Raw genomic sequence first — 72,089 nt, 5'->3', positions numbered from 1 at the left:
CACGCTGGTTGCGCTCCCTACTATTCAGACTAGTTGGAAGATAATCACGATGGTCTGGGCCAGCCAGGGTTTGCTAGGGGCCACAGGATCATAGATAAAAGGGCTGAGGCACATGTCAAATACAACCAACTACGCAAGAGGATCCGGGAGTGCGAAAGCGAGCACTGTGAGATACAAGAAGACACCCAGAAACTGATTGAGGAATGGAAGGATATAGCTGTCAGTGCTAGTAAGCGACTGGATACCTGGAGCGAGGCATAGTGGAATTAGAAAGAAAGTTTCTCAAGAGGGTCGAAGACTGCCAAAATGCTGAAGGAAATGAAGGCGGACATCTAGCCAGAGCCTACCTATTGATGGGACTTCGTGAGTTGGGAAAGCTGTTCGACGGAGCCAAGGATGCCGAATCTGGGGAAGGTCCTTCAGGGACCAAGTAAATAGGAGTTTTTCTTTTCGCCTTATAAAATGTAATAAGGCCAATGGCCATTAGTGATTTTTATTTCCTATTTGTTTAGTGTCGATTTGGGATTCGTCTTATTTTCTATCAATAAAATGAGGCATTTAGCATTCCGAGTTCTCCAAATTAATTTGTCGCTAGGCCTACCTCGGGCACAAAGAGGTCCCCAAATTAGCACACGATTTACATTCTCGCATTATGTGTTTAAATATTGCAATGCTTTTTATAAACCTCACTAACTTGTTACCTTTTTGTTTTTACTTTTTGTTTTATTATTCCCCTTCCCCAAAGGTTAGTTCGTGCACTCTAGCAACATCATCTTATTCCACGAGATCCAGGAGCCCTCTACCCACTCCTCCTCTCATTCCTGTCAAAAACAAGAACAAAGGGAAGATGGAAGATTTGAATAATGTTAGAAAAGAGAACTCAACTAAATGGGTAGAGGTCACTCATGGTCACGGTACTTAGGTTCCTAAGGAAAATGCATCCCAACTCGAACAAAAGCTGCTGAAATTCCAAGAAGAGCTTGATCAGGTTCGGAACTTGGCAAATCTGTCATTTTCCCTCACACTCCAGATATCAATTTTCCAAACGCTCAGAATCCCACACCTCCATGGAATATCCCAAAGCAACAAAACTATCATGCGCCTCACCATCATTGCAACACTTGCCATACCTCAAACAACACCCCGTTACTCATCCCAGAACTCCAAAACCCCCACAAATGACCACTTCCACACCCATCATAACACCCCTATCTATATGGAAACTATGCCATAGTCTACCCAACCCATCTCAATCATACCCGAGTCTGATGACATGGATTTACTCATCAGGAATTTGGTTGAAGAACATAAGAAATTGACTAGCCGAATTCAAGGCGTTGAAGGAAGTAAGTGGATTGAAGGGCTGAACTACGAGGATCTTTGCATATAGCTCAATGTCGAACTGCCCGAGGGGTACAAACCTCAGAAGTTCGAAATGTTTGATGGTACAGGGGATCCAATGGTCCATTTGAGAACGTATTGCGACAAGCTGGTTGGAGTTGGGAAACACGAGAGAATCTGCATGAAGCTTTTCATGAGGAGCATGAAAGGAGATGCTTTGTCTTGGTACATCAGCTAGGATCCAAAGAAATGGCCAAGTTGGGTAAGCATAGCGTCCGACTTTATGGATAAATTCAGGTTCAACACAGAAAATGCGCCGGATGTTTCTATATTCAGAATCTAAAGAAGAGGCCTACAGAAACATTCGCGAGTATGTTACTTGCTGGAGGTCCAAAGCTGCTAAGGTCAGACCCGCCTTAGAGGAGGAACAGATGAACAATTTCTTTGTCCGGGCTCAGGACCCGCAGTATTATAAACGACTAATGATGATCGAGAGCCACAAATTTTCTGACATTATCAATCTGGGAGAAATTATTGAAGAGGGCATCAAAAGAGATATGGTTACGAACTTCGAGGCCTTGCAAGCTACAAATAAGGCTTTACGGTCAGGTGGAGTGTCCAAGAAAAGGGATGTAGGAGCTGTAATAGTTGCACAGAGAACCAAATCCCCCATCAAATACCAAACCTACCCAATGCCTCCACTCACATATCATCCTACTCCGAACTACCAAGAACCCTCACCCTCTTACCAAGCTCCAGCTCCCACATATCAGCCTACTTCCCCTAGATATTCCTAACCCACACATGTCTACCAAACCTACAATGCTCAACTATGTCACTATCAATCACCTCCTGCACACCAAAATTTCCCTAAACCTCGACCAAATTTTGGTCGCAGACCCTCGAAATCATATACAGTCATTGCTGAACCTATTAACCAGTTGTACGAGAGACTCAAAGTTGTTGGTTATGTTACCCCCATACCTGATGCAACTCCTGAGAACCCTTTCCAGTGGGTTAACCCAAACAAATCCTGTGCATACCATTCCAGCATGAAGGGACACACCATCAACAAATGTCGTTCTCTAAAAGATAAGATCCAGACTTTAATTGATAACAAGATTATTGTGGCAAAGGAACCTGCTCCAAATGTCCGCAACAACCCTCTACCAAACCATAAGGGTGGAGGTATCCACATGATTGAAATAGAGGATGATTGGGACCCCGAGGGATCAATCGGGTTGATCGTAGAAGGTGATGACACAAAGAAGCCAATAGTTACTCTCAATCCGATCGTAGTCTAGATTCAGCTCTCTGGGGACGCTGAGGTAACATATCTATGCCATTTGAGTTTGAAGCAACGTCATCTGCAAAAACACCAGCGCCAATTGAGGTCGAATTCGTGTCTCCAGCAAATGCACCTACACCGTTTGAAGTGGCAGTCTTACCACCCAAGGCACATGCTTCATTCGGAGTAAAGATAGCCATGCCAATCCCAGTGGTGATGTCGACCAGATGCCATTCCATACGAAGGCTATACCGTGGGACTATACAACCGAGGCAAGGAGGAAAGGCAAGGTTAGGTTTGAGGAAACTATTGTAGCACAGTGTATGACGAGAACTGGTAGGGTTTATACCCCAGAATATCTAGCCGAGTCAAGTAAGCAGGCCTCCAACCGGCCACCCATTATTGAGACAGGTCCAGACGATATTTGGAGAAAGATACAGGCCAAGGATTACTCGGGCATCGACCAGTTGAACAAAACACCGGCGTAAATCTCCACTCTTGCTTTGCTACAAAATTCTGAGGCGCACAAAAACGCTCTATTGAAGTTGCTGAGTGAAGCATATGTACCAAGCAACATCACTGGTGGAGAAATGGATAACATGGTAGGACAGGTATTGGAAAGTCATAAGATCACATTTCATGAGGACGAGCTACCACCTGAAGGTTTGGGTCACAACAATGCGCTGCACATCACTGTGCAATGCGGAGACTATTTTATCACCAGAATCCTAAACGATGGAGGGTCCAGTCTCAACATTTATCCACTGGTAACACTCAAGAAGTTGGGTAAGGGACTACATGAAATAAAGGACAGAGCTATCAATGTGAAAGCTTTTGACGGCTCCCAAAGGTCCACCATTGGGGAGATTAGTCTGTGTTTGCAAATGGGGCCAACTTGGTTCGATGTTGATTTCCAAGTGATAGACGTGCCGATATCTTACAATCTACTGTTGGGACGACCATGGATCCATGCCGCTAGGGCTGTAGCATCAACACTGCATTAGGTGGTAAAGTTTGAATGGAATCACCAGGAGGTGATCATTCACGACGACGATAGCAACCCTATATACAGTTGGCAGACCATTCCGTCAATCGAAGGAAGAAAGAATCTAGGTGGAGGGACTTACCATCACATCAAACGGGTAAATGCTATTGACAAAGATAAATGGTAGGATAACAAGATCGAGAGTATACTGAATTGGAGTAGGTACGAACCTGGCAAAGGGCTCGGCAAGAACCTCTAAGGAATCACTAAGCCCATAAAACTCAAGAAGCATGGCACCACTTTCGGTCTGGATATGAGTACACATGGGAAGAATTCAACTACTGGTCGCCACCATGGCGCGGTCCTTACTATCCACTGGAGCAGCCGATACCACATCTGGAGCAGACTTTCCAACTGGCCGATATTATTTACGGGTCGGATGAAGAAGAAGCACTAGCAGCGATGAAGAACTTGTTCTTAGAAGACAATGACATAGACTGTTGTGTTGTTTTCGAGGAGGAGGGGGAGGAAGGCCCTTCCATACAAGTTGTAAGCAGAGGAGCACGCCTCAATAACTGAACCATCAGGACAACCAGAGCCTGGCGAGCCTCGGGGTAGCAAGGCTAAAACAAGCATCATGCACTGTTTTATTTACTAAATGATTTTCTTTTGCATTTTAGTTCCCGCAATAAGAGCTCCAATGTTCCAAAACAATTATGCAATTTATCCAAGCATTTTAATTTTTCTTATAATTCGACGCTTATTATTATTTTTCTCACATTACTTTACTTATACAGCGTTACTATTACTTACCTTGATGAGCCAGTGACTGTGACATGTAATGAGACAACGCAACAAACGGACATAGATTCAGAGAAAGATGACATACTAGAAGAGATTGTTAAGGAAGTTGAGAATTTTGAGAACAGACCTAAGTCCAACCTGGACGAGACATAAATTGTTAACTTAGGAGATGTAGAAAACGTCAAAGAAACACGAATCAATGTTCACTTATCGCCATCAGAAAAGAAGGAATACACAAAATTTCTAAGAGAATATGAGGACATATGATGACATGACTGGTCTGAGTACATCTATTGTGTCTCACAAACTGCCAACCGATCCAACATGTCCACCGGTAAAGTAAAGGCTCAGAAAGTTCAAGCCTGATATGAGTATAAAAATCAAGGACGAAGTCACTAAGCAGGTCAAAGCTAAGGTTCTCAGGGTAGTAGAATACCTGACATGGTTAGCCAACATCGTACCAGTATCGAAGAAGGACGGGAAGGTCAGAGTCTGTGTCGACTACCGTGATCTCAACCGGTCTAGTCCGAAAGATGACTTCCCTTTGCCAAACATACACATCCTGATCGATCATGAGTTGCAATCTTTTGTAGATTGTTTCGTTGGTTATTATCAGATCATGATGGATGAAGAAGATGCTGAGAAAACAGTTTTTATTACGCCGTGGGGAATGTATTGTTACAAGATGATGTCGTTTGGGTTAAAGAATGCAAGGGCCACCTACATGAGGGCCATGACCACCATTTTCCACGAGATGATACACAAGGAGATTGAGGTATATGTAGATGGTGTCATCATCAAGTCCAAGAAAGCCACCGATCACATGGAAGATTTGAGGAAGTTTTTCAATAGTCTGCGAAGGTACAACCTAAAACTGAATCCCGCAAAATGTGCATTTGGGGTTCCTGCTGGAAAATTACTTGGGTTTATTGTGAGTCACCGAGGAATAGAACTGGATCCATCAAAAGTCAAAGTTATTCAAGAATTGCCACCGCCAAAGAACAAGAAGGATGTGATGAGTTTCTTGGAAAGACTTAACTACATCACCCGGTTCATAGCGCAATCTATAGTTATCTGTGAGCCAACCTTTAAGATGTTGAAGAAGGATGCCGCTACCAAATGGACTGATGACTGCCAGAAAGCTTTCAATAGAATCAAGAAATACCTGTCAAAACCACTAGTCTTGGTCCCGCCCGAGCCGGGTAGACCTCTATTACTCTACCTTGCAGTATTGGATGGAGCGTTCGGTTGTGTTCTGGGGCAGCATAATGAAATAGAGAGGAAAGAGCATGCCATCTATTACCTCAGTAAGAAGTTCACCCCGTACGAGGCCTGATACTATCTGTTAGAGCGCACCTATTGTGCTTTGACTTGGGTAGATCAAAAGCTGAGGCACTATTTCTGTTCCTATACCACATATCTCATATCATGGATGGATCCTTTGAAGTACATCTTTCAGAAGCCCATGCCCACTAGCAAGCTAGCCAAGTGACAAATCCTGTTGAGTGAGTTCGACATTGTTTATGTAACTCAGAAAGCAGCCAAGGGACAAGCACTGGCAGACCACCTTACTGAGAATCCCGTGGATGGAGAATACGGACCCCTAAAAACGTACTTTCCTAATAAAGAAGTATCATTCATAGGAGAAGACATTGTATAACCCTATGACGGTTGGAGAATGTTTTTCGATGGAGCAGCAAATTTCAAAGGAGTTTGCATAGGAGCAGTCCTAATGTCAGAAATCGGTCAGCATTATCCGGTGTCCGCCAAACGTAGGTTACCGTGCACCAACAACATGGCCGAGTATGAAGATTGCATCCTAGGGCTCAAAATGGCCATTGACATGAATGTTCAAGAGCTACTAGTAATTGGAGATTCAGACTTGCTTATACATCAGGTACAAGAAGAATGGGCAACCAAGAACTCCAAGATACTCCCATATCTGCATCAGGTATAGGAATTGAGAAAGAGGTTCACGAAGACGGAGATCCAACATGTTCCCAGAGTCTAGAATGAGTTCCCCGATGCATTGGCTACCCTGTCATCGATGATACAACATCCGGACAAGAATTTCGTTGATCCCATTCCAGTAAAGATCCATGATCAGCCAGCTTACTGTGCCCATGTTGAAGAAGAAGCAGGCGGGAAGCCTTGGTTTCATGATATCAAGGAATATTTGGAAAAAGGAGAATACCCAGAGATTGCAAATCCTACTCAGAAACGCACACTTGGGAGATTGGCCAACAACTTCTTTCACAGCGGAGGAATCCTGTATAGGAGGAGTCCTGATTTGGAATTACTAAGGTGCAACGACGCAAAAGAAGCATCCAGGCTACTAGAGGAAATTCATGCTGGGACCCACGGTCCACATATGAACGGTTTTGTCTTAGCAAAGAAGATACTTCGGGCTGGTTATTTTTGGATGACTATGGAAACGGGCTGCATCCAGTATGTCCGAAAATGCCACCGCTATCAGATACATGCAAACATGATAAAGGTACCTCTAAATGAGCTTAATGCAACAAGCTCACCGTGGTCATTCGCCGCCTTGGGAATGGACGTTATTGGACCAATAGAGCCTGCCACCTCCAATGGACACAGGTTTATCTTAGTATCCATCGACTGTTTCACCAAGTGGGTAGAAGCAGCATCTTACAGAGCAGTAACTAAGAAAGTCATGGCAGACTTTGTCCGTGACCGCATTGTTTGTCAATTCAGGATTCCATAGTCGATCATTACTGATAATGGCTCCAACCTCATTAGTGACTTGATGAAAGCTATGTGTGAAACTTTCAGGATCAAACACAAGAATTCCATAACCTACAGACCTCAGATGAATGGGGCCGTAGAAGCCGCCAACAAGAATATCAAGAAGATATTGAGGAAATTATAGAGAAGCATAAACAATGCCACGAGAAGTTATTATTTGCTTTACTGGGGTATTGCACCTCAGTTCGCACATCAACCGAGGCAACCCCCTATATACTGGTTTACGGTACAGAGGTAGTCATTCCCGCTGAGAGAGAAATTCCCTCCCTAAGGATCATGTAGGAAGCTGAGCTCGATGACGCAGAGTGGGTGAAAAGTCATTACGAGCAACTAGCCCTTATAGACGGAAAAAGAATGAATGCAGTTTGCCATTGTCAACTTTATCAGAACAGAATGTCCAGAGCCTTCAACAAAAAAGTCAAGCCGAGACAGTTCACACCGGGATAGCTGGTGTTAAAGAAAATCTTTCCACATCAGTATGAAGCCAAATGGAAGTTTTCTCCCAACTGGCAGGGTCCATACATGGTTCACCGGGTTCTGACAGGATGAGCCTTCATACTCGCAGAAATAGACGGAGAAGTCTGGCCAAAGCCGATCAATTCAGATGAAGTCAAGCGTTACTATGTGTGGTCTTTATGCTTTCCTTATATGATGTAATTTGAACTACTCCTGACCTGATTCCCATTTAAGAGGGGATACGTAGGCAGCCCTATGGGTTCGGTCACAATTTAATAAAATTTTCATTTCCCCCGCAATTGAAAACTGGGGCAGAATTTTGAGGAGGACCCTCAAAATTTCAAAGTAATTTTAGCCGATCGTCGCAGGCAACAGTCAAAAGCATCGACCCATTAAACTAGGGAAGAATTTTGAGGAGGACCCTCAAAATAGTGTAGCTAGAGAGGTTGCAATGTACTGTACCACGTCACAGTTATCGGTTCATCTAAAAAATTATTATTGTTATGTCATATTTTAACAAAATCATGCATGTTTACTACTGAAATTGCTTTGTTTAGCAATGCTACCCCAATGATACATACAGTATCACCAGATCAAAGCCAAGCAAGTCAAGCAGAGCCAACGAGGATACGAACTAGCCTCCCCCTTTTACAAAACTCACGATTTTTCTTTGGATGTAGGCACTTGGATTGCGCAATCATCAAACATATCATACACTCATGAACATTGTACAGGAATACAACTCTTAGAACTGTTGCACTTACCCACATTTGCTATCCATACACACCAATGACATTCCGTGTGTCACAATGTCCCCAGCAGTCACAATATCGCAACCTGATATCAGCTAAGAAAGCTTTATTACCACTTGCCATTTTATTTCTTGCATAAGGCTACCATTCTGCCTTCCGAGACTAAACGCTGTCTCCATCTGCATTTTTTGCATTGCATAAGGCTACCATTCTGCCTTCCGAGACTAAAAGTTGTCTCCATCTGCATTTTCTGCATTGCATAAGCTTACAATTCTACCTTCCAAGACTAAACGATGTCTCCATCTGCATTTTTTGCATTGCATAAGGCTACCATTCTGCCTTCCGAGACTAAACGCTGTCTCCATCTGCAGTTTTTGCATTGCATAAGGCTACCATTCTGCCTTCAAAGACTAAACGTTGTCTCCATCTGCATTTTCTGCATTGCATAAGGCTATCATTCTGCCTTCCGAGGTTAAGCTCTACCTCCATCTGCATCTGCATGGCTGAAAGATCGCCACCCACTACAATTGCATGGCTGAAAGATCACCACATCATCTACATTCGCATGGCTGATAGATCGCCACCTACTGCTTTCGCATGGCTGAAAGATCACCTCATACTACATCTGCAAGGGCTAAAAGATCGCCACATATTGCATCTCATAGGCTGAAAGATCGCCTCATACTGCATCTCATGGGCTGAAAGATCGCCACATACTGCATCTCATGGGCTGAAAGATCGCCAAATTATCCAAAGGCGTCATCGTTCGGAGGCACCATTTTCATAACCCGAGAACACCATGTCATGGCCTAAGGATCCCTTTTAATTTTCTTGCGTATCATTATTCAAAGGCATCATGGCTCGGAGGCACCATCCTCATAGCCCGAGAGCATCATTTCATGGCATGCGAATCCATTATTGCACGTTTCATGGCCCAGGACATCATGGTCTAAGGACATCATTCCCATCGTCCGAAGGCGACATTCATGGTCTGACGGGAATTTGCATCATATTTAAATCTATGCATGATATATGCTCGTATTACTTATTTGCAGGTAAACCGGCGAGCAACGACCATCTCGGTAGGAGCGATCCTACTCCAATTCCCGCAGCCATATCAAACCTTCGCCATTTACCCCGTCCTGAATATTGCGTCTGTTCTCGAAAGACTCCGCGGCCTAAACCTTTTCAAACCGTTTCGCTCGGTCAAAATTGGTCATCATATCTTTACCCGACAACTCTTCCATCCTCCCGGGTAAAGAGGGGCAGCTGTTGATACCCAATTTTTCCCTGTATACTTTTATATACAAAGTACATTAAAAATAGCATAAATATGCATGTATAAGTATGTCCAAATATTTTATCATTTTTTCCTATTTTTTAAAGATTTTTAAACCAGTTTATTCCCCTATTTTACTCATAAAAAACAATAATAATTCCCAAAATTATCATTTTTGGTGATTTATTTGTTGGATCCTCATATTTTTACTAAAATATAGCTAACATAATTTTTGCATATTTTTATAAATTTATTTAGTATTTTTAAAACTAAACTACATGTAATTGCAATGTTAGCCTCGTTTAGATTTAATTACGTTTATATCTATAAAAAATTAAGTCCAGTATTTTTAATTTAATAATTATGTACTATAAATCATTTTAGTACCTTTAATTTATTTACAAAAATTATTTTACTATTTTTCATAAATCAAATAGGAAAAATTGGCTATTTAAATGTTAGCCCCATTTTATTTCAATTATAGCCCGATTTTGAAACCCAATTGAACCCAATTTGAAGCCCAATTAACCTAACCCAATTCCCATTCAAACCGACCCACAACCCATTTAAATGACCTACCCGGACTCCCATCTAATCCCAGTCGTTGATCGTTTAGATCAACGGCTCCCATTAATCCTTTCCTAATTAAACCCAAAGACCCCCCAAACCCTTTTCATTCTTCATAATCCGCCGCCTCTGAAACCCCTCCTCTCCCAAATCCTCTCTACAACCACATCAAATCCTAGCCACCTCCACCCTAATCCGCTCTAATCCATGGCCTTCCAAGGTCATCGGAGACCTGTATCAACCTCTTATGGCCCCCTACGTGTTCGTTCCTGTGGTCTCATGACTAGATCCTAAAAGGGTTTTGTCTAGTCTTTACTCGATGACTGTTCTCCGATTGTTTCTAACCTTTCTCCGGCCAACCATGGCTATTCGATTCAGATTTTTGACTCCCCTTCTTAGATCGATGGTTTTCAAGGCCTTTCTCATCACTTGGGGTTCTTCTGAAACCCTAACCTCTAAGTTCTTTTGATTTCTCTTAGATCTGCTTCAGATCTATGTTTGCTTTGGACTTCTAAGCATTTTTCTCAAAGTTTCTTTTTAAAACTCTGTTTTCAAAACCCCTTATCTTTTCTTATTAGGGTTCTTGTTAAGTTATTTCAAAACTTTTCTCTGATTTTTGACATGTTTTGTTATGTTTGCTCATATCGTTCTTCTACCTGTGTTTGCATGTTAAAAGCCCTAATTTCTTTTGACTATTTATTAGATGAATGCTTGTTTTCTTGAGTTTTGTCTGATTTGTTTGTTTATCCTCTTTTAAAACTCTACTATTGTTGAAAATCCAATGGCTTTGAGTCTGAGATTGTTCGTTTCAGTGCATGACTCGATTTGAAGTTCTTTATTTCAAAACCCTTTATTTCTTTGTGTGATCCTTCTGACTCTGGTTTTCTATCATCTCTAAAACTCGATTATGCTCGAAACCCTAATTTTTAAAAGGGGGTTTTCCTCACCTGCTACTGTGAGATCTTCACATGCCTTTGATATTCTATGTTTTCTTCACTACTGATTCAATGTGACTTGACCTACTAGAGTATCATGCTTCGAATGTTGCTATCTACTGAAATTTGTGCTTCTATTGTATGTTATTTCTTTTTGCCAACAGGCTTGGCCTCGTATGTATAGTGTTTATGCACCTTATTTATATTCGAAGTTTCCTTCTTTGACCGATCTTCAAACTTGTGACTGATTTCAAACTTTTCCTTTGTGAAATTCTGATTTCACTTGCTTGTTAAGGTTAACTGATTTCTTTTCCTATTTTGCCTTACTGAATCCTTTCCAAAATTACAGTATTTCTGTACCTAGACTCGATTGCTTACTTAATGTTTTACTACTTCTTTTACGGCAACTGTCAACCTGCTGACAAATTAATTTCTTTCCTTATTCTGAACCTGTCACTGCCTGTTAAGCAAGTGATCCCTTAATTAAAGGCAATCATTTGTATAAATGATTCTGAATCATGATTGTTTCCATGTTTGTAGCTTATTACCTCTCTCTTACTCGATTTCAAAAATATAAATACCACGTACTTCTTTTCTTTCAAGGACACGAACAGAAGGCATAAAATACTTGAGTTCAAAAACATACTCCACTAAATTGCTCTCTTTTTTCTATTACTACTATATTGCTGCCTTACCTAGCCGACTGAAAGCTAAGGCTAGGCTATGGGAAACTTGCTTATTTTTCTCTGCATTTGCATTTCTTACTGGTATGTTCTAATTAAGCTTCTGCACCAACAACAACATGCTTATTTACTGTTTCTTGCACCCTTGCTTGTCTACTGTTTGTATTTAACCCAGTACTATTATTAAAGCATGTTGTAACTTCCCCCTTTTCCTGTTCTGAATTAATGTATCCCCTTTTTCCTTGCCTAAGTCATCCTCAAAACCAGCTTCTGTAAGTTATAATCGATCCACAAGTATGGCTCAGACCAAAACAAATACAACATGTAACCATGCAATAAAATCATCGATAGCAGACTCCCCCACTCGGCTCGAAGCCATAGATCAAAACACTCTATAACTCATAATGCCCATGCTCTATTACTGCCATAATGCCATAGTGAGATTGAACTAAATCCTTCATATGCTCATATGACACAAACCATATAGTAACTCAAATCATCTACTGAGCTCGTGTTCACCCTTCTAAAAGTCAGGTCAACTTTCTCAACCAATCCAAACCAAATCGTGACACGCATTACCCACTTGTAGCAAGAAACTCTCCACATAACCATCATAGCCACCACAGGTGATAACCCCCTGCTTAGCCTTAAACTGACATCTCTCTATACCCTTTCACAGCCACAACTACTATGCAATCACTTAATCTTCCTGAGTTTGAATTCATTAACAAGACATGAAATCTACTTCGTTCCACAGTTAAAAAACATGAAATATACTCCAACACACTAATAACTCAAGACGATACGTCACTTCAAGACAAAAATAAGCACCCAATATTTTACATCTCAAGCAAACTCTTGTCATCACATTCAATCCATCTGAACACATCCCGCCGTCACATCATTCTCATTATATAGACATCCAACCACTCATCGAGCCATAAATTCCACTAATAGGGATACTACTGGGCTTATAATTCCAAAAAGCACATGCTCACATAACTGAAATCCCCGTGCTCAAGCTACAGTCAAAACCAGCCTCAAGTCCTCCAGATTGGCCCATCATCAGCACACCAAAATCATATCTCGCACCTCATCCATGGAATCACAAGCCATCGATGCAAAACTAATATCGAGCTCTCACATGCGCATACAAATGCGTGGAAGGAATTCAAAGAGTTATGCTTCATAAATGCCTTGTAGCCTCTCAAAGATAGGTATAGATATTATTATATCGATCTGCAAGACTCTACTAGATACTTGCTCATAACTTGTAGAACTTATAAACCTAGAGCTCTGATACCAACTTGTCATGACCCAAAATCCAACTAGTCATGATGGCACCTAACCTTACCTACTAGGTAAGCCAAATAACAACAATCCGATTCAAAGGAGATTTAACTGAGAAACTTAAGAAAATATAACTAACTTTATTACGCTTCCCAAGGACTGGTAAAACAAATCATGAGTTGCTAAGATTTAGATTTTTACAAGACTAAACTGAAATAATTACAAAATCTGTTTGAAATGTAAATGAATAGAATTCGAATCTAGTGCTACCAAGGACAAGTAATAGCCATAATTGGAATGCATGTACATCTTCAGATCCAGCTCCCACCGTGCATAGCAACATCAACATCTATTATCTGCAAGCAAGGTGCAAATGTGTAGTATGAGTATAACCGACCCCATGTACTCAGTAAGTAACAAACCTAACCATAGGTTGAATGTAGTGATGATCTAGGACAAAGGTCGGAGTCCAACACCAATAGCCAACAATAGTTCATAACAACATAATAAAAGTGCTAAAAGAAGTAACTCAGAGATATAATGCTCAACTTGTTCACAGTTCCGGAAAATAGTCATGTTTTTCAAGAATATCAGTGAAAACCCAAATCTTTTATTGAAATCACCAAAATATGAGTAAGTTTGTAAAACTGTGATTTTTCCCAAAGCTTTCAACAGGTAAATGTTTCATTTTCAAATGGCATGAGGAAAATACATATCTATGCCTACATGTCAATGTGTATGTGAATTCATGAATGATGCAATACCGTACATCATGAGTAAAATGCATCTCTATACTTCTATGTCAAGTGTTCATGTTGAATGCAATGCAACTAAATGATAAAATCATATGCATACACTCAGAGTATTAATTCACTCAGTCCTCCCAGTTACTCAGTCATCCAAATCACTCAGTCCCCACAGTTACTTAGTCATCCCAATCACTCGACACTCGCTCTCAGAACACACGCTCGACACTCGCACTTAATAAGTACACGTGCTTACTATGGATGTGCAGACTCCGGAGGGGCAATTCCATCCCAAGAGTTATAATAAGCCAATCATGGCATAAATCAAATAAACATGATGCGGTTTCTAGCCTGATCCCATAAATATCTTTACAATCAGGCTCTCGGCCTCACTCAGTCATCAATCTCTCCAGTCTCTCGAGCTCATAGTGTCATGAAAATGATCTCAAAAATAATGATGTGATGTATCAATAAATGGAAACAGAGACTGAGATAAGATATGCAAATGAATGTGTATGACTAAGGTGATTGCAATGTAAGCAAATAACTCAACAGCAGAAATGACCTCAGTGGGTCCCGACAGGATAAACATGTAGCCTAGATATGGTTTCTAATATGGATCACAGCTCAATTATTCTAGCACGTAGAGATTCCATGGATACAAATAAGATTGAGTAATTACACAGTACCACGGAAATAACCAAGTCATATTTCATACGGTGCATGCCCACATGCCATCACCTAGCATGTGCGTCACCTCAACACCAAATACATATCACATATATTCAGGGGCTCATACCCTCAGCACCAAGTTTAGAAGTGTTACTTACCTCGAACAAGCCAAATCCAATACCTAGCAAGCCAAACAATATTCCAAATATGCCATCCTACATGTACCAACCTTCGAACGATTCAAAACTAGCCAAAAGTAACTCAATTACATCAAAAAATACTAAAGGAAACAAACCTAATTGATAAAGGTTGAATCTTTAATCAATAATCCAAAATAACCAAAAAGTCAAACCCAGGCTTGAACCTCGGAACCCGACAAAACTTACAAAATCTGACAAATCATTCAATTACGAGTCCAACCATACTAGTTTACTCATATCTGACTCCGAATCGATGTTTAAAACTTAAAAATTCACTTCTTATACAAAATCCCCCCAAATCTCACTTTGAAATCATCAACGAAATGCCAAAAACAAAGACGAATTCATGAATTATAACCAAAGCAGAGTATAGAAATCTTACCCTATCCATGTGGTGAAAATCTCCTCCAAAATCGCCTAAATATGAGCTCTCCAACTCAAAATATGACCAAATGAACAAATCCTCGATTTAATATGCTTCTGCACAGCTATTTTGCCTCATTTCGTGTGCCAAAAGATACCAAATTCGCTTTTGATACCTCCAATGAATTCGTTGTGAAATTCCTGTCAAGTTAGGCTTTTGAATCACTCCATTTGACCTTATAGTGAAGGAGATATGTTGGTTTCAATATTTAAAAATAATGCATATTTTTAAATAAGAATTTAGTGGCAATTTTGTAATTAATTTGAAAAAAATATGGCAACCCATGTCTTAGTAAAATGATCATAAATTCCTCATATGAGGTCGAAACTTGATGACTCGTGTTGCTTTGGTTCCAAAATTATGATACAAATCTAATGCTTCAATCAAAATAGAAATTGGAGCTCATTTGCATAATGTGGTACCACTTATGGTTGAAGAAACGACGTCGAAACATTAAAAAAATGAGCGCAACACAGCCCAAACTTATCCGAAACCCCCCCAAGCCCCTCGTGCCGAGTCTTATAAAATTAATTCGGAATGAACTCAAATTTTGCACACAAGTCCGAAATGACATAGCAAAGCTATTCCAATCCCAAGAACCACAATTCGAACTCGATATCATCAAAGTCAACTCCTAGTCAAACTTATGAACATTCCAAACTTTCAAATTTTCAACTTCGCCAAATAGTGTTGATGCCTTCTAGAAATACCCAAATGCAATCCAGGCATACGTTCAAGTGCAAAATAACCATTCAGACCTAACGGGACCATCAAAATTCCGATCCGTGGTCAAGTACTATAAGGTCAAACTTTGTCAACTCTTCTAACTTAAAGCTTTCTAGTTGAAAATCATTCTTCCAAATTAATTTCCGAATAAGCTGAAAACAAAAATCGACAATTCACACAAGTCACAATATATCATATGATGCTACTCAAGACTTCAAATAGTTGAACGGAATGCAAATGTTCAAAATGACCGGCCGGTTCGTTACATTTTGCTACCATGGCTAGTTGAGTATGGATTTTTCCTCCTTGCATCGGGAAGATCAACAATCCCAAGAAACACATAATGAAAGCATAAACCCTACAGTGAATCCACCTGATATAAGTAATGGATAATTCTTCATGGAATAACTGATATGATTTGTTGTGTCCATATCATTCACAGAAAATCAATAGAGATGTAAGACTTCTTCAGACAACTCAATTCGTCATTCTTGATGATCCCAAACATTTTTTGAAAACCACAGGGTGTGCGATTTTTAAGTAACAGCAGACCAGGACTATCCCAAGGGATCTAGAAAAACCTCCAATTACTTCCAAGAGTGGGGTCATCTTCAAGTTTCCGAAGCAAAAAAATGGCCTGTTTCTCTCCCCAAAATATGGTAGTAGCCTCAATCAACTCTCTACATGGTTGAACGTCCATCAAGGATGGAAAGTTTCTTAGAATGCTTTTCACATGATTCCTATCACACTAAGAGATGTCGTTCTACCAATCGATCAACTTGGACGATATTATTTGGACCATATCAAACCTAGGAATGTCGTGCTCCATTTATTGCATTTAGAAAAAGAATTAGCCCGACCCCCACCCGATTTGATTAATTAAATGATAATAATCAACATGTTGGCACATTTTCTCCAAGTAATGAGCATAATATGAATGTATCCTCCGGGATTGTAGAGATCCCTTTGGATTTTGGACAAGGTTAATCTAACCAAATTAAATACGCCACGGGTATTTGATCCATCCTAGGCTTAACATGATGCATGTAAAGTCTTGATCAGTGTAGACTTCTAAGGGTCTAACTAGTACTCTCAAGCGAACAACTTGTGAGGGGAAGGTACGGGATCGACTAGTCTACCACTAATAAGCCTTTCTCATTTTAAAAGGGTTTTCAGAAAGCGCTGACCCTCATCAAACATCGCTATATTTATAATAGGCACGAATAGAATATGATATTGAAAACATGCGTAGGAAATTGCGATAACACATAGTCAAGTAATTTTACATGATAAAAACATATAAAGACAATAATGAGATAAATAATAAGTAAGGAAAAGGAAAAATGTCAGCTCAAATAATCATAAAATTTGAAAAACATGATTGAACAACAAAAAGGATAAAGGAAAAGGGACTTCATGATGTATCAATTTCGAGCAAGTAAAGGGACAGGTAAAGGGAGGTACATGAAAGAGGTCAAATAAAGCAAGATGATAATCCCACACAAGCAAAAAATTTTTCATGATAAAAGCCTAAATATATTCCCAACACATTCGTCATGCTATCGCACCTCGTTTTATTGCAAAAGCGAGTTTCGACATGTGACAACCTTTTTGAATGGGTACTAAAAGAGAAGAGTCACCACCTAATAATTTTAAGGTATATTAGGGTACCTATTTGTAAATAACTCTAATTTGACTAGTTTATATCACCAAAAATCAGGCAAGGGCTCAAATTATCTCGAAAAGAACGTGTTAGTGTAGTACCCCGGAAAATTTTGAAGTACTTAAGTGCTATTAAGAAAGTTGATGTATGCTAGTTATATTACTTTGTAAGAAGACAAGGGCTATTGATATGATGGATATTAATTTGATACAATAATAAGTTTACGAGGCATATTATAAGTGATGTGGGGTCTAAGAGACTAAGTCCAAAGCAAGTTGGAAAATTTCATGATAGACTAAAGTTCTAAATAAGTATGCGAACACCAAACTTTGGACGAGAAAATCTACACATATATAAAGAGTTATGTGATGAAAAATCTATCAAATTAAATCCCTTTGAGACTATTTTCTAATGCATCAAACCGTTTGTCATTTAGAAATGTATACATAAAATTATGGCCATTTTACTGGACCTATGTCATATGCACGTCCGTGCATATATGGGAGTTTCTACCTTGTGTGCATGGCCAAATGCATGGACGCGCACATAGGAGCCATATAAATACACCCAAGGCCGGGTAGGGAGAGTGGGTACGTCATTTCTTTGAGCTAGGGCTAGCTCTATCAAGGAAAATCTATCCTATACTTCCCTCCCATGAACCAAGGTAATATTTTTGGAGTATTTTGAGTTGATTACTACTCCTAAACACTTATATTAACAAGGATTAATCTTGAAAATCCATAGATTTCCATTTAAATCCCCAATTTTGTCAAGAACACTATAAGTTGAAATTCTCAAGAGTTTCACTCTAAGAGGTATGTCTACCATCTCTAACTAATCTATGGTGATTAATTATGTATGAAATTTGTATTATGACTTATGGGATGGTGATTGGAAGCCATAAGTGTCTAACCTAGGTTGTGTTGGTACTGTAGACATTGTAAAATGATTATTTATAACATTTATGGGTTGGGAGTGAAGTGTTGGGATGCATGTGCCAACAGAAGTTGTGAGGTGAATCATTAGTGTGGAAGGTAGTTATTAGGTGAAGAAATTCCATTGAGGGAGGTTGTAGGAAGATATGCACACCTAGTATTTGATAAAATGCTCAAATAATCTAGAACCATGATCATTTTCCTAATTTTGGTTCAATTTGTTATATTTCTAAAATAGGTTGAAGTTGCTAAGAAATTCCGAAATACTTTAGAGTTTAAGGAAGCTCAATTGAGGTATGTATGGCTAAACTCTTCTCTTATAATTGAATTCCACAATATCCATGTAAATTCAGAGTTGCTCACTATGACTTGAACATTCTGAATAAGCTTGTGCTAAAAGATATCCATGTTCAATATGCAATTTAAATGCTCTTGTTATGTTATACTCTTATTTGAAGAATGTGTTCAAAGTATGGGTTAGATGTTTAAACGCCTTGAGATGAAGTTATGTTTCAAATGAAATCTAATGACAATTCTGTAAGAAATCTCAATGTACCAAAAACTCTCAGTTGCCACATGTGTGCTTACATGTTATGAAAAGAAATGCCTTATTGTTGGAAATCTATGATGACTGTTGAAAGCAAAATACGAAATATGAGATACAAAGTGATGAATACTAAAAGTGAAATATGAAATGTAAAATATGGAATACGGCCAACGTGCTAAGTGAAATAATATGATTGTGGTTGATGTCTCCTATGAGATGGCCTAGCTGATCGGGTCGTGATCGGATGCCATTCTATACACACGGTGGTGACTCTATTGGAAATTGTAATTGAAATTGCAATTTTGGTTAATGTCTCTTATGAGATGGCCTAGGCGATTGGACCGTGATCAGATGCCATGTCGTACACATGGTGGTGACTTTATTGGAAAATTATAATTGAAACAGTGATTGTGGTTGATGTCTTATATGAGATGTCCTAGCCGATCGGGTCGTGATCGGACGTCATGTCGTACACATGGTAGTGACTATAATAGGAATTGAAATCAAAATGGTGAATAGTGTAATATTGGTACTAAAGACTTCCCCAACTTAAAATATGGAAATTTAATTGGAAACTTATCTTATCCCTTGTTTGATGTTTGGTAAAAGTTCAATGTTTTAACTGATATTATGATTATTCTTACTTGCATTGTTGTTCATTCTATTGAGGTGGTGTTTAGTTAAACATACTAGTACTATTCGAAGGTACTAATGTCCCTTTAATCGGGGGTGCTGCATCTTTAAATGGATGAAGGTGGGTTCAGAGTAGGTAGTATTGATTGGTGATAGCGGTACATCCTCCTACCAGCAGTCTTGGTGAGCCCCATTTCATTTTGGGGTTATGCATCTTTTGGTTCCTTATGTATTGTACTTGAGGTATAGCCGGGTCCTTGTTGCCGACACTTTTGTTGTACTCTTTTGTATCTATTAGAGGCTCCATAGACACAGTGTGGTTTGTATATGGGTTCTGGGAAAGTCAGACAAAATATTGTTGTGTTTGAATCATTTATCCCACTTCAAACTATGAAAAATGTGTGTATTTTGAGACTTTAAAATGAAGTAACTAATGAATTGATGTAGTATTGTATACACGATCTCCCTATTATCTAATTAATGAAAATATGTCCTCTCTTTGTCATGAGTGAGTTTGGGTAGAAGGAATTTAATAGGCTTGCTCAGTCGGGTTCACTCGGTTGAGCGCCGGTCGTGCTCTCTATGTTTGGGGCCTGACAAACTTGGTATCAGAGCCTAAGGTTTTAAAGTGTCCTAGGATGTCTCAGAGCCGTGTCTAGTAGAGTCCTTATTATTGGTGTGTTGTCGGCCACATTTATAGGTTGGAGGCTACATGAACATTTAGGAATATTACCCTTCTTCAACACTCCAGATCGTGCGATAAAGCTTGACTATAAGATTGTCTTCTAAGTCGTGCGTTGAGATTCAAGGTAAGTTTAAATGCTCTTTTGTCTATTCCAAGTAATGTTGTCATATGACATGACCAATGGGCAAAGGCATGAATATTAAGGAAATGACACATGTATCTTGTTGAACGAATGATATGGGCATATAGGATAAGTACATAGTACCATGAGCATAATTTATTCGAGAAAAGTGTTAAAAATGATTATCCACCTCCAAAGAGACATTGATTTGATAAGTGAGATGTAAGCTTGAATAGCACATGTGGGTAGTGTGAGAAGCATGTAAATGATCCTTAGGTGTGAAAGAAAATTTGTTAAATAAGCACGTGATATATGGGAGGCATGACCAGGAGATTAATAATGAGAGTGTTGGTCTCTCCCAGGAGACAAGAAGTTATGAAAGGAGATTCAGTTGAACCCACGATGAGAAGACCTTGTACTAAGAACTTCATAAGAATCCAGAAATGTACGAAGTTGTATTGCACTCCTAAAGGATATTGACATGAGGAATTGGAATCTCAAGCGTGTGTGGCTGAATATGAGCAGAGAACTTATGAGGTTAATACCATCGTGACTTAAATCTCCCTAATAGTCGAACATATATATGAGGGATAGAGACATGAGATATATGTCCATGAAGTTGCTAAATTCAAGACTTGTATTAAAATCTGGGACATTCGCCCCAAGTGGGGGAGGAAGGGCCATAGTGAGGCCCTTAAATATAATAAAACAAGACTAAGACCATGTAACTATGATGTTTGAATAATTTATTGAAGACAGGTGTAGTCTAGAAAAGGGATAATGGGTAACGTGATTCTCTGAAAGGATATGCTAATGATAGACCACTAGTACCCCAGAAAGGTGGAAGGTTACGGAAGGTAAATTCTTAATACATGGCAATATGAATGACAGGGTCAACGATCCTAGAAACTAAGAGTATGTTTGTAAAGGAATTTTATACTTGTTAGAGGGTCAAGAACAATGGAATCCAAGGAAGTAATAAAGGTCAAATGTGAAAGGTTGCGAGCTTTTAGAATGGGTTAATCATGGATTTGCGATTTAACCAAAGTTCCAAGGCGTTAAGAAAGGCGGAATGAGTAGGTGTCATAACCCGGACTTCCCCACCCTCGGGAGTCGTGATGGCGCCTACTAGTGAAAGCTAGGTAAGCCACTTATCTTACTCTTTTCGTTTTTAATCCATTAACAATTATAATTTAACATTTATAACAGCGGAAATTAATAGAGTGGAAGAATGAAAATTTAACAATATAATTAATATCAATGTGAATCCATAACATATACTACCCAGAACTGGTGTCACAATCTCACGGACTGTCTAAGAAAACTACAAATAAAGTCTGAACAAGAAAGTACATGTCTATCACTAAAAAGGTAAAGAACAGATGAAAACTAGATAGGGAGGGGATGCCAAGGCCTGCGGACTGCAGGACTACCTCGGGTCTCCTGATGGACTGAAGGCAGCAATCCCTAGCCAAAGTCTGTATGCTCCAGTACCGGGATCTACATAAAAGAGCGCAGAGTGCAATATCAGCACAACTGACCTCATGTGCTGGTAAGTATCGAGCCTAACCTCGGCAAAGTAGTGACGAGGCTAAGACACAACAACCAATAACCTGCAGCTAAACAGTATCTAATAGGATAACAATAATAAGAGTAATTCAAAAGTAACGCGGAAAGGGTAACATGCTATGGGGGAAAATACCAATATAATGAATCAAAGTAATACTGGAATGATACAATTAAGGTACTTGAACCAAAACAACAAGAAATCAAAATAAACAGGCAATAAGTGCACGCCATCACCCTTCGTGCTTTTACTCTCATTCCTCCCCAATGCAATCAAGTAATGAAAAGGTGTACGGCATCGACCTTCTTGCTTTATCTCTCTTCCTCACCATATAATATTAGAAATCTGCACGACATTACTCTCCGTTCTTTATCTCTCTTCCTCACCATATGCATCAATATCAATGAGATGTGCATGTCATCACCCTTCGTGCTTTATCACTCTTTCCTCACCCAATGCATAAATATGAATGTTCACGGCATCACTCATCGTGCTTTCTCACTCTTTCCTCACCCAAATAATAGCAACAACAATATCCCAACAAGGGAATCAACAATAAGTATAAATACATCCCGGCAAGGGAATCAACAATAAGAAATAAATACATCCCGACAAGGGCATCAGCTATAACCAAACATGTACCAATAATCAACCTCACAATTGAACCTCAACTAGAGCCAATGCTCAACAATAACCAAATACCAAGAAAAATAATCATAAATCTTGCTCAACATGGATAATCAACAATTTAGGCAATTTTAGTACTTATTAAGAAATATAACAATTATAATTTAAGACTCACGGGCATGCTTTACACCGATGTATAGATACTCGTCACCACACCTATAAGTTGTATACTTCACTAGCACATAGCAAATAAGGAACAATACCTATTCCCTCAAGCTAAGGTTAGACCAAACACTTACCTCAATGCCACGAACATAATTCAAGCCTCAACTATCACTTTACCTTTTGTTTCGACCATCAATTCGCTCGTATGTAGCCACAATTTACTTAACGGTATTAATAAACGCTAAATGAATCAATTCTAATGCATGAAAATAGGTTTTACAAAGTTTTCCCCAAAAAGTCAAAAATCGACCCCTGGCCCACATAGTCAAAGCCCAAGGTTCGAACCAAAACTCAATTACCCATTCACCCACGAACCAAAATATATAATTTGTTTTGAAATCAGACCTCAAATATTGGTCCAAATCCCCAAAAATTGAAAATCCTAAGTTCTACCTAAAACACCCAATTTCCCCCATGAAAACCCTTGATTTTGAAATGAAATTATGTAAAAAGATGGATTAGATTGAAAGAAATGGGTTAGAAACGACTTACTAATGATTTGGAAGAGTAGTTGCCTTTGCAAAATCGTCAAAGATGTTTTAGGTTGAGAGAGTTTGAAAAATGAGAAATTTTCGGCTAAGTTACGATTTAGCAGGTTGCAGATGTCGCAATTGCGAACCCCTTCAGGGCCTCCTATCTTCGCAAATGCGAAGAATATGTCGCATTTGCGACCATGAAGAAATCTGGTCACCTTCGCATTTGCGAGGGACCTGTCACATTTGCGATGTCGCATTTGCAACCAAGGCATGGCCAGCCCAGTCTTCGCAAATGAGAGCTCGCAATTGCGGCGAGCCAGGATCCGCAATTGTGAAGCTTGCAGACCTGCAACACACATCAGTTTTTCCTAAGTTCAAAACACTCCGTGGCCTATCCAAGACTCACCCGAGCCCTCGGGGCTCCAAACCAAACATGCACTCAAGTCCAAAAACATCATACAAACCTGCTCGTGAGATCAAATCATCAAAATAACATCAATAACTATGACTTTAGCATCAAAATCAAAGAAAAATCTCATGAATTTTTAAGTACCATTTTTTAACAACCGATGGTCCAAATCACGTCATATCAAGTCCGTTTCGTACCAAATTTTACAGGCTTAATTTAAATACCATATAAGACCTGTACCGGGCTCCGGAACCCAAAATACGGGTCCAATACATTAAAATTCAAACACATTCATTTTTTTAAAACTCTTATAATTTTAGTTAAACAATTTTCTTCAAAAATTCATTTCTCGGGCTCGGGACCTCGGAATTTGATTTTGGGCATATGCCCAAGTCCCAAATTCTACTATGGACCCTACGAGACCGTCGGATCACGAGTCCTGGTCCGTTTACCAAGAATGTTGACCAAAGTCAACTTTATTCAATTTTAAAAGCCAATTTCCTTATTTTACTTAGTTTTCACATAAAAGCTTTCCGGAATCGTGCCCGGACTGCGTGCACAAATCGAGTTGAGACAAGAAGAGATTTTTAAGGCCTCAGAACACAGAATCGACTTGTAAAACAAGTGATGACACAATCGTTCGTCCTCGAAGGGACATTGAAAAGAAGTACCTGAGTCGGGGAAAAGATGGAGATATCGGCTCCGCATATCGGACTCAGACTCCCAGGTAGCTGCCTCGGTAGGCTGACCTATCCATTGAACACGAACTAAAGGGAACTTCTTCGATCTCAAATGACAAACCTGCCGGTCTACAATAGCTACCGGCTCCTCCTTATAGGTCATATCCTTGTCCAACTGGACAATGCTGAAGTCTAACATGAGGGATGGATCGTCGTGATACTTCCGCAGCATGGACACATGAAACACTTGGTGCACAGCTGATAAATTCAGCGGCAATGCAAATCTGTAAGCCACCTCTCCCACTTGATGAAAAATCTCGAAAGGACCATTGAACCTAGGGCTTAGCTTGCCCTTCTTCCCAAATCTTATCACGCCCTTCATAGGCGACACCCGAAGCAACACCCGCTCGCCGACCATGAATGCCACATTACGGTCGGCATAACTCTTTTTCCTGGACTGAGCTGTACGAAGCCTATACTGAATGATCTTCACCTTGTCCAAGGCATCATGTACTAGATCCGTACTAACAACCGAGCCTCTCCCGGCTCAAACCATCCAACTAGTGACCGACACTGCCTACCATATAAAGCTTCATAGAGAGCCATCTGGATGCTCAACTGGTAGTTGTTGTTGTATGCAAACTCTGCTAAAGGCAAGAACTGATCCCACAAACCTCAATAGTCCATAACACAAGCTCGGAGCATATCCTCCAAAATCTGAATAGTACGCTTGGATTGTCCATCCGTCTGGGGATGAAATATTATGTTTAACTCGACCCATGTGCCCAACTCACGTTGAACTGCTCTCTAGAAATGTGAGGTAAACTATGTACCTCGGTCCGAAATAATAGACACGGGCATGCCATGAAGACGAAAAATCACCCGGATATAGATCTCAGCCAACTTCTTAGAAGAATAGGAGACTGCCATAGGAATGAAATGCGCTGACTTGGTCAACCTATCAACAATGACCCATACTGCATCGAACTTATTCTGAGTCTGTGGGAGCCTGACAACAAAGTCCATAGTGATCCGCTCCCACTTCCACTCAGGAATCTCAATCTTCTAAAACAAACCACCAGGTATCTAATGCTCGTACTTACCTGCTTATAATTCAGACACTGAGGTACATAGGCAACAATGTCCTTCTTCATCCTCCTCCACCAATAATGTTGCCGCAAATATTAATACATCTTAGCGGCGCCTAGATGAATAGAATACCGGGAACTATGGGCCTCATCTAGAATCAACTCACGAAGCCCATCCACATTGGGCACACAAATACGACCCTGCATCCTTAAAAATCCATCATCTCCAACTGTAACCTGCTTGGCACCTATGTGTTGTACCGTGTCTCTAAGGACAAGAAAATGAGGATCATCATATTGTTGATCTCGGATACACTTAAATAATGAAGAACGAATGACTGTGCAAGCTAACACACGGCTAGACTCCGAAACATCCAACCTCACGAACCGATTGGCCAAAGCCCGAACATCCAGAGCAAGCGGTCTCGCACTGACTGGAATATATGCAAGACTGCCCATATTGGCTGACTTTCTACTCAAAGCATCGGCCACCACATTGGCCTTTCCCGGATGATACAAGATGGTAATATCATAGTCTTTCAACAGCTCCAACCACCTCCACTACCTCAAATTTAGCTCCTTCTGCTTGAACAAGTATTGCAAACACTTGTTATCCATGAACACCTCACATGACACGTCATATAAAGAATTCCTCCAAATCTTCAATGCGTGAATAGTGGCTGATAATTCCAAATCATGAACTGGATAATTCTTCTTGTGGATCTTCAATTGTCGCGAAGCATATGCAATAACTTTGCCATTCTGCACCAACATCGCAACAAGTCCAATATGGATGCATCACAATACACTATATATGGCCCTAAAACTGTGGGCAAAACCAACATCGGCATCGTAGTAAAAGGTATCTTGAGCTTCTGGAAGCTCGCCTCACACTCGTCCGACTCCCTGAACTGGGCACCTTTCTGGGTCAACCTGGTCATCGGGGCTGCAATAGATGAAAACCCTTCCACAAACCGACGGTAATAGCCCGCCAAACCTAAGAAGCTCCAGATTATGTAGTTAATATGGGTCTAGGCCAGTCCTTGACTACCTCTATCTTCTTCGGATCTACCTGAATACCCTCTGTTGATACAACATGACCCAAGAATGCAACCGAACTCAACCAAAACTCACACTTCAAAAATATTGCATACAACTGACTATCCCTTAGAGTCTGAAGAACGACTCGAAGATGCTTCTCATGCTCCTCCTGACTGTGGGAGTAAATCAAAATATCATCAATGATGGCAATCATGAAGGAATCCAAATAAGGCTTGAGCATTAAGTTCATCAAGTCCATGAAAGCTTCTAGGGCATTTGTCAACCCGAATGATATGACTAAGAACTCATAATGCCCGTACTGAGTGCGAAAAGCTGTCTTAGGGACATCGGATGCCCTAATCCTCAATTGATGGTAGCCAGATCTCAGATCAATCTTAGAAAACACTCGAGCACCCTGAAGCTGATCAAACAAATCATCAATCCTTTGCAATGGATACTTGTTCTTAATGGTGACTTTGTTCAACTGCCGGTAATCTATACACATCCTCATCGACCCATCCTTCTTTTTAATAAACAACACCGGCACACCCCAAGGCGAGACACTCGGTCTAATAAAGCCTTTATCTAACAAGACCTGCAACTGTTCTTTCAAATCTTTCAACTCTGGCGGGGCCATTCAATATGGCGGAATAGAAATGGGCTGAGTGCCCGGAACCAAATCAATGCAAAGCTCAATATCCCTATCGAGTGGCATCCCCGGCAGGTTTGAAGGAAATACCTCTAGAAACTCACGAACAACGGGCACAAAATCCATAAAAGGAACCTCAGTACTAGAATCATGAACATACGCTAAATAATCCAAACATCTCTTATCAACCATACGCCGATCCTTCATATATGAAATAACCCTGCTGGTAGAATGACCAGGAGTCCATATCCACTCCAAACAAGGCAACCCCAATAATCTACGGTCACAGTCTTGGCATGACAGTCCAAGATAGCGTGGTAAGGTGATAACCAGTCTATCCCCAATATGACGTCAAAATCAACTATGTCGAGAAGTAGGAGACCTACCTGGGTCTCAAGACCCCCAATAACAACCATGCAAGCATGATAAACACGGTCTACCATAATAGAATCACCCATCAATATAGACACATATATAGGAGCACTCAAAGAATCACGAGGCACAACCGAATTAAGGGGCAAAATAAGATGATACATAAGAATATGTGGACCATGAATCAAATAGAATTGTGGCATCTCTACTGCATACTGAAACCATACCTATGATAACTGCATTGGGGGCCTTAGCCTTAGGTCTACCTGGAATAGCATAACATCGGGGTTGGGACCCACCACTCTGAACTGCATCCCTAGGACAACCTCCTACTGGCTGGCCTCCACCTCTAGCTGCATAACCTCCACCTCTAGCGGCCTGGCCTCCACCTGTAACACCTCTACCCCTACCTCTAGCTGGCTAAGCAAGCGGTGGAACACCAGATGCTGGAACTACCCTGGTGCTGAGAACTACTCGAGGCTCGAGGGCAAAACCAAGCAATGTGCCTCGTATCACCACAAGTATAGCAAGACTTGGGCTGCTGAGACTGTTGACCCTGAAACTGACCTTGATGGCCTGGATAACCACTCTGAAAGCTCTGGAGCGGAGGTGCACTGATAGGAGCTGGTGGTGCACTGTAGGGAGGTTGATCAAAATACTACATATGAGAACCACACCCATCTGGAGCACCGTGAGAAGCCTGAAGTGCTGACTGAAAGGGCCTATGAGGATGGCCTCTACCAAAAGAATCCCTGCCTCCATACGAGGCACCACTAAATCTGCCTGAATGATGAGGCCTCTTATTGGACCCCTGATTGCTCCCCTAAGCCAAAACCATCTCAACTCTCCTGGCCACATTGGCCGCATCCTGAAAAGAAATCTTGTTACATGTCTTCTTTGCCATCTGTAGTCTAATAGGCTGAGCGAGTCCCTCAATAAACCTCATATCTCTCTCTCTCTCTCTCTCTCTCTCTCTTGGTAGGGAGTATCAGAAGATCATGATGATCCAAATCAATAAACCTAATCTCATACTGGGTGACAATCATAGAACCCTACTGGAGATGCTTGAACCGCCTGCGGTACTCCTCTCTCTGAGTGACGGGAAGAAACTTCTCAAGAAATAGCTGTGAGAACTGGTCCCAAGTGAGAGCTGGTGATCCAACTGGTCTGTCCAAACAATAATCTCTCCACCATTTCTTGGCAGAACCTAACAGACGGAAAGCAGCAAAGTCCACCCCGTTGGTCTCCACTATCCCATGTTACGAAGAACCTCATGACAGTTTTCTAAGTGATCCTGGGGATCCTCTAAAGATGTACCACCATAAGTAGTAGTGAATAGCTTGGTGAACCTGTCCAACCTCCATAAAGCATCGATAGACATAACTGCTCCATCACCGGTCTGAGCTACTACACCCGGCTGAACTGCTCGAAATGGCTGAGCTGCTGGAGTCTGAAACTGGGGACCCATCTGCTCCGGAGTGTCGGTGGTACAGGGAGTAAGCCTGCCTGAGTGACACTCTCTATAAGGCCCACTAGATGGACCAGAGCATCCTAAAGTACTGGGGTAGCAATGAACCCCTCTGGGACCCGAGTTGGGCCCACCGGAATTGTTTGGGTCGGAACCTCATCATCAAACTCAACCTGAGGCTCCGACGTTGGTGCTGCTACTCTAGGCTGAGCTCAGCCCCTAGCATGGCCTCGGCCTCGCCCTCTTCCCTTCGTAGGTGCTGTTGCTGGGGGCTAGGACTGCTGATCGGCGGATGAAGAAGCACGTGTCTCGCTATCTGCGAAAGAATAGAGTAAAAGTTCAATTAGCATTGAGAAACCAAATTGTATGATAGAGAAGAATAAAAGTGAAACTATTCCTAACTCTGTAGCCTCTGGGGATAAGCACAAATATCTCCGTGCCGATCCCCCAGACTCTACCAAGCTTGTCCGTGAATTGTGAGACCTAAGCAACCTAGAGCTCTGATATCAACTTGTCACGACCCGAACTTCCCCACCCTCGGGAGTCGTGATGGCGCCTACTAGTGAAAGCTAGGCAAGCCACTTATCTTACTCTTTTTGTTTTTAATCCATTAGCAATTATAATTTAACATTTATAACAGGGGAAATTAATAGATCAGAAGTATGAAAATTTAACAATTTAACTAATATCAATGCGAATCCATAACATATACTACCTAGAACTGGTGTCACAATCTCACAGACTGTCTAAGAAAACTACAAATAAAGTCTAGACAAGAAAGTATATGTCTGTTTCTGAAAAAGTAAAGACAGATGAAAACTTGATAGTGAGGGGACGCCAAGGCCTGCGGATGCCTGTAGGACAACCTCGGGCCTCCTGATGGACTGAAGGCAGCAATCCCTAGCTAAGGTCTGTATGCTCCAGTACCGGGATCTGCACAAAAGAGCGCAGAGTGTAGTATCAGCACAACCGACCCCATGTGCTGGTAAGTGTTGAGCCTAACCTCGACGAAGTAGTGACAAGGCTAGGACACAACAACCAATAACATGCAGGTAAACAATATCTAACAGGATAATAGTAATAAGAGTAATTCGAAAGTAACGGGGAAAGGGTAACATGCTAAGGAGGAAAATACCAATAAAATGAATCACAATAATAGTGGAATGAGACAATTAAGGTACTTGAACCAAAACAACAAGAAATAAAAATAAGCAGGCAATAAGTGCACGACATCACCCTTCGGGCATTTACTCTCATTCCTCACCAATGCAATCAAGTAATGAAAATGTCCATGGCATCACCCTTCGTGATTTATCTCTCTTCCTCACCATATAATATTAGAAATGTGCACGGCATCACCCTTCGTGCTTTATCTCTCTTCCTTACCATATGCATTAATATCAATGAGATGTGCACGGCATCACCCTTCGTGTTTTATCACTCTTTCATCACCAAATGCATAAATATGAATTTTCACGGCATCACCCTTCATGCTTTATCACTCTTTCCTCACCCAAATATTAGCAACAACAATATCCTGGCAAGGGAATCAACAATAAGTATAAAAACATCCTGGTAAAGGAATCAACAATAAGAATTAAATACGTCCCGACAAGGGAATCAGCTATAACCAAACTTGTACCAATAATCAACCTTACAATTGAACCTTAACTAGAGCCAATGCTCAACAATAACCAAATACCAATAAAAATAATCATAAATCTTGTTTAACATGGATAATCAATAATTTAGGCAATCTTAGTACTTATTAAGAAATACAACAATTACAGTTTAAGACTCACAAGCATGCTTGACACCGACATATAGATACTCGTCACCACACCTATACATCGTATACTACACTAGCACATAGCAAATAAGGCACAATACATATTCCCTCAAGCTAAGGTTAGACAAAATACTTACCTTAACTATCGCTTTACCTCTTGTTTCCACCATCAATTTGCTCATATCTAGCCACACTTTACTTAACAATATTAATAAATTTTAAATGAATCAATTCTAATGCATGAAAATAGGTTTTATAAAGTTTTCCCCAAAAAGTCAAAAATTGACCTCGGGCCCACATGGTCAAAACCCGAGGTTCGAACCAAAACCCAATTACACATTCATCCACGAACCCAAATATATAATTTGTTTTGAAATCAGACCTAAAATCGAGGTCTGAATCCCCAAAAATTGAAAATCCTAAGTTCTACCCAAAACACCCAATTTCCCCCATGAAAACCCTTGATTTTGAAATGAAATTATGTAAATAGATGGATTAGATTGAAAGAAATGAGTTAGAAATGATTACTAATGATTTGGAAGAGTAGTTGCCTTTGAAAAATCACCCAAAGATGTTTTAGGTTGAGAGAGTTTGAAAAATGAGAAATTTTCGGCTAAGTTATGATTTAGCAGGTTGCAGATGTTGCAATTGCGATTTGGGTTCACAATTGTGAACCCCTTCAGGGCCTGCTATTTTTGCAAATGCGAAGAATACCCATGAAGAAATCTGGTCACCTTCATATTTGCGAGGGACCTGTCGCATTTGCGATGTCGTATTTGCGATGGAAGTGTCGCATTTGCGACCAAGGCCTGGCTAGCCAAGTCTTCGCAAATGCGAATGGGTGTTCGCAAATGCGAGCTCGCAATTGCGAGCCAAGCTCTGCAATTGCGAAGCCTGCAGACCTACAACACATGGCAGTTTTTCCTAAGTTCAAAACACTCTGTGGCATATCCGAAACTCACCGAGCCCTCTGGGCTCCAAACCAAACATGCACTCAAGTCCAAAAAATATCATACGGACTTGCTCATGCGATCAAATCATCAAAATAACATCAATAACTATGAATTTAGTATCAAAATCAAAGAAAAATCTCATGAACTCTTAAGTTCCATTTTTTAACAACCGATCGTCCGATTCACATTATATCAAGTCCATTTCTTACCAAATTTTACAAGATTAACTTAAATACCATATAAGATCTGTACTGGGCTCCGAAACCCAAAATACGGACCCGATACCATCAAATTCAAACACATTCAAATTTCTAAAACTCTTATAATTTCAGTTAAATAATTTTCTTCAAAAATTCATTTCTCGGGCTCGGGACCTCGGAATTCGATTCCGGGCATATGTCAAAGTCCCAAATTTTACTATGGACCGTATGAGACTGTCAGATCACGGGTAAAAGAAAGGTTCGAAATAGATTGAGAGAGGAGGAACACTTGTTACGGACCAGACATGTTTAGCATGGTAGCTCTTAAGCCACAATATCGGGGAACTCTATTAGTAGCTACAATACGGGAATGAGGTGAGTTACTCATCGAGGATGGAATCAGGTGGACTAAGCCTTACACTTAAGAGTTAAAACCAAAAGTCGTTGAAGAATTGAGGAGGATCTCAAGTTTCAGAGAATTCCATATTTGGGCCATTGCATCTTCTTATATATATATATATATATATATATATATATATATATATATATAAAGGGTGTTGATATGTATTCTGGGAAGTGTTTAACAGTAAATAGGGATTGTGAGAATATTCACAAGGGTAGTAGAGCGGTTTCTTGAATCCTACAAGGCACATAAGGGGAGAAGAGATTGGCTAAGAAAAGTCTGAGCACAATGTTACCTTACATTTGATGGAATGTCGTGCAGGTTGGTATTATCAGAGTGTGTGCGCAAGCTAGAGGATGCTATTCATTTGAAACAGAAGGTCCTATGAGAAAACTCATTTAGTAATGTCTGTTGTTAAGAATTTGGAAGAGCGAGTTGCAAGTATTCATAGAAGATTGTAACCATATCAGGGAAATTATCGTAGAACTCAATTCCTAGAAGGTCTTATGTAAGAGAAATATGATAAATACATTCCAATAAAGGTACAACATGGTAAGGTGATAGTTTATGCCTCTAGACAACTCAAGAATCTTGAAAAGAACTATGCAGCACATGACTTACAACTTGTAGCAGTGGTATTTGCATTAAAGATTTGGCGCCGTTGTCCGTATAGGGTCCATGTGGATATAGTCAAAGAGACTTCAATATATTTTCAAATAAAGGAATTGAATTTGAGGAATTGAAGATAGCTGGAGTTACTCGAAATTACGACATCAATAGCCTATATCACTCGGCAAAAGCCAATGTCATGGCGGATGCTCGTAGCCAGAAATCTATGGGTAGTTTGGCTCACTTGGAGGCACATCAAAGGCTGTTGGCCAAGGAGGTTTGTCGGTTGTCTTGATTGCGAGTTCATCTTGTAGACTCCAGTGAAGGCATGGTAATTGTGCAAAATAGCATTGAATCATTGATTGTGGTGGAGGTCAAAGAGAAGCAATACGATGATCTATTTTTGGTACAGTTAAGGGAGGGGATTCATAGACATAAGACCACAGCTTTTTCTCTTGGCATGGATGATGGTACACTACAGTATCAAGGGTGACTATGTGTTCCAAATATAGACGGTATTTGGGAAAGAATCATGGTTGAAGCTCACACTTCTAGGTATTCTGTACATACAGGTTCTATAAAAATGTATCATGAACTCAAGGAAGTCTACTGGTGGAACGATATAAAGAGTATTGTAGCGGACTTTATGGAAAAATGTCCAAATTGTCAGCAAGTAAATACCGAACATCAAAGGCCTGGTGGGTTGGCATAGAACATAGAAATTCTAATATGGAAGTGGGAAATGATTAATATGAACTTTGTGGTAGGGTTGTCATGCACTCAGAGCTAGTTTGACTCAATTTGGGTAATTATGGACCGACTCACGAAATCAGCACACTTCTTGCTAGTTAAATCTACCGACATAATGGAACAATATGCTCAATTGTATATCAAGGAAATAGTCAAGTTGCATGGCACTCAAGTTTCTATCATTTCCGATTGGGGGACACAGTTTACCGCTAAATTTTGGAAGAAATTTCAGCAAGGTTTGGGTACCCAGGTGAATCTTAGTACAGCTTTTTATACACAAACCGATGGGTAGGCGGAGTGGACTATTCAGACGTTTGAGGATATAGTGTGTGCGCGTGTTCTAACTCAAGGGTAGTTGGGATGACCATTTTCCACTCATAGAATTTTCCTACAACAACAGTTATCATGCTAGTATTCAGATGGCACCATTCGAGGCGTTATATGCTAGGAGATGTAGATCTCCTATTGGGTGGTACGAGATTAGGGAAGCTGAATTGATAGGACCAGACCTCGTGCATAAGGCTATGGAAAAGGTCAATATCATTAAGGAGTGATTGAAAACTGCTCAGAGTCATCAAAAGTCCTATTCCTATGTTCATCCCAAGGATTTAGAGTTCAAAGAAGATGATTGGGTATTCTTGAAGGTTATCCTCATGAAGGGTGTAATGTGGTTTATTGAGAAGGATAAATTGAGCCCGAGGTATGTCGGGCCGTACAAAATCATTCAGAGGATTGGTCAGGTGGCGTACAAGCTAGAGCTACCACCTGAGATGTCATTAGTGCACCCGGTATTTCATGTGTCTATGTTGAAGAAGGTAGTCGGAGATCCGTCGCTTATTATGTTGGTTGAGACTATTGAGGTTAATTAAGAACTGAACTATGAAGAAATTCCAGTCGCCATTCTTGATAGGCATGTCTAAAAATTGAGAAACAAAGAAATTGCCTCTGTAAAAGTGTTGTGGCCAAATCAACAAGTTGAAGAAGCTACTTGGGAGGCCGAGGAAGAGATGAAGAAGAAGTATCCTTATTTGTTTGAATAGCTATGTAATCTTTCTATGAAATTGGTGCCTATGAATTGTGTATCACTTGTACAATTGATGTTAAAGGTGTTCCTTTCTAGTTATATGTTGTTTATGAGGCCATGTTTGGTGTTATTTTTGTGTTATGATATGACATTGGATTATGTACATGTTGTTAGTATTTGTTTCAGGGTTTCTCTGGCAGGTGGATAGGGGCAAATATAAGGGAAACTCTGCCGAAATTTCTGGAAAATTAGAGAGATAGTCAAAAATTTGGGAGCTTGAGGTGTGTGAGAAAATAGTTATGTTATGTTCAGTGTTGGGTTCAACTCTACTTCTCATTTGAGGATGAATGATCCTAAGTGGGGGAGAATGTATCACCCCGGAAAATTTCGAAGTACTTAAGCGCTATTAAGAAAGTTGATATGTGCTAGTTATATTACTTTGTATGCAGATGAGGGCTATTAATATGATGGATATCAATTGGATACGATAATAAGTATATGAGGCATATTATAAGTGATGTGGGGTCTAAGGAGAGGCCAAAGTCCAAGGCAAGTTGAAAAATTTCATGATAGACTAAAAGTCCAAATAAGTATGCGCAAGACCAAATTTTGGACGATCATACACACACACACACACACACACACACACACACACACACACACACACATATATATATATATATATATATATATATATATATATATATATATATATATATATATATATATATATATACAACATATCAAATTAAACACCTTTGAGTCTAGTTTCCAACGAATTAAACCTTTCATCATTTGGGAATGTATACAAAACGTTATGGCTATTTTACTGAAGCTATGTCATATGCACACCCAAATGCGCGGCCGCGCATATTTGGGACTTTTTACCTTGTGTGCGTGGCCAGATGCACGGCCACTTGCCCAAGTGCGCGGCCGCGTACGTAGGAGCAATATAAATACCCCCAAGTCCGGGTAGGGAGAGTGCCTAAGTCATTTTTTAGCTAGGGCTTGCTTTATTAGAGGGAATCAATCCTATACTTCCCTCCCATGAACCAAGGTAATGTTTTTGGAGTATTTTGAGTTGATTACTACTCCCAAACACTTGTATTAACAAGGATTAATCTTGAAGTGTAATGACCCGGCCGGTCATTTCATGAGTTAGACCCTTGTTTCCCCAATTTCTGCTTCTTTATCTGTTGTTCAGCTATATTTCATCGTATCGTGTTGGTTGGTTCAGGTTCGGAGTGGTCTTGGAGTAGAATGAGACACTTAGTCTCTAATTTAGGAGCTTAAGTTGGAAAAGTCAACTGGATATTGACTTATGCATAGAAGGTCCCGTATGTGAATTCTGATGGTTCAGATAACTCTGTTAGGTGATTTTGAACTTAGAGGTGCGTTCGGAATGTAATTTGGAGATCCGTGGTAGGATTAGGCTAGATTAGCAAAATTGGAAATTTTGAGTTTCCGGTCAGTAATGGAAATCTTGATATCGGGGTCGGGTTGGAATTCCGAAACTTTGAGTAGGTCTGTAATGTCATTTGTGATGTGTGTGCAAAATTTCAAGTCTTTCGGAGGTTATTTAATATGTTTCGACGTTGTTTGTGGAATTTGGAAGTTTCTATGTTCTTAGGCTTGAATCCGACGGTAATTTGGTGTGTTGGTGTTGTTTTGAATGATTCGAAGGCTCGACTAAGTTTGAATGATGTTATGGGATGTGTTGGCATGTTTGGTTGAGGTTCCGAGGGCCTCGGGTGAGTTTCGGGGTGTTAAAGGACCAATTCTTGGTTTTGGAAAATGGCAGATTTTCTGGTATTTTGTTGTAGAGAAATCCTTCTTCGCGTTCGTGAGAGGGCTCTCGCATTCGCGAAGGGATGTTGAGTGAGGCAGCTGGGTTGTTCTTCGCATTTGCGATGTAGGTCCCATGTTTGCGAAGGTTCCGTAGAGTCAGGCTACGCATTCGCGACCTGGGCATCGCGTTCACGTAGAGTCAATGATCATGTGGAGTTTCAAGAAATTAAGCCTACGTGTTCGCGAGGGGTGTTCCGCATTTGCATAGGGTCGAGCTAAGTGGTCTTCGCATTCGCGAGTGGGTCCTCACGTACGTGAAGAATGGAATTTCGGCCTAAGGAAGCTTGTGCTTCACGAACGCGAGAGAGCTACCACGTTCGCAAAGAGGAAGACATCTGGGCAGAATGTTTAAGTTCAAAAATGAGGGTTTGAGTCCATAATTTCAAAATTCATTTGAGAGCTTGGGAGAAGGCGATTTTGGAGGGGATTTTCAGAGGAGTGATTGGGGTAAGTGTTCTTCACTAAAATTTGGTTAAATACCATTAATGTATCTTGATTTTTATCATTCAATTTAGGTATTTGAGGTGAAAATTGGGGAAAATGGAAGAAAATTTGGAGAGTGGATATTTGGGATTTGGATGACCAATTGACGTCAGATTTTGGTGAATTTGATATGGGTAGACTTGTGAGCGAATGGTCTTTCTAGTGTAGTGATTTTTATCGGATTCCGAGGTGTGGGCTCAGGGGCCGGGTTTGAGCCAAATTTTGGATGTTTGGTATAATTTGATAATTTTCGTATGGGTTCCATTCTTTTAGCATATATTGATGATAATATACTGATTTTGGTTAGATTCAGTGCATTTGGAGGCCAAATCAAGAGGCAAGGGCATCGCGGGCTAGAGTTTTGGCTTGGTTTGAGGTAAGTAACACTTCCAAACTTAGTTCTGAGGGTTTGAAACCCCGAACTATATATTCTATGATTAATATTGAGGTGACGCAAATGCCAAGTAACGGGCGTGTGGGCGTGCACCATGAGAATTGCGGCCTGGATCATTCCATGGAATCGCTTAGTAACTCTTTCTTGCTGATATCCACTACAAAAAAACTGGATTTAGCAAAGAACGTCATCGCTAATCTTTCGCTAAAACGCTCGTAGCTAGCAAAATTTCTTGATAATTCATTGCTAATCCATTGCTAAATGAGATTAGCGATGGATTTTTCTGTTTAGCTACAGAATTTGTCTGTCGCTAAAACCCAATTTTTTAGTAGCGATCTGTGTTGTGATAATGTGATTAAGTTAATGAGTTGTAAATCATGCTAATTACCATGTTAGGGCTTTACGCCGATATTGTTGAGACCCGAGTGGTCGTTTCTTGATGTCATATCATTAGATTTATTGATACTCTATACTCAGTCTTGTTCATGCATATCCTATTGTGTCTCAGTCTCGATTGTTATCATTTGGCACATCATATCATTGTTTCGGGATAGTATCATGGCATTGTGAGCCCGTGTGTATGAGACTGGAGAGTGATGACTATGTGAGGCTGAGAGCCTGATATTGAGTGACAGTATGGGATCGGGCTGCACGCCGCAGCAGAATATTGATTATGCATTCGTTGGCTTGTTATAGAGCTTGGGCTGAAAGGAGCCCCTCCAGAGTTTACACACCCCCAGTGAGCGTAGTTGATATTTCTGAGGGATGGATCTTCCCTGGACATGGATCTTGTCCGAAGTACTTATACCTGGAGATGGACCTTCTCCATAGGGCTAGAATGGCCTCCCTTGGTACTATGTCACAATTGTCAGTATTGTGTATATATTCCGGGATGGATCTTCCCTAGTCCGGATGGCCATATACAGTACCGAGTAGTTGAGCACTTGAGAATGGAGGTATATAGTACATGCTCATGTTTTCTGTGAATTTAGTATGTAGAGATTTGCTGAGCCTTATACTTAACCCTATTTAGATTTGTATTTGCTTACTGTAGCTGAATACTTGTACTGTAAGCATGCCTACTTTACTGTTCTATTTATGTTATAACTGTTGAGGTTTAGATCATCACTACCTGTCAACCCATAGTTTGGACGTGTTACTTACTGAGTTGGTGTACTCACGTTACCCCCTGCACCTTGTCTGCAGATCCAGGTATCTCAGGCCACGGTAGCAGTTGTTGACTGTTCCAGACGCGGACTTCATCAAAGATATCGAAGTAGCTGCCTGACGTTCGCAATCCCGACTTTCTCCTTCCTTATCTACCCTCTAGTGTATTTTGGATATTTTAAAACTTTTTTGGTCTAGTTATGTTTTCGGAACAAATGTATTATTGCTCATGACTTAGTGACACCCGACGTCGGGAGTTTCATTTTTCGCTTTTATTTTTGGTTTGACTTTACATCTTTTATGCAATTTCAGTTGAAAATGGTATTACTTAAGTTTTAAATGAAATGTTTAATTATTTTAGAAATGTGTCGGCTGGCCTAATTTCACGATAGGCGCCATCACGACTGGGTCGATTTTGGGGTCGTGACAAGTTGGTATTAGAGCCTAGGTTACATAGGTCTCACTTTTCATGACCAGGTTTTGTAGAGTCTCACGGATCCGTACGGAGACTCTGTACTTATCTTCGAGGGGCTGCAGAACCTTTAGGAAAAATTTCACATTCTTGAATTCTTGTCATGCGAATTTGTTAATTATGTACTAAGCTTCTGTTATTCTATTCTCTCACAGATGATGAGGACACGTGCTACCGGTTAGGACGGACAACCACCAGTACCACCAGTTTGGGCCACTAGAGGTCGAGGTCACGGTCGAGGCTGTGGTAAGGGTAGAGGTGTAGCCTGCACCGTAGCTAGGGCAGCACTTACAGGTCCACCAGCCGCCCCAGTTCATGATCAGGTTCCAGTGGCGGATGCTTCAGCAGGACCAGCTCAAGCACCGACTGTGCTTATTGTTATTCTAGGTCTTAAGGAGACCTTGGCTCAGACCTTGACCGTGTGCACTAGTCTTGCTTAGGCGGTCGAATTTTCTACTACAGCAGCTATTTCTAAGGCCGGGGGAGACACTCCGACTCCCGCTGCTCGTACACCCGAGTAGGTTGCTCGGGGACTTCAAACACAGGAGGCACCACTAGTCCAGCCGGTTGCACCTACTCAGGATTATGTGGTTCCCGTTATGCCTGCTGATGAGGAGCGACGATTAGAGAGATTTGGTAGACTTCAGCCTCCAACTTTCAATGGTACGGAGGGCGAGAATGCCCATGGTTTCTTGGACAAGTGTCAGAGCATTCTACGTACAACGGGTATTCTGGAGACTTGTAGGGTCTCATTGACTACTTTTCAGTTTTCTGGAGCTGCCTTCACTTGGTGGAAGGCTTATGAGAGGCATAGGCCTGGTGGTGTAGTGCCCCTTACCTAGCATTAGTTCTCCATTCTATTCCTAGAGAAGTATGTACCGCATTCCCGCAAAGAGGAGTTGCGCAAACAGTTCGAGTAGCTTCGTTAGGGGGATATAACCATGATGCAGTATGAGATGACATTCTCCGAGTTTTCCTATCATGCTATCTGGCTAGTTCCCACGGATAGGGAGAGGATCAGTTGGTTCGTTGATGGCCTCACTTATCAACTATGAATATTTTTTACCAGAGAGAGGGTATATGGTGCTTCTTTTGAGAAAGTGGTTGATATTGCCAGAGAGATAGAGTCAGTTTGCTGCCAGAAGCGAGTTGAGATTCAGACCAAGAGGCCTCGGGGATCTGGTAGTTTTGGTGGTGTTCCTTTGGGAGGTCAATTTCAGTACGGCAGAGGTCATCCATTCAGACATGCTCAGCTAGCCCATACGGGTCACCGTGGTGGATCATCTGGCAATGGTTCTCACAATTCATATCAGGGTCACTCATCTCTCAGTGTTCTTCTAGCTCAGAGTTCGACTCATGCACCATCAGTTCAGAGCTCATCTATGCCAGGTTCTTTTAGCGGGTATCCCGGTGCCCGGGGCTCCCTTCAGTCCCCACTGCCATTTGTTAGGAGAGGTTGCTTCGAGTGTGGAGATTTAGGTCATATCAAGAAGTTTTGTCCATGTCTTATGGGAGGTTCATCCCAGCAGAGGAGTCATCCTTCGGCTTCAGCACCAGTTACTTCCCCACCTTCCCAATCAGCTCGAGGTGGAGGTCAGCCAGCTAGGGGTCACCCTAGAGAGGGAGGTCGATCAGGTGGTGGTCAGGCCTGTTTCTATGCACTCCTAGCCATGCCAAATGTTGTTGCTTCAGATGTTGTGATTACAGGTATTGTCTCTGTATGCCACAAAGATTCTGTGTTATTTGACCTTGGTTCCACTTTTTCATATATGTCATCATATTTTGCTCATTATTTAGATATGCCCCACGAGTCTCTTATTTCATATGTTCATGTATCTACTCCGGTGGGCGATACTATTATTGTGGACCACATATATCGGTCGTGTGTGGTGACTATTAGGGGTTTGGATACCCGAGTAAATCTCTTGTTGTTTAGTATGGTCGATTTTATTGTGATATTGGGCATGGATTGGTTATATTTATGTCGTGCTATTTTGGACTGTCATGCTAAGACAATGGCGTTGGCTATACTGGGGGTGGCACGGATTTAGTGCGAGGTTTGATGGATTATGTTTCCAGTAGAGTGATTTCATTTTTGAAGGCCCAGCGGATGGTTGGGAAGGGTTGTCTTTCTTATCTTGCCTTCATGAGGGATGTTAGTGCAGAGACTCCTACCATTTATTAAAATCCGGTAGTGAGGTACTTTCCAGATGTGTTTCCTGCAGACCTGCCGGGCATGGCATCGGACAGGGATATTGACTTTAGTATTGATTTGGTGCTGGGCACTCAGCCCATTTCTATTCCACCATATCGTATGGCACCGGCAGAGTTGAAGGAGCAGCTTTAGGAACTCCTCGATAAGGGGTTTATTCGGCCTAGTGTGTTGCCTTGGGGTGCGTCTGTTCTATTTGTGAAGAAGAAGGATGGCACAATGAGAATGTGCATTGATTACAGGCAGTTGAACAAAGTCAAAATAAAGAATAAGTATCATTTGCCTCGTATTGATGATTTATTTGACCAGCTTCAGAGAGCGAGAGTGTTCTCCAAGATTGATCTCTGTTCGGGGTACCACCAGTTAAAGATCGGGGACTCGGACATTCTTAAGACAACTTTCAGGACCTGATACGGTCACTATGAGTTTGTTGCGATGTTATTTGGGCTAACCAATGCCCCGGCAACATTCATGCATCTGATGAACAGCGTGTTTCGGCCTTATCTCAACTCGTTTGTGATTTTTTTCATTGATGATATTCTGGTGTACTCCCATAGTCAGGAGGAGCATGCCTAGCATTTGAGAGTTGTGTTGAAGCGGTTGAGGGAGGAGAAGCTTTATGCGAAGTTTTCCAAGTGTGAGTTTTGGCTAAGTTCAGTGGCTTTCTTGGGGCACGTACTATCCAATGAGGGTATTCAGGTTGATCCGAAGAAGATAGAGGCGGTCCAGAGTTGACCCAGACCGTCCTCAGCCATAGATATTCGAAACTTTCTTAGTTTGGCGGGTTATTACCGTCGGTTCGTTCCGGGATTTTCATCTATAGCATCATCCTTGACCAAATTGACCCAAAAGGGTGCTCCTTTCAGGTGGACGGACGAGTGTGAGGTGAGTTTTCAAAAGCTCAAGACTGTCTTGACCACAACTCAAGTGCTAGTTTTTGTAAGGACCCATGAAAATTTTTACTCAAAAACCCGAATCTCGTAATGCCAAGTTAGGAGCTCGCCGCGGTTCGGACCCTTTAGATTGATCTGTGCATTAAAAAGTTAAGGAACTGTGTTTTCCAGAAAAGTGCATTTCTGCAGTCCATTATGTGGTCGTATAATAGCTATGTGGAGCGTATATTCGCCGTAAAGCCAGGCAGTTTGATGGCTAATTTGAGGTCAACTATACGGCCAATTATGCAATCGCATAATCAATATGTGGGCCACATAGTCATCACATAATCCCCTTAGAATTTTTGTGAGAAGCAGTTCTGTGGTGTATTATGCGACCGCAGAACAGGTATGTGGACCGCATTTCTGTCGCATACCCAGGTAGTTTATTCAGGTTTTGGGACCATTTTTGCTGTCCATTTTGCGGGCCGCATGACCATTATACGATCGCAGATTTCGTCGGGGCTCCTATTTTCTAACTTTTAAAACTCGACCCCATCCCATTAAAAACACCCCATTAGACCCCTTTTAAGCTATTTTACTGCAAAAAGTGTGAGAGGGGAAGTTCTAGAGAGATAGGGTGATCTTCAACAATTCCCCAATCAATCCTTGCCTAAGCCCTTGAAGATTATTAAGAAATGCTGCTAGGCCTTCACACCAAGAGGTAAGAACTTGAGCCCTAATCTATAATTTCGAAATTCTATTAGAATAATTGATTAACAAGAGGGTTCATGGGTATAAGGATTAATTATCTTGCATGCATGAGTGATAATGGGGTATGGGAAGATTGTGAGTTAAAAGGATTGCAATTGGAGTATAAGGTGATGAAAATCTCTCACAAAAGAGTCCTAAAATCACAATGCACACTTAGCGCTTGAGAACATACTTAAATGAGCTAGAATCTTAAGCATGTCTCTAATTCTTGGTTCAATTTGTAATTTTCATAAAATAGATTGAAGTTGCTAAGAGTCCCGGAATTTTGTAAGAATTTAAGGAAAGCTCTATTGAGGTATATATGGCTAAAACCCCCTCCTATTAGAAATTGATCTCCGTGGTATGTGTATGTGCAAATGTGGTAAGACTGAAAACTTGATTGATGTATTGATTGTTATTTTACATGAATTGGTTTTGGAAGTGTGTATATATATATATATATATATATATATATATATATATATATATATATATATATATATATATATATATATATATAAACATGAAAGGCGTGCCTCAATGTGTGCAAAGTACTATCCTAGGTATTTGAAGATGTGCAAAGAATATGAACCATGTGTTGAAATTGCCTAGACTTCACCTCAAGATTTAAAACTGAGATTGTCATGCTAATCATGTGAAATCTTACCTATGCTTATAACTTGAATTGATTTTGTATGTTCCTATGATCATAAATTACAAGGTTGACATTGGAAGTGGAAATGATGTGATAATTGTGGCCCTAAGTTCCAATGAATTGATATGATATATGTGAAATAAAGATTCAAATGAGATGATTGATGAGAAAGGAACAACGCCTAGGTAAGGCAGCCTAGCCGATCGAGTCGTGATCGGACACCATGCCGCACACATGGTGGTAATGTGCTGATATTGAATTCCGAAAAAAGGAGAATGAGATTGCGATTGAGGTATATGTCTCAAATGAGGCAACCTAGCCGATCGTGTCGTGATCAGACTCCGCTCAAGATAGCGGTGGTATGTGGATAATGATGAACAGTATGAAATGCCCCAAACAAAAGCTATAGAAATGATGTGAAAGTTATATGATTCTTTTGTATGATGATGTAGTGCTCAGTTAAAGCTTTTGATTGTCTCTTGTGATTTCCTTGTTCTTGTGTGATAGTTCTTTCTAATAAGATGGTGTTTAGCTATACATACTAGTACTATTCCATGGTACTAACGCCCTTTTTGTAGGGGGCGCTACATTTTTAAATGAATGTACGTAGCTCCATAGCGAACAGTGCCGCCCGCACGTAGCAGAGTATCCTCCTCTCATAGTCTTGGTGAGCCCCTTTTCTCCTTTAAGGGGTTATAGCACAACTGTTGTTGTGGACTTTCACTTTTGAGGTATAGCCGGAGCCTTGTTGCCAGCGTTGTCATAATTGTCTTTTGTATCCTTAGAGGCTCCGTAGATGTTTGTGTGGGTTATGTATGGGTGTTGAACGGCTCTATGAACTATGTTGTAATTCAAACTCTTTTTCTCTAAATTGTAACTGTATAAAAATCTTGGAACTTAACTATGGTTTAAGGTTGTGATATAAGACGAACTAACAATGTTGAATGTACAACCTTTCCTATTGTCTAAATAAACGGAAGCTTGGTTTCCTTAATCATATTGAGTTGGGTAGAATGTGTTTGATAAGGCTTGCTCAGTGGGGTTCACTCGATTGAGTGTCGATCGCGCCTCCCGAGGTTGGGGCGTGACAAATTTGGTATCAGAGCCTAAGGTTTTAAAGTGTCCTAGGATGTCTGAGAGCCGTGCCTAGTAGAGTCCTTCTTATCAGTGTGTAGTCGACCACATCTATAAGTTGGAGGCTACTTGGGCATCTAGGAATAACACCCTTCTTTGATATTCTGGATCGTGCGGCAAAACTTGCTATGAAACTATTCCCCCTCTAACTAGTGCATTGTTCTATCTTTCAGTAAATGGCACCTAAGAAGGAAGCGAGAATTGGCCAAGAAGCCAATGCCACCTCAGGAGTGGCTGATGAATCACTGCTTGATACTGCGGGTGAGGGTAGTCGCCCTGCTATCACCCTGCCTGGTTCTTCTATTCCAAAGCAGACTACCCCAGTTCCTACACCTACGGAGGTTACCACTACCTCTCCCATTGATACTCTTGTTCTGCCTCCAGTCCCAACTTCCGGTTCTAGTACTTCTGATAGGGATCTTAAGGGAGCTATTTAGATATTGACCTAGCTAGTGGCCTCTCAAGCCTAGAGGTCCAATGTTGCGCCCAGTTCATCGAGCCAGCAAGGGGATTCCACCAGTTCTAGGGTGAATAGATTTCTTCAGTTAGACCCTCTAGTGTTTACGGGTGCCAATCCAGAAGAAGACCCTCAGGATTTTATTGATGAGATGCACAAGACCCTCAGGGTTATGCGTGCAACTGAGACGGAGGGAGTAGAGTTGGCTACCTATCGTCTGAAAGGGGTGTCCTATTCATGGTTTGAGTTGTGGGAAGATTCCCATGAAGAGGGGAGCCCTCCGGCAAGGTGGAGCGAGTTTGCCGATACCTTTATAGATCATTTCCTGCCTGCTGAGACAAGGGCAGCCCGTGCAGTAGAGTTTGAAAATTTGAAGCAAGGTAGCAGAAGTGTGTGGGAGTACCACATGGAGTTTGCTTGCCTATCTAAGTATGCCATTCACATGTTGCCCACAGTGGAGTCCAGAATGCATCGGTTTGTTCAGGGCCTTAATCCTTTGACTATTAATGAGGTTTATACGGCTGCATTGAATTCTGACATGAATTATAGGAAGATGGTAGCATTTGCTCAGGCCACATAGAACCATAAATTGAAGAATAGGATGGAGAGAGAGGGTAACAGTAAGGCCCGGTCTACGGGCAACACGGGAGAGTCACTAGGTGGGGGAAGATCAGTTTTCAGGGGAGGATCATCAGGGTCGTCCCACTCTGTTGCGCAGTCTTCAGCCAATGCACCACCATCAGGGCCTAGCCAGTGGCAATGGAGTCGTTTCAGGCTCGGTTAGGGAAACAGGGGATCCCATCAACGGGGTCGGTCAGGAGAGAGGTCCCAGCAACAGTAGAGGTCCCCGCGCCCCAGGTGCGGGAAGATGCACTCAGGGACTTTGCTATTTGGAGTTACCTATATGTTATGGATGTGGGATGAGAGGTCATATTTAGAGGCATTATCATGTATCCCGCCAGGGAGCGAGTAGGGGCATAGCACAGCCATCCAATCCAGTAATTGCTACATCCTCAGCCCCCTCTCCAGCTCGCGGTACCCCACCACCCAGGGCGTGGTGCAGCTAGGGGTGGTGCGCAGTGTTCAGAAGGACCCAGCTGGTTCTATGCTATGAGTGGTCGCCAGACTGCAGAGGCTTCTCCTGATGTTGTTACAGGTATTCTGACTATCCAATCTCATGATATGTATGCACTTATTGACCCTGGTTCCACCTTGTCCTATGTTAACCCTTTTGTTGCTATGGAATTTACGATAGAACCGGATTAGCTTCATGAGCCATTTTCGATGTCTACTCCGGTTGGTGAGTCTATCACTGCTCGCGTTTATAGAGGTTGTGTTGTTACGGTGCGGGGTAGGGATACCATAGCCGATCTTATTAAACTAGGGATGGTCGATTTTTCTGTAATAATGGGAATGGATGGCTTTATTCATGCTTTGCCAAACTTGATTGTCAGACTAGAACTATGAGGCTTGAATTTCCTAATGAGCCCGTTGAGGGAGATAATGTAGTTCCAAAAGGTCGGTTTATTTCTTACCTTAAGGCCGCAAAGATGATCAAGAAGGGGTGTTGTATCTATCATTTAGTCTGTATTACGAACACCGATGCTGAGGCACTTAGCCTTGAGTCTGTACCAGTTGTGAATGAATTTCTGGATGTCTTTATATATGAGCTCCCAGGGATTCCACCAGACAGGGAGATTGATTTTGGGATCGATGTGATGTCAGGCACGCAGCCTATATCAATTCTACCTTACAGAATGGCACCGGCAGAATTGAAAGAGCTAAAGCAACAATTGAAGGATTTGATAGAGAAGGGTTTCATCCGGCCGAGTGTGTCACTGTGGGGCGCACCGGTCTTGTTTGTAAGGAAGAAAGATGGGTCGCTACGGATGTGTATTGACTACCCGCAACTCAACAAAGTCACAATCAAAAATAAATATCCTTTACCAAGAATAGATGACTTGTTTGATCAATTGAAAGGTGCTATGTGTTTCTCAAAAATTGACTTGCGGTCCAGGTATCATCAATTGAAGATAAGGGAGCAGGATATTCCAAAAATAGCTTTCAGGACTCGGTATGGGCACTTTGAATTTCTGGTGATGTCTTTTGGGCTAACAAATGCCCCGGCAACGTTCATGGATCTTATGAATCGAGTCTTCAAGCCTTTTCTAGACTCCTTTGTGATAGTGTTTATTGACGATATTCTTGTGTATTCCCGAGGTCGGGAGGACCATGTTGACCATCTCAGGGAAGTTTTGCAGACTCTTCAGCAACATCAACTATATGCAAAATTTTCGAAATGTAAATTTTGGCTTGAATCTGTCGCGTTCTTGGGTCATGTCATCTCCAGGGAAGGAATTATGGTTGATCCTCAGAAGATTGCAGCGGTAAGGAATTGTCCTAGACCTACCACTCCAGTAGAGATTCGTAGTTTCTTGGGTTTGGCCGGGTACTACAGAAGGTTTGTGGAGGGATTTTCTACTCTTGCCTCTCCATTGACTAAATTGACACAGAAAGTAGTTAAGTTCTAGTGGTCCGATGCTTATGAAAGGATTTTCCAAGAATTGAAATCAAGATTGACTACAACACCGGTATTAACCCTGCCAAAGGGTACAGAGGGATTTGTGGCGTATTGCGATGCTTCGAGGATCGGGCTCAGGTGTGTGTTTATGCAGCACAGCAAGGAAATAGCCTATGCTTCTAGGCAACTCAAGAATCAAGAAAAGAACTATCCAACCCATGACTTAGAGCTTGCTGCAGTGATATTTGTGCTAATGATTTGGCGACACTATTTATATGGGATCCATGTGGATATATTTACGGACCACAAGAGCCTTCAATATATTTTCAAGCAGAAGGAGTTAAATCTGACACAGAGAAGATGGCTAGAGTTACTCAAGGACTATGACATTGATATTCTCTATCACCCGGGAAAGGCTAATGTTGTGGCTAATACTCTTAGTTGAAAATCTATGGGAAGTTTGGCTCATTTGGAGGCATATCAAAGGTCGTTGGCCAGGGAGGTTCACAGTTGTCTAGCTTGGGAGTTCTCCTTGCCGAGTCTAATGAAGGAGGAGTGATTATGCAGAATAGGGCTGAATCATCGCTTATGGCAGAAGTGAAAGAGAAGCAATTCAACAATCCATTGTTAGCACAACTGAATGAGGGGATTCATAAACACAAAACCGTGGCTTTTTCCTTTGGCATGGATGATGGTACCTTACGATACCAAGGCTGCCTATGTGTTCCGGATATTGACGGTCTTTGGGAAAGGATCATGGCAGAAGCTCACACTTCCACGTATTACGTGCACCCAAGATCTAAAAAAATGTATCATGATCTCAAGGAAGTTTATTGGTGGAACAACATGAAAAAGGATGTGGCGGACTTTGTGGCAAAATGTCCGAAATGTTAGCAAGTGAAGGCCGAACATCAAAGCCCCGGTGGATTGGCCCAAAGCATAGAAATTCCAATATGGAAATGGGAGATGATTAACATGGATTTTGTGGTAGGGTTACCGCGCACTCCGCGCAAGTTTGACTCAATTTGGGTAATCATGGATAGACTCATGAAATCAGCTAACTTTATGCCAGTTAAATCTACCAACACAGCGGAATAGTATGCTCAGTTGTATATCAAAGAAATAGTCAGATTGCATGGCACTCCAGTCACAATCATTTTAGATCGAGGGGCTCAGTTCACAGCCAAATATTGGAAGAAATTTCAGCAAGGTTTGGGTGTACAGGTAAATCTTAGTACAACTTTTCATCATCAAACCGACGGGCAAGTAGAGCGGACTATTCAGACACTTGAGGATATATTGCGTGCTTGTACTCTTGATTTCAAGGGTAGATGGGATGACCATTTGCCACTTATAGAATTTGCTTAGAACAACAGCTTCCATGCTAGTATCCAAATGGCACCATTCGAGGCATTGTATGGTAGGAGATGTAGGTCTCCCATTGGGTGGTTCGAGGTTGGAGAAACGGAATTGATAGGGCTGGACCTTGTGCATCAGGCCATAGAGAAAGTCAAAATTATTAAGGAGAGGTTGAAAACTACTCATAGTGGCCAAAAGTCGTATTCGGACATTCGTCGCAGAGATTTGGAGTTCAAAGAAGATGGTTGGGTATTTTTGAAGGTTTCCCCTATGAAGGGTATGATGCGGTTTGGAAAGAAAGGGAAATTGAGTCCGAGGTATGTCGGACCGTACAGAATCATTTAGAGGATTGGTCAGGTGGCATACAAGCTCGATCTGCCACCCGAGATGTCATTGGTATACCCTGTCTTCCATGTGTCTATGTTGAAGAAGGTAGTTGGAGATCCGTCCACTATTGTGCTGGTTGAAACTATCGAGGTTAATGAGGAACTGTCATATGAAGAAGTTCCAGTTGCCATCTTGACAAACAAGTCCGGAAATTGAGAAATAAGAAAATTGCCTCTGTAAAAGTGTCATGGCGGAACCAGCAGGTTGAGAAAGCCACTTGGGAAGCCGAGGAAGAAATGAAAAAGAAGTATCCACATTTGTTTGTATAGCCATTAATAGCTTTTTATACATTTGGTCTCTATGAGCTCTTATCTTTTGATTTGATCTATGTAAAACTGTTCTGTCTTGGTTATATGTTGCATATGCGGTTGTGGCTAGTGTTGAACAAGTTATGTTATGTATATGGAACGTGTATATGCTGTTAAGATATGTTTCTAGGGCCCTCTGACAGGTGGATAGGCCTAGTTACAAAGGAAACTCTAGCGAAATTGTTGGAAAATTTAGGGAGTTAGCCAAATTTGGGGGACTATTAATATGTTTCATGTTGTGAAAAGTAGAGGATTGCATTAAGATCGCTAATAAGTGAACCTTGATCCTCATTCGATGACGAATGATCTTAAGTGGGGGAGGATGTAAGGCCCCATGAAAATTCTACTCAAAAACCCGAATCTCATAGTGCCAAGTTAGGATCATGTGTTAGAAACTCATAAAATTCTTCACGGCGAGCAAGCTCACCGCGGTTCGGACCCTTTGGATTGATCTGTGCATTAAAAAGTTAAAGAACTGTATGTTCCAGAAAAGTACGTTTCTGTAGTCCATTATGCAGTCGCATAATAGATATGTGAACCGCATAGTCGCCGCATAGCCAAGAGTTTGATGGTTAATTATGCGGCCAATTATGCGATCGCATAATCAATATGTGGGTCGCATAGCCATCGCATAATCCCCTTGGAATTTTTGTGAGAAGCAGTTCTGCAGTGCATTATGCGACCGCAGAACAGGTATGCGGACCGCATTTTTGTCGCATACCCAGACAGTTTGTTTAGGTTTTGGGACCATTTTTGCTGTCCATTTTGCTGGCCGTATGTCCATTATGTGATCGCATATGCGATCGCAGATTTTGTCGGGGCTCCTATTTTCTAACTTTTAAAACCCGACCCCATCCCATTAAAAATACCTTATTAGACCCCTTTTAAGCTATTTTACTGCAAAAAAGAGTGAGAGAGGATGTTCTAGAGAGAGAGGGTGATCTTCAACAATTCTCCACTCAATCCTTGCCTAAGCCCTTAAAGATTATCAAGAAAAGTTGTTAGGCCTTCACCCCAAAAGGTAAGAACTTGAGCCCTAATCTATAATTTCGAATAATTGATTAGAACCTGAGCCCTAATCTATTAGAATAATTGATTAACAAGTGGGTTCATGGGTATAAGGATTAATTATCTTGCATGCATGAGTGATAATGGGGTATGGGAAGATTGTGAGTTAAAAGGATTGTAATTGGAGTATAAGGTGATGAAAATCTCTCACAAAAGAGTCCCAAAATCACAATGCACACTTAGTGCTTGATAACATACTTAAATGAGCTAGAATCTTAAGCATGTATCTAATTCTTGGTTCAATTTGTAATTTTCATAAAATAGATTGAAGTTTCTAAAAGTCCCCGAAATTTTGTAAGAATTTAAGGAAAGCTCTATTGAGGTATGTACAACTAAAAACCCCTCCTATTAGAAATTAAGCTTCGTGGTATGTGTATGTGCAAATGTGGTAAGACTGAAAACTTGATTGATGTATTGATTGTTATTTTACATGAATTGGTTTTGGAATTGTATATATATAAACATGAAAGGTTTGCCTCAATGTGTGCAAAGTACCATCCTAGATATTTGAAGATGTGCAAAGAATATAAACTATGTGTTGAAATTGCCTAGACTTAACGTCAAGATTTAAAACTGAGATTATCATGCTAATCATGTGAAATCCTACCTACGCTTATTACTTGAATTGCTTTTGTATGTGCCTATGATCATAAATCGCAAGGTTGACAGTGGAAGTTGAAATGATGTGATAATTGTGGCCCTAAGTGCCAATGAATTGATATGATATATGTGAAATAAATATTCAAATGAGATGATTGATGAGAAAGGAACAACTCCTAGGTAAGGCGGCCTAGCCGATCGGGCCGTGATTGGACATCATACCGCACACATGGTGGTAATGTGCTGATATTGAATTCCGGAAAAGGAGAATGAGATTTTATTGAGGTATATGTCTCAAATGAGGCAACCTAGCCGATCGGGTCTTGATCAAACTCCGCTCAAGATAGCAGTGGTATGTGGATAATGATAAACAGTATGAAATGCCCCAAACTAAAGCTATGGAAATGATGTGAAAGTTATACGATTCTTTTGTATGATGATGTGGTGCTTGGTTAAAGCTTTTGATTATCTGTTATGATTTCCTTGTTCTTCTGAGATAGTTCTTTCTAATAAGATGGTGTTTAGTTATACATACTAGTACTATTCCATGGTACTAATGCCCCTTTTGTCGGGGGCGCTACATTTTTAAATAAATGTAGGTGGCTCCATAGTGGACAGTGTCGACCGCGCGTAGTAGAGTATCCTCCTCTCATAGTCTTGGTGAGCCCCTTTCTCCTTCAAGGGGTTATATTGCACAACTGTTGTTGTGGACTTCCACTTTTGAGGTATAGTCGAAGCCTTATTGCTGGCATTGTCATAATTATCTTTTATATCCTTAGAGGCTCCGTAGACGTTTGTGTGGGTTATGTACGGGTGTTGGAAGGGTCTATGAGCTATGTTGTAATTCTAACTCTTGTTTCTATAAATTGTAACTATATGGAAATCTTGGAACTTAACTATGGTTTATGGTTGTGATATAAAATGAACTAACAATGTTGAACGTACAACCTTTCCTATTGTCTAAATAAGCGGAAGCATAGTTTCCTTAATCATATTAAGTTGGGTAGAAAGTGTTTGATAAGTCTTGCTCAGTTGGGTTCACTCGATTGAGCATCGGTCGCGCCTCTCGTGGTTGGGGCGTGACAGTTTTGCCATCAGCATCATGTTCATATACATTATATTGTGATGCTTCTCAAGTTGGTGTTGGGTGTGCGTTGATGCAGGAGGATAGAGTAATTGTTGATGCTTCTCGACAGTTGAATCCCCATGAGAAAAACTACCCTGTTCATGATTTGGAGTTAGCTGTCATTGTTCACGCGTTGAAGATTTGCGGGCATTATCTCTATGGTGTGTCTTGTGAGGTGTTTACTAATCATTGTAGCCTTCAGCACTTGTTCAAGCAGAAGGATCTCAATTTGAGGCAACCGAGGTGGTTGGAGATGCTAAAGGACTATGATATTACTATCTTGTACCATCCAGGAAAGACCAATGTAGTGGTCGATGCTTTGTGTAGGAAGGCGGTGAGTATGGGCAGTTTGGCATATATTCCTATTGGGGAGAGGCCTCTTGCAGTTGATGTTCAGGATTTGGCCAATCGGATTTTGAGGTTAGACATTTCAGAGCCCAGTCGGATCTTAGCTTGTGTGGTTTCTCCGCCTTCCTTGTTTGATCGTATCAGAGAGCGCCAGTATGATGAACCTCATTTGGTTGTCCTCAAGGACAGAGTTCAGCACGGCGATGCCAGAGATGTAACTATTGGTAATGATGGAGTATTGAGGATGTAGGGCCGAATATGTGTGCCCAATGTGGATGGGCTTCAGAAGTTGATTTTAGAGGAGCCCCACAGCTCGCGGCATTCCATCCATCCGGGTGTCGCGAAGATGTATCATGATTTGAGACAGCACTACTGGTGGAGAAGAATGAAGAAATATAGAGTAGGATTTGTAGCTCGGTGCCTCAATTGTTAGCAGGTGAAATATGAGCATCAGAGACCAGGTGGCTTGCTTCAGCAGATGGATATTCTAGAGTGGAAGTGGGAGCGGATTACCATGGATTTCGTAATTGGACTCCCACGGACTTTGAGGAAGTTCGATGTTATTTGGGTGATTGTGGATCACTGACCAAGTCCACGCACTTCATCCTTGTGTGTACTATATATTCTTCAGAGCAGATAGCTGAGATTTACATTTGAGGGATTGTTCGCCTGTATTGTGTCCTAGTTTCCATCATTTCATATAGAAATACTCAGTTCACATCGCAGTTTTGGAGAGCCGTACAACGAGAGTTGGGTACTTCGATTGAGTTGAGCATAGCTTTTCACCCTCAGATGGAGGGCCAGTCCGAGCGCACTATTCAAATATTGGAGGACATGTTGCATGCTTGTGTCATTGATTTTGGGGGCTTATGGGACCGGTTTCTATCGCTCGCGGAGTTTGCTTACAACAATAGTTATCAGTAGAGTATGTATATGGCTCCATATGAGGCTTTATATGGGAGACGGTACAGATCTCCAGTAGGTTGGTTTGAGCTGGGCGAGGGTAGGTTTTTGGATACAGACTTGGTACAAGATACTTTGGACAAGGTGAAAGTGATTCAGGAGCGACTTCGTATGGCGCAGTCAAGACAAAAGAGTTATGCTGATAGGAAGGTTCGAGATGTGTCTTATATGGTTGGGGAGAAGGTTCTACTGAAGGTTTCACCCATGAAGGGTGTTATGATATTTGGGAAGAAGGGAAAACTAAGCCCTCAGTTCATTGGGCCTTTCGAGGTGCTTCGGAGGATTGGGGAGGTGGCATATGAGCTTGTTTTGCTACCTAGCTTGTCGAGTGTGCATCCGGTATTTCATATTTCTATGTTCCAAAAGTATATTGGTGACCCGTCACATGTTTTGGATTTTAGCACGGTTTAGTTAGACGGTGATTTGACTTATGATGTGGAGCCAGTGTCTATTTTTGAGTTGCAGGTCCGAAATTGAGATCAAAGGATATAGAATTAGCGAAAGTGCAGTGAAGAGGTCGGCCCGTGGAGGAGGCTACTTGGGAGACCGAGCGAGAGATGCAGAGCAGATATCCACACCTATTTGAGGCTTTAAGTATGTTTCTTGACTCGTTCGAATACGAACATTTGTTTAAGAGGGGGAAGATGTAACGACGCGGCTGTTCGTTTCATGAGTTGCAGCCATGTTTCCCCCATTTCTGCTTCTATATGTGTTTTTCAACTAAATTTCATCATATCGTGTTGGTTGGTTCGGGTCGGAGTGGTCTTGGAGTAGAATGAGACACTTAGTCTCTAATTTAGAAGCTTAAGTTGCAAAAGTCAACCGGATGTTGACTTATACGTAAAAGGTCCCGGATGTGAATTCTGAGGTTTGGATAGCTTTGTAGGTGATTTTGGACTTAGGAGCGTGTTCGGAATGTAATTTGGAGGTCAGTGGTAGGATTAGGCTAGAATTGGCGATATTAGAAATTTGGAGTTTCCGGTCGGCAGTGGAAATCTTGATATCGGGGTCGGAATGGATTTCCAGAAATTTGAGTAGGTCCTTAGTATCATTTGTGATGTGTGTGCAAAATTTAATGTCATTCGGAGGTGATTTGATAGGTTTCGACGTTGTTTGTGAAATTTAGAAGTTTATAAGTTCTTAGGCTTGAATCCGAGGGTGATTTGGTGTTTTGGTGTTGTTTTGAGTGATTCGAAGGCTCAACTAAGTTTGAATGATATTATGGGATGTGTTGGCATGTTTGGTTGAGGTCCCAAGGGTCTCGGGTGATTTTCGGGTGGTTAACGGACCAATTCTTCGTTTTGGAGTTGGCAGATTTTCTAGTATTTTGATGCAGAGAAATCCTTCTTCGCGTTCATGAGAGGGCTCTTGCATTCATGAAGGGATGTTGAGTAAGGAAGCTAGGTTGTTCTTCGCGTTCGCGATGTAGGTCATGCATTCACGAAGGTTCGGGAGAGTAAGGCTACGCGTTCGCGACCTGGGCATTGCGTTCGCGTAGAGTCAACGGTCATGTGGAGTTTCGGGCAATTAAACCTACACGTTCGCAAGGGGTGTTCCTCGTTCGCGTAGGTTCAAGCTAAGTGGTCTTCGCTTTCATGAATGGGCCCTCGCGTTCGCGAAGAATGGAATTTCGGCCTGAGGAAGCTTGTGCTTCGCCAACGCGAGGGAGCTACCGCTTTCGTGAATGGTTTGAGGTAAGTAACACTTCAAAACTTGGTTCTGAGGGTTCGAAACTCCGAACTATATGTTCTATGATTAATATTGAGGTGACGCAAATTCCAAGTGACGAGCGTGTGGGCGTGCACCGTTAGAATTGTGGCCTGGATCATTCCATGGCACCTCTTAGTGACTCTTTCTTGCTGATATTTGTGTTGTGATTATGTGATGAAGTTAACGAGCTATAAATCATGCTAATCACCATGTTAGGGCTTCACGTCGATACTGTTGAGACCCAAGTGGTCATTTCTTGCTGTCATATCAATAGCTTCATTGATACTAGGTACTCAGTCTTGTTCATTCATATCCTATTATGAATTAGTCTCGATTGTTATCATTTGGCACATCATATCATTCTTTCGGGCTAGTATCATGGCATTGTGAGCCAATGTGTGAGAGAATGGATAGTGATGACTGAGTGAGGCCGAGAGTCTGATATTGAGTGATAGTATGGGATCGGGCTGCACGCCATAGTGGGATATTGATTATGCCTTTGTTGGCTTGTTATAGCGCTTGGGCTGAAAGGAGCCCCTCCGGAGTCTACACACCCCCAGTGAGCGCAGTTGATATTTCTGAGGGATGGATCTTCCTTGGACATGGATCTTGTCTGAAGTACTTATATCTGGAGTCGGACCTTCTCCATAGGGCTAGAATGGCCTTCCTCAGTACTATGTGACTATTGTCAGTATTATGTATATATTCCGTGATGGATCTTCCTTGGGTCGGATGGCCATATACAGTACCGAGTGGTTGAGCACTTGAGAGTGGAGATACATGGTACATGTTCATTCTTTTTGTGCATTTAGTACATAGAGATTTGCTGAGCCTTATACTTCACCCTGTTTAGATTTGTATCTGCTTACTGTTGAGCTGAATACTTGTACTGCAAGCATGCCTACTTTACTATTCCATTTAAATGTGTTATAACTGCTGAGGTTTAGTTCGTCACTACCTATCAGTCCATAGTTTGGACTTGTTACTTACTGAGTTGGTGTACTCACGTTACCCCTGCACCTTGTGTACAGATCCAGGTATCTCAGGTCACGACAGTGGCTGTTCCCTATACTAGTCGCAGATTATCACCAAAGATATCAAGGTAGCTGCCTGACGTTCGCAGTCCCGACTTTCTCCTTCCTTATCTACCCTCTAGTGTATTTTGGATATTTTCAGACTATTTTGGTCTAGTTATGTTTTTTGAACAGATGTATTATTGCTCATGACTTAGTGATACCCAAGGTCAGGAGTTATAGTTTCCGCTTTTATTTTTGGTTTGACTTTACATCTTTTATGGAATTTTAGTTGAAAATGGTATTACTTATGTTTTAAATGAAATGTTGAACTATTTTGGAAATGTGTCGACTGGCCTAACTTCACGAGGTGCCATTACGACCGGGTCGGTTTTGGGGTTGTGACGTGAAGATCCATATATTTTCATTTCAATCCCCAAATTGGTCAAGAAAACGACAAGTTAGAATTCTCTAGAGTTTCACTATAAGAGGTATGTATACCATCTCTAACTAATCTATGGTGATTAATTATGTGTGAAATATGTGTTATAACTTATGGGATAGTGACTGGAAGCCATAAGTGCCTAACTGAGGTTGTGTTGGTATTGTAAAGATTGTAAAACAAACTGACTGATAACATTTATGGGTTGGGAGTAAAGTGTTGGGCATGCATGTGCTAACGAAAGTTGTGAGGTAAATCATTGTGGAAGGTAGTGTTGTAGGAAGATATGCACACCTAGTGTTTGATAAAATGCTCAAATGAGCTAGAACTATGATCATATTCCTAATTTTGGTTCAATTGGTTATATTTCTAAAATAGATTGAATTTGCTAAGAAATTCCGGAACACTTTAGAGCTTAAGTAAGCTCAATTGAGGTATGTATGGCTAAACTCTTCTCTTAGAATTGAACCCCAAAATATCCATGTAAGTCCCGAGATGCTCATTGTGAGTTGAACGTTCCGAATAATCTTGTGCCAAAAGATATCCATGTTCAATATGAAATTTAAATGATCTTGCTATGTTATACTATTATTTGAATAATGTGTTCAAAGTATGGATTGTATGTATAAATGCCTTGATATGAAGTTGTGTTTGAAACGAAAGCTAATGGCAATTCTATAAGAAATCTCAATGTACCTAAAACTCTCAGATGCTCGCATGTGTACTTAAATGTTATGAAAAGAAATGCCTTGTTATTGGATTTTGAAAGCAAAATACGAAATAAGAGATACAAAGCGAGGAATACTAAAATTGAAATATGCAATGTGAAATATGGAATACAGCCAACGTGCCAAGTAAAATAATATGATTGTGGTTGATGTCTTATATGAGATGGACTAACCGATTGGGTCGTGATCGGACGTCATGCCGTACATATGGTGGTGACTCTGTTGGAAATTATAATTGAAATTGCAACTGTGGTTGATGTCACTTATGGAGATGGCATAGCCTATTGGGTCATGATCGAATACCATGTTGTACACATGATGGTGACTTTATTGGAAAACTGTAACTGAAACCGTGATTGTGGTTGATGTCTCATATGAGATGGCCTAGCTGATCGGGTCGTGATCGGACGTCGTGTCGTACACATGGTGGTGACTGTATTGGGAATTGAAATGGTGAAAAGTGGAATATTGGTACTAAAGACTTCCCCGACTTAAAATATGGGAATTTAATTGGAAACATATCTTATCCCTTGTTTGATGTTTGGTAAATGTTCAATGCTTTAACTGATATTATGATTGCTCTTACTTGCATTATTTTTCATTCTATTGAGGTGGTGTTTAGTTATACATATAAGTATTATTCGACGGAACTAACATCCCTTTTGCTGGGGGCGTTGCATCTTTAAATGGATGCAGGTGGGTCCACAGCAGGTAGTGTTGATCGGTGATAGCGGCACATCCTCCTCCCAGCGGTCTTGGTGAGCCCCATTTCAATTCGGGGTTATGCATCTTTTGGTTCCTTATGTATTGTACTTGAGGTATAGTTGGGGCCTTGTTGCTGGCACTTTTGTTGTACTCTTTTGTATCTATTAGAGGCTTCGTAGACACAATGTGAATTGTATATGGGTGCTGGGAAAGTCAGATGGATTATTGTTGTGTTTGAATCATTTATCCCACTTCAAACTATGAAAAATATGTGTATTTTGAGACTTTAAAATGAAGTAACTAATGAAATGATGTAGTATTGTATACACGATCTCCCTATTATCTAATTAATGAAAATATGTTCTCTCTTTGTCATGAGTGAGTTTGGGTAGAAGGAATCTAATAGGCTTGCTCAGCCCGGTTATCCCGGTTGAGCGCCGGTCGCGCTCTCTATGTTTGGGGCGTGATAGTTAGGCACTCTTTAAGGTCCACAACTGTGGTTCCCAATGAACTTAAGTTATGTGGGAATGTTAAATTATTAACTAAATTATCCTAAGTTAGCATACAATCTAATTCATTATCACTAAGTGAATAAGGAGTAAAAACAAGTTATTAATTGATCTAGTTGGAGTAAGATGATCGAATATAATTCGACTACTAATAGTTGACTAATTAGAACAAGTAATGCGAAAATATTACACAGATAATAAGTTGAAATAGAATAAAGAATACTTCAATTATTTACTAACATTATTGATAAAATCTCTTGGTCACAAAGATGCTCAACCTTAGAACTATTTAAACAAATCCTAAATCTTACTAATCACCAAGACACGAATAAGTAGACATAATGTTGGGAGGGCAGGGTCCTAGATTTTTAGCCTAAAAGATCACCCCTTCAACATAAATAATACTTAGCAACCCTAAGTGCAATGATTACTCATATTATCCATCGAACACATACTATCATCTCCAGCTAGGTGTCAAATAGTTTAAATAAGTAGGACTTGAAAAAGGCACAGTTAGCATAAAGGGATCACGTTTACCTCCACGGGTAGATTCACATAAGTGCCAACTGTTATTAATTAAACGGGTTTTCAAGAGGTGGTAGAATTAAATGCGAGTTGCCCTGTGACGTGTATTCTAATTGTGGGATTGGGCTGGACAGTTTATGAATTATCAAATTACTTGATTTGGACCTAAAACATAATTTCTAGGTGAAGTTGTAAGTGTCCAATCGTGATAGTGAAGGAATGTGAATTAATTAGATGTTGAGCCTATAAGCATGATTTCTATGTGGATGTCATAGCAAAGAAGACTTCATTGTTAGATCTTATAGGCAAGATCTCTATGTGATTCGAGCCTTCGATTGTTAGGTTATGCATGGGTCAACTAATGAAATCTTATAGACAAAATTTCTAAGCATAGGGCATTAGAAACGTAGTTTTCAAAACATGGTAGCACAAACAGTTATGCAATTTAGCATATAAGTCCTATAGACATTGTGTGGAGTCCTAAGATACTCTAAGTGTAGTAGAAGATAGTCAAACAAATTAGCATAGAGTAGGTTTTATAGGCATGATTTCTAAATGTAAATACTTAAGCACATGACATCCAGACAGTGGTAAAGATAAGCGAGCAAACTAGTACATAAGAGACCTTATAGACATGTTAACTTGGTGATATCGTTGGTTCATTAGCCTATTAGACAAACTATGCAGGCAGTGTCTCCTTCGTATTAGTTAAATTCCTAGGCTTATGGTTTCGAAGTGAAGCGGGCAATAGATAAATTTCTTATAGGTATGATTTGCTAATAGCAGGTAGCACATAGGAAATTAAACATGAATTACGATGACAAGTAGCAGGCAAGGATGTTTAAACTAATAGGCAATCTACCCAAGCGTATAAGAATTAAGCTATGCCAGGATCAATTCACCATCTCCCCCACTATTGTCATTACAAGTTATTACAAACAAATGAAAATAAATACAGGCTCAATAAAAAATAGAAATTCATGGGCCACGTGCCTAAAAAGAGATAACTAAACACAGTGAACCCAAGTACATTTTGGCCTTCATAGTTTCCTAGAACACGAGTGACGCCCATAAGTTTCACCATAACTCAGCAGTAGTAAAAAGAGACCCAATTGAAGGTATTACTCGACTTATCGCAAAGGCGAGTATTACCAAACCATATGCTTGACAAGTTAAGGAACTAAGGTCGACTGTACATACATTCCTAGACGTAGACCTTGTAAGTGCGCGTGATAGTGTATATTATAGCAAATAACCAATCAACATAGTGTAAAGAGGAAGGATTTCATGCCAAACAATACCAGCAATGAATTGAGCCTTGTATGTATAACGACCCGTCCTGTCAAACAATACTTGCATTACCAGCAATTGAGCCTTGATCATGAACCGCAAATGCGGTACCGCAAATGCGGTAAATAGGGTTGCAAATACGAAAATGCCTGGGCAAAAGGTATAAATTGTGTCCTTCGCGATTTTGAGCTATTTTCACCATTTCTAATTCGGCTTGGGAGCTTTTTGGACGATTTTGAAGAGGGACTTCAAGGGAACTTCATTGAGGTAATGAATTTGGACCTAAAACTCATCCCTATGCTATTATTTCACGGATTAGAGCAATAATTAATGGAATTTAAGGGTTAAAATTGGGGGAAGCTAGGGCTTGGAAACTTAAACCTTTGCTTGAGGATTTGAAGGACCATTTGAGATCGAATTTGAGAACTTTTGATATGTATGTACTCGTTGGAGGATAAGGATTCAGTTGATGTAAAAATTATCGAATTCCGAGACGTGGGCCCGGGGGTTGGGTTTTGGTAATTTCGAGATTTATTTTGTAAATTGATTATTTTCGTTTGGGCTTCGATCCCTTAGCATATTTTGACGCCCTCGTTCTGATTTTTGGATAGATTCAACGCGAGTGGAGGCCGATTCCAGGGGCAAAGGCGTCGCAAGCTAGAGATTTGACCGGATTGAGGTGAGTAATGATTGTAAATAATGTTCTGAGGGTATGAAACCCCGGATTACACATCATTGTGCTATATTAAAGTGACGTACACGCTAGATGACGAGCGTAGGGTCATGCACAGTTGGGGATTGTGACTTAGTCCATCCCGAATGATTATTTTACCGCATATTTTTGACTGAAATCTATTGGCTATCATCATTTTTTGGGCTGAATGCCATATTTGGGCTTCGTGCCAACTATTTGAACCCTTCGGGGACTATTATTGATATTTCCTCAATGTTTTGACTTTATACTCGAACTCAGTCATGTTATATTTCACTATTTTCGTACTCAACCATGTCTACTCTATTTTTAACACATAAATGATCTTTTAAACGATATTTTGGGCTGAGAATCATGTTTTACTACTGCCCGAGTGGCTTGTGAGGATTTTGACTAAGTAAGGCCGAGGGCCTATGTTGTGAGGAAACATTCGATATTAATTATGAGGCCGAGGGCCTGAGATATGTACGCCACGAGGTGGCTTGATTGATATGAGGCCGAGAGCCTAGTGATGACGTCACGAGATAGCTTGATATTGCACTTGGGCCGTAAGGGGCCCCTCCAGGAGTCTGCACACCCCAAGTGAGCACGGGTACCCATTGTGATGTGATATATAGCCCGAGGGACTGGTATTGTTCTAAGATATTACCCGAGGGGCAGATTTGTTGATAATGTGCCCAAGGGGCAAACCTTTATGTGTTTATTTTCTTAATTGCCTGTCCTTTTTCCTGTTTAAATGTTCAAAAAGGTTTTTCATAAAGTTTAATTGTGTTAAATGACTTTCACATATCGTTTACTGATGTTACTGCTTCATTATAGTCTGCAAATGTGTTTTACGTGATTTTCTGCTTTCAGTCTTTATTTATGATTATTACTCACTAAGTTGGAGTACTAAATTTACTCCCTGCACCCCGTGTGCAGATTCAGGTGCATCTGGTCCCGCTCCCGAGTGCTGATCATTTCCAGCTCAGGCGGATCCGAGGAGTCTCTAGGTAGTTATCGGCGTTCGCAGCCCGGAGCTCTTCCCTATCTTTATTTCTTCATGTTCTTAGCTTCTGTATTAAACTCTGTAGTTTTCTCTGAGTATTCCGGATTGTTTAGACGCTCATGACTAGTGACACGTCGGTATCGGGCTGTGTTGGGTTGTATTCCGCATATTATACTATTATCTTCTTAAACCTTGGATTATTTTATCATGTTTTAAACTGTTTCTTATTGTTTAACTGTTAAATACTGAAATGGGAAGTTTCAGCTGGCTTTGTCTTCATGAGAGGAGCCATCACGACCGGGTCTGAGTTTAGGGTCGGACATATTTGGAGCTTTAAAGTCTGAGTAAAAGCCCAAGAGATTAAGCCGGGATCGCGTTCGGGGGTCGAGAACCGCATCTGGGTATCAAAAGTCAAGAAAAAGCCAAACTCTGAGAATGTTGCACACATGCGGCGTAATGCGTCGCATGGCGCGTCGCCCCATGCGGTGCGCCTATGCAATTTTTACAGAGTATTTTCCTATTTCGCACAGGAAAATGTGTTTTTGTCTGGGCCCGACCCTACTTAATATAAATACATGTAAAAATATTATTTTACGGACTTTTGACACATCTTAGACCTAAGTAAGCCAAGGAGGTGGAGAAGCAAAAGCTCAAGGATTTCATCATTCAATTCTCACTCAAGACAAGAGTTTGGATCGTTTATGTTTTCCATCAACTTAAACATATTTGTAATGAATTGCTCCATATATATGGAGTACTTCTCTTTAAGGGTTTGATGGATTTGGTGTATTGATCTTTATTTGTGGATATTAACTCTAGTTTTATAATTAAATCGTTATGGATGTTTTAACGGTTGCATCTATATTCACTTGTTCATGTAATCGAGACAGGCATAACTTGTGATATTTTTGCATTATATTTTGTTGGTTGTAGTCATTAATTCTTCTTAGTAATCGGAAGAGGCTAGTTGAATTGTTGATTAAACCTAGTTAGGAGGATAATCGAGAGAGGTTCTCCTAAAGACTAATCCACTGCGAATTCTTGCATATTTTTACAAACTTAAATTGGTTCATCTTGTGAGGTTGAGACTTAAATTGATCTTGTGAGGTTCATCTTAGAGAGGAGTTTCTAATCGAGAGGTACTGGGCATTTTGATCCGAATTTTGGTCCTTCGTTAGGCCAGATTTTGAAACATATAAAACTAATCAAAATAAATTACAAAATTAACTAACAAACAAATAAAAAATATCATTTATTAAATTAAGTACTTTAAAATTGTAATTATGATTATAAAATACTATTTTGACCTAAATAACTTAATAAATGTAATTATTGTGAAAATATAGACTATTGTTGCAAAAAATATGTAAATAATATAAAAATGCAAATACAATTATATGAAATAATATAAACTAACACTACTACTGCTATGAATCAACAATCCTCCTTCAAGAAAATCCATACTACTCTGTGTAGGAGAGAGAGGCTCCTCCTTCTCTCTAACCCTCATTCCGAAATACTAAGGTAAACAGCCTTTCCCCACTACCATGGAAAAATAAGAAGCAGACAAAGAACTTCCCCATATCCCTCCCAAACCTCCAGATATCAGCACAACTAAAACTACTACAGCTATGAATCAACAATCCTCCTTCAAGGAAAAACTACTATCATCAGAATATATGATGAATATTGACCTGGTGGAAAACGACTCTGGAAAGGAAGAGCATAACATAACAGAGGCGTCCATGGACACAAACACACAGGAATTACGCCAAGGCATAAGGCCAATCCACATATTAGAGGAAGATAAAAATACAATGTATCAACCATGGAAATACTCTCTGATTATTAAACTTCTGGGAAAACGCATACAACACACATACCTAAAAAAGAAATTACAAGAAATGTGGAAACCATCGAAGAATTTTTCTCTCATTGATCTTGGCTCAGACTATTTTATTGTCAAATTAAACAATGAGGAAAACATGATTAACGCACTGCAAAATGGCCCATGGTTTATCAATGGATTTTCCCTCTCCATAAAGAAAGGGGAACCAACCTTCATTGCAAGCGAGGCAACACAGGAAAGGTCAGCCATTTGGATACGCCTCCCTCAGCTACCCACTAAATTTTATGATGTGGTTATATTAAAAAAAATAGGCAACACCATTAGAAAGCTACTAAAGATTGATACTTGTACTAGTGCAACACTACGAGGAAGATATGCACGCCTATGTGTTGAGATGCCTCTTGACGAACCAGTACAACCTTGCATCCTCATAGGCAATTACAAGTAGCATATCATCTATGAAGGAGAACAGATGTTTTGCAAATTATATGGGAGACTAGGTCACACCACCCAGCACTGCACTTACACCAAAGTTCCATCCACACCTACTGACGCAGAGCTCCAAGTGGTGACCACCATCACCAAATCCAACGACCATTGGCAAACTGTGGCTTTTCAAAAGAGAAGGACAACACAACCAAGGGTAACGAGGAACAGCCAGGACCAACCATCAACACAGCACAAAATCTCCCAAAGTGGAAATCAGCGGCCACAGGTAAGTACCTCCATACTCAAAAACTTACTTTCAGATCAAAAGAGACTGATTATACTCAATACCCTAGTCCCAGTCTAACAAACACAAATCAACCAACCACTACTCCTACGAATAATAGGCTAAGAAGAAAGCTGGATCTCAATAATAATCAATCCCAAATCTACCATAATAAATTTGATGCTCTTCAAGAAAGAGAGGAATGCGAAGAAAATAACATTCCCACAAACATTCTTCTACAACTGCAAAACGGTCACTCTACCACAAGCAAAAACTCTTCGATACAACCAATGAGTACAGCCACTGTAGAGGCGACACGTGTGACAAATGTGTCTACAGCCAATGAAACTGCTTAACACTTGTAACCCAAGTTGCTACCAAATCAAAATCCTACTGACAACTCTAACATAGCCAAAAATCATAACTTTCATGCAATCAAAATTCAATTCACAAACGACAAGTCATTTCAAACCCAATATACCAGCCAACACTTGTCATCAGAGGTTGTCCAAATGGACATACCTATGGATACTACTAACAAAACGGATCCTATATACTCTCACATGCCTAACTCACCCAATCACAGACAACTTCAATCTTCAACAAAAGACACACAATCATTTTCACCGTCTATTCAGCTTTCCCCATTTCTCTTAAAAGACAACACTCTACAAGACAATGCCAAATTTACTGCTACCCCTAAATAAAAGAAATCAACTGGCACTACTAACTCACAGAACGCCCAGAAATTCCTTCCAACCTCCCACGATGAACATCAACGACCCAAACAACCCCATGCAAATCTCAAACCTAGTATATGCAATACAGCCACAACACTCGGACCACCAACTAACTTTATGGATCGAGCAGGGGCTCCAGGGTCAAGCTCTCTTCTTCTCAATGATAATAGAAGGGTAGGAAATCATGGTAATCATTCAAAACCCAACTTTCTAGCCCAGGTGATGGCAAAGGGGATGAGAATGGCTATGGACAACTACATGAATCATATGTGGATGGCCAACATTCTCGACCCACTGGCTCTGGCAGTAGCTCCTGCTCTTTACCACACTATGAACAACCATTGAAACCTGCCACAACACTTCAATCCTCTACTGAGCATAAACCAAATATTCGAGCTCCCTTTCTTCCCACCCCAGGAGATAACAGAGATGAATCCGCTATTTTTTTTTCTTGGATACCCCAACCTGCCCAGCAACAACCTCATATGGAACAAGGAGCAAATCCAGAGCAGGAAGTACAAGAAGTAGAAGAGGTGGTGATTCCCCATCCTCTGGGAAGAAGCCCCTTCATAGAAATATCAACAATAAGAGATATAGCCCTTATGCTATTCCCGGAGAGGGAAGACAAGAAATACATACTCCGCTGCCCGATAGCTCTCCAAAGATGCTTAATCAAGATAACACCACCAATTACCACAGATACAGTGAAGTATGATGACCTGATGAATCCAATACTGAGGGAAAGTCTCTTCATTAGGGGAACTAATCCTAGTGCAGCTGCTCCCCAAAATTATTCCTCAATCATGAATACACCCACTAGCATAATCATATGGAATGTTAGAGGCTCTAATAATGTTGATTTTAGACGTAACTTTAGGGAACTGGTTAACAACCACAACCCATGCATGGTTGCACTATTGGAAACAAAAATGGAAAATCATGCACTGCTTAGGGCAGACTTCAACTTCTCAGACCTAATTGAGATTCCAGCAGTTGACAAAGTTAGTGGCCTGGTTATTATGTGGATGGACACCATGGTAGCAGTGGAACGTGTTAGGCAGACTGATCAAGAGTTGCATGCCCTAGTCCAGGTACTACCCAATCACAACTCTTGGCTTTTTAGTGCAATATATGCAAGTAATTATGTAACTAATAGAATAACTCTATGGGAAAATCTTATGCCTATTTTTCATAACTACAAAGGGTCTTGGCTTATAGGTGGCGACTTTAATGATGTACTGACTCAAGATGAAAAATGGGGAGGCAGAAATATTAGTAAGAATAGGACTTCTAGATTTTGGTCTTGTATTAACTACTGTAACTTAATCCATCTAGGATTCAAAGGTTGTCGTTACACGTGGTCTAACCATAGAAATAGTAGGCATGGTCTTATATTAGAAAGACTAGATCGATGCCTTGACAATGAAGCATGGCTAGAACTGTACCCCTCAGTAATGGTAACTCACCTCCCAAAAACCTATTCCGACCATAATCCACTCTTAATTAGGCTAACAAATCCAATCTCCGCCAACACCAGCAAACCCTTTAGACTAGAAAAATATTGGCTAAGTCACTCAGAGTTTAATAAGGTGGTTGAACAAAGTTGGGATAATTGGAATTTCAATGATGCACAAAGGTGTTTCCAGACTAACATTAAAGAATGGAGTGCCCAAATTTTGGTAACATTTTCGCAAATAAGAAAAGGATACTGGCCAGGCTTAGGGGGATCCAAAACTTACCAAGTTATACTACTAGCACTTTCCTTAGAAACTTGGAACACACTTTAATCACTGATTATAATAATAATCTTCGCCTTGAGGAGGACCATTGGAAGATTAGATCTCGTGTTAATTGGCTCAATGAGAGCGATGCCAATACAAAATTCTTTCATATTTCTGTCCTCAATAGGCATAGGCGTAACAGTATTTCCTTTTTTAAGGATAATGCTGGAAATTGGATAATGGAACATCACAAAATCATTGAGCACACTCACCAATATTTCCAGAATGTGTTCACAACCAATAATACGCAATCAGATTGGAAAGCCATTAAAAATGCTCACACAAATTTTGCCAATATCGACCTCTCCCCACTTGATAGGCCATTGGACACCCAAGAAATCATTTCAACTGTATATTCATTCAAGCCATTCAAGGCCCCAGATCCTGATGGTATATACCCCATTTTCTACCAAAGACATTGGAATATTGTGGGTCCCTCTATTATCCGGCTATATAAGAAATTATTTTCCACCTCCAAAATTCCAGATCAAATGAATTACACCTTATTATGTCTCATCCCTAAATTTACACATGCAGATAACCTCAAAAATTTTTGACCAATAGGACTCTGCAATACTACTTATAAAATAATTATTAACTGCATCAAACCCTTTCTAAATGAACTCATCAGTCCATGCCAAGCGAGCTTCTTAAAGGGAAGGAGGGCATGTGATAATACTATTATTATCCAAGAAGCTGTTAATCAACTTAAAAAAGGAAAGGGGTGAATGGGAAATTGATAGTCAAAACTGATCTAGAAAAAGCTTTTGACAGGTTAGAATGGTCTTTTGTCTACAAGGCATTAACCTTCTTTCAATTCCCACCAAAGACCACTACCCTAATCATGAACTGCATCTCCACAAGCAAGATAGCAGTCTTGGTGAATGGTGCACAAACTAATTTCTTTGAACCCACAAGGGGTATCAGACAAGGGGATCCTTTATCTCCTTATTTATTCATACTATGCATGGAATTGTTGTCTGTATATATCACCCGCCAAGTTAACCTAACTCTGTAGGATCCCATTTGGGACCAAAGGACCTCATCTGTCACACCTTTTTTATGCAGATGACTTGACATTAATGGCACAGGCCAATGAAAAAATCATCAATACCATTCACTACTCTTTAGCAACTTTTTGTTCCCTATCTGGACAAAATATAAATAACACCAAATCCAAAATTCTCTTTTCAAGTAACTGCTCAATTGCCATTAAAGATTATGCAATTGACTTATTTAATATCAATCCAACAACTCAATTTGGAAAGTATTTGGGATTCCCTATCCTCAATAACAAACCAAAACCTTCTGACTTTCAATTTGTAATTGACAATATGCGTAACAAACTTTCAAATTGGAAAACAAATTTCCTAACTCTTGCGGGACGCAAAATCCTAGCAAAGGCTTTCCTCAATGCCATTCCAAATCATAATATGCAATACATATCCCTCCCAAAGAAGATCCTACATCAAATTGATAAAATCCAGGGTGACTTTATTTGGGGCACAACTCCGCACAAAAAAAGGATCCACTACATCTCATGGGATGTTGTAACCCTTCCTAAAAACTAGGAGGACTAGAAATACCTAAAGCAACCCACAAAAACTAGGTCATACTAGCAGAACTAGCATGGAGACTATTCATCAATCCGTCAAAAATGTGGGCAAACATCCTTATCCAAAAATACAGTCCTGGATCAAATGTCAAAACCGACTCCTTCATTTGGCAAAATGTTTTGAGAGGGTGGGAAACCATTGCCAAAGGAATCGCATGGGATGTCAGCAATGGGAAATCCATCAACATCTGTAAGCACGTGATTTTTGCCCTATATGAGAATTACTACCAAAAAATTCAAATATAAAATAATTTTTCTTGGTGTGCCATTTTTGTGATATTTTGTGACATTTTGAATAATTATTTGTATTTGTTTGTGCATGTTTATTTGCTAAATTAATAAAAAATACAAAAATATGTCGCCTTTCACATGTAGGATTTAATTCTACAATTGTTAGTAATTAAATTTGTTTTACAAAAAATAAAAATTACAAAAATAGGCATCGTTTGCATTTTTAGCATTTAATGTCCAAATATACAATTTTATGCTTAATTATTACTTAATTGTGCGTTAATTGTTATTGGGAGTTAATTTGCGCTTTTATAACTTAATTTAGTTCTGAATAATAGTTTAAGTTTTTTTTATAATTTAGTTTTAGAAAAATAAAAGAAGAAAAAGAAAACAAAAATATAAAGAAAGTCGGAATTGGGCCTCTTCTTCGATTTCAAGCCACAGGCCCGAAAAATGGCCCAATCTTCCCTACGACCCAGTCCATTTCGAACTGGGTCGACCCAGTCCATAACCCAAAAGACCCAAACCTCTTTGTCTTACATTTTACAAAACAAAACAAAAACTAAAAGAAGAAAACCCTAAAATCTAAACCATCCCCCCCCCCCTCTCCTATCTTCTTCTTCTTCCTCCAAAGCTCCAACCAAGCATCCATGGCTGCCCTTTACCTTCTTCTTCGACACACCCTCATCGTCCAAACAGCTGCTGCCCAAGCACTTCATCTTCTTCGTCCACCATTGTTGCTCTAGTTCGTCGTCGTTTGGTCGAGCTTCATCTTCTCCGGCAAAACAGTCCGTCGTCGCCACCAGTTGCTTCTGCTTGTGTGTCGACCAGCCCGTTATTTGTTCCTTCTGTTGTTCGAAGCCCCGTCGCTGCTGCTTCTGTCTCAACCAAACAACCAAACGGACATAGCCATGGACGAGCTTCGACGTCGACCATGTCGTCGTCCATGGCTGTCCGCGCTGTGCTGCTGCCTGTCGCCGCCGCTGTTGCTGCCTGTCGCCGTCGTTGCTGCTGTCTTGACGTCGTGCTGTTGCTGCTCGTCGCAGCATGTGTTGGACGGACTGCTGCTGCTTCTCGTCGCGGCAGTAGCTACGGGCTGCTTCATCTTCTCTTCGTCTTCGTCGTCATTTGTTCGAGCTTTGGTCGAGGCTCGGACAGATTTGTTTACAATCAAAGTTCTTCGTTGATTCATCTCCGGTTAGTTGTTTTTGAGTTTTATTTTGTCCATATTTCGTTTTTATATTTCTAAAAGTTAAAATCGTTAAATATTTGATTCTTGTTTTGTTCGTTGTTTATCGTTGAAATCATTTTTTCTAGTTTGTTCATGCTCATGTGCTTTGTTAAAATTAATTTTTCAGATTTCAAAATAGAAGTTTAATTAGTTGGTTTCATGTTTATTTCATGTTTGTATTATTGTTTAAATGAATATTTGTTAGTTTAATATTAGTCAGATACAAATTGAAGTTTAATTAATTGTTTCTTCAATTTGTTTCATGTATTTTATGTATTTTCCGGAAATTGTTAATATTGTTAAGTTCAAGCTTAAGTTCATAATTGTTTCTTCTTAGGTTTTGTTTTGTCATTTGCCTAAAAGAATTTAGTTGTAATAAGGGAAGTATGTTGGTTTTAATCATTTGAATCCATCGTTTTGATTTTTAGATTTAATTCATGTTCATATTATGTTTGTTTGATCTTGAATCCGAAATGTGTATAGTTTGATTTTTTGTTTATCATTTGTGATTATTTCTTGAATTTGTCTCATAAAGTTTAATATAGGAATTGTTGTTGTAATGTTGTTAGAGTAGTTGATTTTAAGTTCAATATGATTGAAGTTAGAAATCTAAATATACTTGTTTGTTGTAGTTGTTGAATCCGAAAATAGGATTGTTTGTTGCTAAAAATTTGTTCAAACAAATTTTAGTTGTTCTTTGTTGTTCAATTTGTGTTCGTGTGATTTGTTGTTAAAATATTGTTAAAATCGTGTTCATGTGATATTGTTGTTATGATGTTCATCCGTGTTCATATTGTTGTTTGAACATTGTTAGAAACTGATCATATTGTCTATATTTTGGTTAAGTGTGATTAATTGATGTGTTATAGCTGATGGGTAGTTTGGTAAATTTGTAGTACGTTCATGGGTAGTTTGGTAATTTCAGTAAGGTCGGAGGGGTAGTTTAGGAATTGTACATTTTGTAATTGTTTATTTGAAGCATGGGGGACAAAATGAAATGGGGTGGGTTGTGATATAGTTGTTTAATATAAAGGGGGGATAAGACAAAATATAGTGGGGGGAATCTTGTATTATTTTAAATGAAGCATGGAGGACAAAATATAATGGGGTGGTGTGATATGTTTATTTAATGTAATGGGGATGAGTGGGAAGATAATGGGTTGGGTAGAGAAAAAGTATGGATTTGAATTAATTGAAAGGTTTATGGGATGTGTTATATATATGAAGTCTTGAACACAAGACAAGGGAGAAAAAAAGATACACAGACAAAAAAAACGGGAGAGAGAAACAAATCTGAAAATAAGAGAGAAAAGGGCTGAACATTTAAGAGATAGAAAATTCCGAAAAAAT

This window comes from Nicotiana tabacum, chromosome 8, assembly GCF_000715075.1.
Source record: "Nicotiana tabacum cultivar K326 chromosome 8, ASM71507v2, whole genome shotgun sequence".
In the NCBI taxonomy this organism is placed as follows: Eukaryota; Viridiplantae; Streptophyta; class Magnoliopsida; order Solanales; family Solanaceae; genus Nicotiana; species Nicotiana tabacum.
The sequence above is the reverse complement of the archived record's forward strand: the minus strand, read 5'-3'. Positions refer to the sequence as shown.